This window comes from Hemicordylus capensis, chromosome 4 (genome assembly GCF_027244095.1).
Source record: "Hemicordylus capensis ecotype Gifberg chromosome 4, rHemCap1.1.pri, whole genome shotgun sequence".
NCBI lineage: Eukaryota > Metazoa > Chordata > Lepidosauria > Squamata > Cordylidae > Hemicordylus > Hemicordylus capensis.
The window spans coordinates 199,008,629-199,080,717 of record NC_069660.1 but is presented as its reverse complement, the minus strand read 5'-3'; the positions used below and the strand labels follow the sequence as shown (position 1 = coordinate 199,080,717).

Sequence of the window (72,089 nt, the reverse complement as noted above, 5' to 3'; positions counted from 1 at the left end):
GATTATGGTCTTACAGCTGTAACAATGAGCCTCCTTAGGAACATAGGAACATAGGAAACTGCCATATACTGAGTCAGACCATTGGTCTACCTAGCTCAGTATTGTCTACACACTGGCAGCGGCTTCTCCAAGATTTCAGGCAGGAATCTCCCTCAGACTTATCTTGGAGAAGCCAGGGACGGAACTTAAAACCTTCTGATCTTCCCTGATTGACTTCATCCCCTCAGGGGAATATCTCACAGTGCTCATGCTTCTACTCAACCAGGATGGACCCTGCTTAGCTAAGGGGACAAGTCATGCTTGCTACCACAAGTCCAGCTCTCCTCTCCTGTGGAAACCCTGTGTCTAGCTGTGAAGTTGCCTCTCAGATATCTTTTTCAGCTTCCTTACACTAGAGTGGCTGTTGCTATGAAGAAGCAGCCTTCACAGCCCTTTCCCACTGAGCATCTGGGAGGGGTTTTCCTGACACTGCTCCTGAGTCCAGCTCTTTGCCTCTCACATTCCTTCCCCTCCTTTCTGGAGAGGAGGGTTTTTCAAGAGTTCGTGGGCACAGCTGGAATTGCCATGCACCAGCATTGGCAGTATGGTATCACTTCTGGCCCAGGTTTACATCCAGCTGAGCTTCATAGGAGCTGCAAGTAGCAGAGCTCCTGACAGTTGCTATACAGAGATACTTTGACTGGTGAATCTGGCAAATAACAACTTGGGTACGTGCAAACTGCAAGACGAGATTGGAATCCAACAACAAGCAACATCGTCATAAAAGAGTGGGAATTTTTTGTCTGGACTCCTGCTCTATATTAGGAGTCAGAATTTGGAGGCTCCCTGGCAAATCAATCCCAGAGGAGTACTGCCAGTTGCCAGTTCAGAAGTAAAGTGTGGAGGAAGTGGTGGCCACGGGTATAGCTATAACTGAGCGGATGGGTTCAAAGAACCTTGGACCATCAGCTCCACCCCTCCCTATTTTCTTCATTATCTCCCTCACTCCTAGGGGCTGCCAGGGAGAGGAGAGGACATGGAGCCCTTCTCCCCTAGCTGTACCCCTGGTGGTGGCTATAGAAACAGGCCATGCTGGGAGGCCGCTATGGAGGCTGGATCATTGGCACACCTTCCATGGCACACCATCACAAGCCATTCTCCAACAAAACTGACTGCTATTTGGGGAGGTAGAAAACAAATGAGCTTCTTGATGTCATTGCGCTGTTTTCTTAAGCGCAAATCATCTTCTATTTATTAATGCCTGTATTGCCCAAACTAACAGTTTGAGACTTCATTAAAATTTTGAAAGATGGAAGGGGTTGACTTAGGTTGGCCTTGAGCTGAATTAAACAACAAAGCTGGATTTTGTTTGCTACAATGCCAGAAAATTGGATCTCCAAATTAAAATAATTGTGTTTGCCCAAAAGAGCATTCTTCCACATATTCATTAAAATACCATTTCCTATTCTTTCTCATTAAACCAATTAGGATTATCTTGCCTATTATTTCATGAGTATTGATATAAGGGCATCTTGTTCAAAATTAATTACTAAGTATTTCAGCACTTTGTAGTAGCTTGATAAAGCATCCTGTTTTGAGGTTTTCTGGGTTTTGAAACTTATTATGGTAGTAGTTTTCTTTTAATATAAATGATTGGGCTGGATTCAAACTCTTGAGTATGTGAACAAGCTGATTGGAACTGTGCATCCTACCACCTGTTCACTTGACCCTTGTCCAACATGGCTTATATTATCATGAAGGGAGGATTGTTGGAGAGGGCCTGGTTGAGATCATAAATGCTTATCTGAGGGAAGGTTGGATGCAGGGGCGTATCCAGGGGTAGGGCAGGCAGGGCACGTGCCCAGGGCGCCACTTGAAGTGGGGCGCCATTTTGTAAAAATTTTTTTAAAAGGCTGCCAAAAGCAAAATGGCCACCGTGCATGCTCAAATGGCCTCTGTGAGGCCCTAGGTCATGCCAGGCCTTGCAGAGGCCATTTGAACATGCGCGGTGGCCATTTTGTTTTCAGTGGCCATTTAAAAACAAAAGTAAAAATGGTCACTGCACATGCTCAAATGGTCCCTGCGAGGCCCTAGAGGACAGTGGGGGGGGGAGGAACCTTTGCAACCCCCCCAGCCTTTAGGAAGCCCCCTGAAGTGGCTGCAGGTTAAAAAATAATATATAATATAAGTCACTGTACACATATTCAGATTGGCACTGTGTACAGAGGATCAGGGCTTGTGAATACTGAGCTGATGCTTATGAGCTAGGATTGTATTCATTTGCTCTTACTTTGCTTCTTGTGATAAGTGAGTTAAATGTGATGTCTTGCTAATATGGCTATTAATGGTGAATTTGTCTTTGAATCAGTGTGAAATCCTTAATATTAAGGCCCACTGGGAGTTTCTTGCTCTCTTTCTCTCATTTTAACTGTCATTCTGAAAGACTAGAATATATTCCAAGCAGTGACACAGTTTACTCTGCATATCCTTTAATTATTTACAGAGTATCTGGGGAAAGTCAAATTCTCCATTTATTTTTAAAACTTATGTAATGGTGATGCTACAATACATAGTAGAGAATTAGACAGGCACTTCTGTTTAGTTTTCCAAGTACACCTCCACATAGTATTTGGGTATTTCATGAGCCCCAGCATACTGAAATTTGTAGTTTTCCAGCATTTTTTGGTCTGGCTAAGTCCACTGCTAAAATAGTTTTTGAACGATTAAAAGATTAACGAGCCTGACTTGTATTTTTCACATGATATTATGGTAAAGTTATCTGAAAGATGGGTGTCAGATGCTTGGACAGGGGGCGCAATTTCAGTGTTTGCCCTATTTTCCCTAAATACGCCTCTGTCGCCACAAGAGGGGCCTCTCCTCCTCCATGAATGCGAAATGTGCTAAATGTGATGTAGAGGGATTACCTAGCTAAGGGACTTCAGCAAGTGATTAGGTGGAAAACATGTGGGGAGCAGGGAGGGCAGGACAGGGGTGACTCTCCCCTGGTGCTTTGACACTGAGCTGCACAACCAAGACAGTGTTTGGATTCAAACCAGAACCAGCGTGGCCAGTAACTGATCTTGCGATCTCACAATCAGCCACAGAATTCTGCCGTCATGGTTCCCCTTGGAGACCTGTGAGGATTCTGCAGGAGGCTCACTTGGCAGCATTCTAGATAAGCTGCAGCATCTTTGATAAGTTGGCTGTCTTTGGCTGTCAGTTTATCATCAGCTTATCATCTTAGCTGTCAGGATGGGTGGCTGCTGGTCATGGGTGAACTGTAGGTAAGTCTCCAGCATGATGGGGAAGCAAAATCTAATGGCTGCCTGGACTTGGTTTTTAAAGATGCCCTTCCATTGTTTTACATGCCATTGCGCTCCCTATGTGAACTTCAGTGGTCACAAGTTCACCACCAGTATTCACACCACACAGCTTCTCCTTGAAATGCAGGTGGCCCTCGAAGGTCACTTGCTGGGCTGATTTCCACTGTATTTCTTAAGCTTACAGGTCCTAGACCTGTGAAACTGTAGCACCCAGGAGCTACTGGCTGGCCCCTGTGGGCCCACTTGGGTGTTTTTTTTTGGGGGGGGGGAATCCTGCCCAACAGGTGAAGCTGACTTCAAAAGCTGCCCTCTGCCAGCACCCCCATGTTATTTCCAAGAACATGCCTAACCTTTTCTTCTTTCATGTTCCCATAGGTCTCACCCAGAGGCAGAACCAAAGTGAGTTGCTTTTTTTCCTTTTGACTCCTCTTAATGCTTTTGGCTCTGGTGTGGCCAGCTAAAGGGATGGGGGTAGAGGGGGTGGGGGTTGTTCAGACATAGCCCAAACCCAGGTAAAAGTGTGCCATCGAGTCGGTGTCAACTCCTGGTGACCACAGAGTTCTGTGGTTGCCTTTGGTAGAATACAGGAGGGGTTTACCATTGCCATCTCCCGCACAGTGTGAGATGATGCCTTTCAGCATCTTCCTATATCGCTGCTGCCCGATATAGGTGTTTCCCATAGTCTGGGGAAAATACAGGTGGGGATTCGAGTTGTCACAAATTTAAACCCTCTTATTCAAATTTTAAAAACCAAAACCGTATGTATGTTCTTTTAGCTGAAGTGTCCCCCTTTTTTTGGGGGGGGCTTTTTAAAAAGTTGAAAATCTTCTCTGGAGAGGAGTGGGAAAGCTGGCCTCATATCTATAAACTACGAGAGTGGGTCTGCCCCCCGCCCTGTCAACCAGTCAATCCCCAAGTAAAAACAATCTGAGCAAAATGTAGTGAGTGACTTTCAATAGCAAGTATTGCTATTTCACTGCTCCCAAGTATTGAATCATCCAAAATTACCAGGGTCTTCTAGAAGGATTATGGGTGAGGGCATGCTTGGGATAGCACAGCACCCCCTAGGATTACTGGGGGGACGCCTCAATTTCCTGTGATTCGCTATTAAGAATGTTTCTCCTTATCTCTGCAGGGATGAAGATGAAGAGGGGGCACAGACTGGTAAGTGGATGACGAGAGTGCATGCTTCTTCTCAGGGCTCCTCAACCCCCCAGGGAGTGTCTCCTTGGAGACCTGTTTCACTTTGACAATGGAGAGAGATAGGCAGACGTCCATCTGATGGATGAATGGCAGGAGGGCAGGTTCATCCACCTCTATCCTTTGCTGCTGGCATTTGTTGCAGCCAAAAGTGTTGGAGGAGACCAGGGGGCCTGGGCAAGTCACATCTGGATACCCTCCCTTCTAGGAGAAGATGGGGAAGGAGCTGTGGCAGCAGGCAGGCAGGTTTGGTAATTCTCCCTTGGAGGTGGTGCACTTCTGGAAAAGCCTTGCAAGAACCTTTTGCCCACACCCAGCCCCAAGACATCCTCTGGGCCTTGTTCCCCTGCCTTGGAGAAGAGGAAGCTAAAGAATGCTGGTGTCTTGTTTCCAAAGCACCTCTTTTTTTGACAATTACATGGGTTAAGATAGAAATGGAGGATCACCTGCAAACAAGGGCAACATTTCCTGGCCAATGAGCTCTGAGATCAGTCCAAAGAGACTCTTTCTTTCTCTGACCCCAGTTTTCTGCCCCTCAGAGCTGGGCCTGCATTCCTCAGATCATAGCTATGCTTCCTACTTATGGCATCCAGGCAGATTTTCAAGCCCCACCCCTACCCCTGCACATAGGTCAAAAGGCTGTAACTGGGGGTTGTTGCTTCAGCCAGAGAGCAAATGCATTGTTTAGTCCATGTGAACCATCAGCTCCCACTCTGCTCAAAGGAGAAGCCTCTTTCCTCACAGGTATGGGAGGGCCCATAGTCCAGTAGTGGAACAGGTGCTTTGCATGAACAAGGTCTTGGGTTGAGTCTTCTTCATCTTCTGTTAAAGGATTTTAGCTAGCTAGGAAAGGGCTTCTGCCCAAGAGTGGCTGTCAGCCAGAGTAGGGCAAAGTGAGCCAGGGGTATGACTTGGTAGAAGGCAGCTGCATTGGTATGTTCAGCAGATAGAGCCTGGCCATTGCACTCCCTTCTGAAGCGTAGCTGGTGAGGGCTGTCTTGCCAGTGCTATGCAATGTATTCCTCTTCATCCCTTGCTTGTTTCCTTGGGTGGACCGCCTCACCCACAATCCCAGGCTGCACTGGTTAACCTAGGCAGAAAGGGGAGGCAATTTCTATCAGGGCTATGGGCCATCCTCATTTCCAGATTCCTGCTTTATTTCCTCTCTTTCAGGTCATCCCAGAAATCCGACCCATGTTGCTCCATGTCCTGGGGGACCCATGTTGCACCATGTTCTGGGGGACCCTGTGGGGGAAGAGCCCAACGAGGCAAACTTGGTGCCAGGACCCCTTCCAGGACTTCATGTCCCCACTGACATTCTGGGGAAAGAGCTCAATGAGGAAACCTCAATGCTAGGATCCCTTCCAGAACCTCGTGTCCCCACAGATATTCTGGAGGAAGAGCTCAATGAGGAAACGTCGGTGCCAGGATCCCTTCCAGAACCTCACGTCCCCACTGATATTCTGGAGCAAGAGCTCAATGAGGAAATGTCAGTGCCAAGATCCCTTCCAGAAACCTTGCATCACCAATGACATTCTGGGGGAAGAGCCCAATGAAGCAACCTTGGTGCTAGGACTCCTTCCAGGACTTTGTGTACCCACTGACATTCTGGGGAAAGAGGTCAATGAAGCAACCTCAGTGCCAGGATCCCTTTCAGGACCTCGCATTTCCACTGATATTCTGGAGGAAATGCTCAATGAGGAAACCTCAATGCCAGGATCTTTTCCAGGACCTCGCATCCACACTGATATTCTGGAGGGAGAACTCAATGAGGCAACTTCAGTGCCAGGATCCCTTCCAGCTTCTCATGGTGAGCAGTGAGGGCAAGTGATGGCGGGTGAGGTAGTATGCCAGTGTTTGCGTCTGACCACCTGTTGCTTCTTCTCTCTTGCATATGTTCCTGAAGGCCCTGCTGCATGTCTCCACCCCCCTGGGTCCGGTTCATTATTATCTTCTGCCTCGCTGGAAGTTGGCTCCATCCCACCCTCCACCTCCACATCCACCTCTTCTTTCCTCCTGCACCCCTCTCCCCCTCCTCCTCCTTCCCCACCTCCTCTAGAGCTGGAACTCAGCAATGTAAAAGAAACTCTGCAGAGTTTGATGGATTTGCAGTTCCATCATCTGAATGACCGTAAGTCTCACAGAGGCAGCACCCCTTTCCCATCCTCATTGTTGTTTTACAATCTAAAACACTTATAGTCTAAAAACAGAGATGGGCAAGCAATAGAGGAAGGAGAGGGAAGTTGAGGTGGGACAAGTGGGGGAACGATATGTATGTATTTAAACTGTACCTCCTTAGGACCAGGGAGACCCGGGTTTGAATTCTCATCCAGCCATGAACCTCGCTGGGTGACTTTGGGCCAGTCACTTGTCCCCCCCAAAAATAACCATGTATACCTCCCTGAGTTGCTTGAGGAAGAGCAGAATGTGAATATTAAATTCATGAATGCTAATAATATGAATGCTAATATCAGCCCTTTTGAGTTCAAGCTGGGCTGAAACAAGAAACCAAGGAGGACGACATACAATTGTGCTTATCACAATCCTCCTTATAGCATCATCAATGTACATGGGCAAAAGTTCCCGGCCACCAGGAGCATACAGTCTAAAGTTTGGCTTTGGAGAGAGAAGTGAGGAAAAGGAGGAAAGCATAAGGGCCATTCAGTTCAAGCTGATGGAGCTGCTTCTGCTGAGGCATTAAGCCAAAAGCTGTGCAGAGGAGGTGGGTTGCATTGGAAGGATAGGAGAGAGATGTGAGCCCACATGAGTGGCAGTTCCAGACCCAAGGGTCAGCGAGGGAGAAGAAAAAGAGTAGTTTTAGAGAGCAGGAGACCTCCAGGTGGCTGAAGACAGAAGCTGGAGGAGCAAAAACCAACCTGACGGGGTGCAAGTTGGGGGAGGGGGGAGGATCAGTGCAGAGGGACAGGGTGGGGCATAGCCATGGAGGGTTTTCAAGGTAGAGATGGGAAGTCCGTGCTGGGCATGGAAAGGGACTAGAAGTCAGTGCAGGGACTGGTATTGTGGAGGACAGGCCCCTTGACCCTGTTTGTTTTCTTTCCTTCAAGGCCAAAGACACCTCCGCAGCTGCCAGGAATGTTTGCAAAACCTCAAGGCACTGAGGGGAGAGCTCCGAAGACTGCAGAGCAGACTGGCAAGTGTGGAAGCCACTATTGGGATCCTGGTTCCTCCAAGGGAGCTGGATGTTGAAGAGGAAAAAGAGAAAGACAAAAACCAGACAGTGCTTCATACATAGGTAGCAATAAAATGCTGCATATTAATTTTTTAAATATTAAACATTTGTTTTAATAGGATAGGATGTAGAGATAAAACAGCAATAGAGCATGCATATTGCAATTGGAAGGTTGGAAATTCAGTTGGAAATGCAGTTGGAAGGCAACTCTGGGAAGAGCAGACACAGCTGAGAAGCTGAGCAAGCCCTTCTAAACATCTATCCTTTTCCACTTCAAACAAACCAAGAGGGGAGTTTAGCAGGGGCTGTTTCTCTCTAAGGGGTAGGTCTTAGTCTCTCTATCTCTGTGTGTTTTACTTGTTAGGGTTAACATATAACAGGGCTAGGAGTTCTTAGGGTTACCTAAAGGCAGTGTTACTTAGTAGTGGGGGTGGAGTCAGCTAGGGCTGGGCGGGGCCCCACATTCCTTCCTTTGACTCCCATCCAGTGTGAAGTTGGAAGGCAAATCTACATATGAGGTGTAGGCCCGAGAGCATAGCAAACAGAGCATAGCGAACAGGGATAGCAAACAGGACATAGGAGTTTTGCAGGAGTTTAGCGGGAAGTGTGCGGGGGAGCCTGGAACAAGCCCCTGCGATCACAAGGATCACAAGGAACCTGGTGGAGAAGAGAACGTAAGTACATATCCCTCCCTCGTATCCCTCATATTCTTGGGAAAGGCTGTTTGGACAGTTAAATAGCTGACCATTACAGCTGAGACCTATCCTAATAAACTATCTAATAAACGGACAATATGCTCCCTAAATACTGTAAACAGCCAACTAAAACAGTATGAAGATAGAAGGTCAGCAGGGGAAGGGGCACTTCCCAGTGTATTGCACAGAGTGCCAAATGTATGACTATTTGCCCCATGGGCAGAAGTCATGGGTGTGTGCTCGGTGCAAGGAGCTCCTGGCTCTCAGGGAACAAATCCGTTCCCTCAAGACCAAGGTGGCGGATCTGGAGAAGCTCAGGGAGACAGAGAGGCATGTGGATGAGACCTTCAGGGATGTGATAGAGGCATCCCACTCCAGGGCTGGTAGCTCCTCTGCTGTCAGGGAGAATGAAGGTCTTGGGCAAGGAGGACATCAGTCTGAGGAAGAGGGAAATGCTCCTTTAGAAGGGACCCCTTCCGTGGATGATGAGCCCATATCCTCTCGCACAGGGGATACTCCTCTGGGGGGTGGGGGCCTCCTTGTAGTTGGTGATTCGATCATTAGGGGGATAGAGAGATGGGTTTGTGACCCACGTGTTGACCGCACGGTGACTTGCCTGCCTGGTGCGAAGGTTGCGGACATTACGCAGCATCTAGACAGGCTCCTAGGCAGTGCTGGGGAGGAGACAGCTGTCGTGGTGCACGTTGGCACCAACCATGTGGGGAAATGCAGTCGGAAGGTCCTGGAAGCCAAATTTAGGCTGATAGGTAGCATTTTGAAATCCAGGACCCCCAAGGTAGCATTCTCAGAAATGCTACCTGTTCCATGCGCAAGTACAGTGAGACAGGCATCGCTGAGGGGTTTCAATGTGTGGATGAGACGTTGGTGCCGGGAGGAGGGCTTTAGATTTGTTAGGCACTGGGACACATTTTGGGGCAAGCAAGGCCTGTACAAAAGGGACGGGCTGCACTTGAACCAAGATGGAACCAGACTGCTGGCGCTTAAAATAGAAAAGGTTGCAGAGCAGCTTTTAAAATGACACCTGGGGAACAGCCGATGGGAGCTGGGCAGTATCCCGTTTGGCAAAAGCCATCCTTTAAAGTGTGAGGCTGCAAAGAATTCAAATAAAACAGAAGGGGACGGAGCAGAACTGCATAAAGAGCAGACGGGAGCCTGTGCCAGCAGGTCAAAGAGTCAAAAGAATAGCATACATCAGGGGAAAGATTCAGTGTATAGGTGCTTATATGCCAATGCCAGAAGCCTCCGAGCCAAGATGGGTGAGCTGGAGTGCTTGGTTGCTAATGCAGAAATAGACATAGTGGGCATAACAGAAACATGGTGGAACAGTGAGAACCAGTGGGACACTGTTATCCCTGGGTATAAACTCTATAGAAAGGACAGGGAGGGGCGCCTTGGAGGAGGGGTAGCACTGTATGTTAAAGAAGGGATAGAATCTAACAAGCTAGAAAACATAGGTGGACTGGAGTCCGCCACAGAAACCCTGTGGGTGACTATACAAGGCCAGAAAGGAATCGTGCTACTGGGGACATGCTATCGCCCTCTGGATCAAAATGCCTACAGTGACTGGGAGTTGCAGGAGGAAATCAGGGAGGCATCAAGGAGAGGCAGGGCTGTAATTATGGGTGATTTCAACTACCCACACATAGACTGGGTAAATTCACATTCAAGTCAGGACAAAGAGGTCAAATTTCTAGATATGCTAAATGACTGTGCCTTAGAACAGTAGGTCATGGGACTGACCAGAGAGAAGGCGACCTTGGACCTAATTCTGAGTGACACCCAGGACCTGGTGCATGATGTCAGTGTCATCGACCCTTTAGGGAACAGTGACCACAGTGCCATCAAATTCAGCATACATGCGGGGAGAGAATCACCAAGGATGTCAAACACAGACATTTTAAATTTCAAAAGAGGAAACTTCTCCAAAATGAGGAGTATGGTGAAAAGAAAGCTGAGGGGAAAAATCAGGAGAGTCACTTCGCTCCAGAGTACATGGCATTTACTCAAAACCACAATACTAGAAGCCCAGTTAGATTGTATACCCAAAAGGAGGAAAGGTACCACTAAGTCCAGGACGATGCCAGCATGGCTAATGGGTACCGTCACGGAAGCCATAAAAGGGAAGAAGACTTCCTTCCGAAATTGGAAGGCCTGTCCAAACGAAAAGATCAGAAAGGAACACAAATGCAAGGTGACAATAAGGGAGGCAAAAAGAGAGTTTGAGGAACATTTAGCCAAAAGTATCAAGGGGAATAACAAAAACTTCTTTAAGTACATCAGAAGTAGGAAACCTGCCACGGAGGCGGTTGGGCCATTAGACAATGAGGGAGTGAAAGGGATTATTAAGGAGGATATGGAGGTTGCAGAGAAACAGAATGAGTTCTTTGCGTCTGTCTTCACGGCAGAGGATACTGAGCATATACCTGTTCCTGAACCAGGCTTTTTAGGGATGGAGGCTAGAGAGCTGAGTCTGATAGAAGTGACAAGGGATGATGTTCTAAACTGTCTTGAAAAACTGAAAGCTAACAAATCACCAGGGCCGGATGGCATCCATCCAAGAGTCCTCAAGGAACTCAGATGTGAAATTGCCGACCTCCTTGCTAAAATATTTAACTTATCCCTGAAATCGGGCTCTGTACCAGAGGACTGGAGAGTAGCAAATGTAACACCGATTTTCAAAAAGGGATCCAGGGGCGATCCAGGAAATTACAGGACAGTTAGCCTAATGTCCGTTCCAGGCAAATTGATGGAAAGCATCATCAAGGATAAAATTGTAGAGCACCTAGAAGAACAGGCCCTGCTGGGAGTGAGCCAGCATGGCTTCCGCGAAGGTAAATCTTGCCTCACCAACCTTTTGGCGTTCTTTGAGAGTGTCAACAAGTATGTGGATAAAGGTGATCCAGTTGACATCGTCTACCTGGACTTCCAAAAAGCTTTTGACAAAGTTCCTCATCAAAGACTCCTGAGGAAACTTAGCTGTCATGGAATAAAGGGACAAGTACATGTGTGGATTGCTAACTGGTTGAAAGACAGAAAACAGAGGGTAGGTATAAATGGAGAGTTTTCACAATGGAGGGAAGTAAGAAGTGGGGTCCCCCAGGGATCTGTACTGGGACTGGTGCTTTTTAATTTATTCATAAATGATCTAGAAGCAGGGGTAAGCAGCGATGTGGCCAAATTTGCAGATGATACCAAACTCTTCCGGGTAGTGAAATCCCAAACGGATTGTGAGCAGCTCCAAAAGGATCTCTCCAAACTGGGGGAGTGGGCGACAAAATGGCAAATGCGGTTCAATGTTAGCAAGTGTAAAGTGATGCACATTGGAACGAAAAACCCCAACTTCAAGTATATGCTGATGGGATCTGAGCTGTCGGTGACGGACCAGGAAAGGGATCTTGGGGTTGTGGTTGACAGCTCGTTGAAAGTGTCTATTCAATGTGCGGCAGCTGTGAAAAAGGCAAATTCCATGCTAGGGATCATTAGGAAGGGGATTGAAAATAAAACGGCTAACATTATAATGCCCTTATACAAAACTATGGTGCGACCACACTTGGAGTACTGCGTACAATTCTGGTCACCACATCTTAAAAAGGACATTGTTGAACTGGAGAAGGTACAGAAGCCGGCAACCAAGATGATCAGGGGCCTAGAGCACCTTTCTTATGAGGCAAGACTACAACACCTGGGGCTTTTTAGTTTAGAAAAAAGACGACTGCGTGGAGACATGATAGAGGTCTATAAAATCATGCATGGCGTGGAGAAAGTGGAGAGAGAAAGATTCTTTTTCCTCTCACACAACACTAGAACCAGGGGTCACTCCATGAAATTGATTGCCAGGAGGTCTAGGACCAACAAACGGAAGTACTTTTTCACACAACGTGTGATCCACTTGTGGAACTCTCTGCCACAGGATGTGGTGACAGCCAACAACCTGGATGGCTTTAAGAGGGGTTTGGATGACTTCATGGAGGAGAGGTCTATCATTGGCTACTAGTCAGAGGGCTGTGGGCCACCTCCAGCCTCAAGGGTGTGCCTCTGAGTACCAGTTGCAGGGGAGCAATGGCAGGAGAGAGGGCATGCCCTCAACTCCTGCCTGTGGCTTCCAGCGGCATCTGGTGGGCCACTGCGCGAAACAGGATGCTGGACTAGATGGGCCTTGAGCCTGATCCAGCAGGGCTGTTCTTATGTTCTTATGTTCTTATATTTACTGCTTAAAAATAAAAAGTTGATTTAAAAGAAAATAAAGTTGTCTTACTTTGAATATTCTTTGGGCAGAGTTGGGTAAAAGTGTCTTTGGCTCAAACCCAACCACAGAAAAGGCTCTATGGCCAGTCCTCTTGTGGCCAAGAGATTTTCTGAGAGGTTCAAGAGGTAGCTCCTTGGTATTTTCCACCAAGAGCCAAAGCAGCGGCTGGAGGCTTGGATCCAGGCAAAGAGTCAAGCTGAGTGACTGATTTGGCCCTGGGCGAGCAGCTAGAAGGAAATCTTCCCCCATTTCCTTTGCAGGAAGAAAAGCCATGGGGGTGGCTCTCTGTAGAGCATGACACTCCCAGTAGAGAACAAAAAAGGCAACATCGATATCTGTCTCCTCCCAGGGCCTTCCAGCCCTGCTGATCTTCCAAGGAAAGAACCAAAAGAAGCAACCTCCATATCAGATCCCCTTCGAGGATGTTCCATCCCTGTGAGATGAAAATTCCTGTCCAAAGAAATTTGCTAAGTCACCTATCTGCCTAGAGCAGAATTGGGCGAGGTTTGTAGAAAACCGAGATGACGTACCTCACTTCATTAACATGGCGTCGAGTGATAGGCTGGAATTACTCTTTGAATTGTAACTGTTCTGCTTTCTAGGAATGAGGAAGTGCCTTCTGTTAATTAGTTATTCTTTAACTGTGAAATCGAAACTGCACGTAAGCTCAGGGCAACCTTAAAGCATGCATATGCAAGAATGTAATGAACCGATTGGTCCTTTGGGGCTGAATGTTGACGCCCAGCTATGTAACAATGCCAAGGTATAAAAACTCAAAGCACTGGTAGTTGGCATGACTCTCTGGCAGGCCGTGAGGCACAGGGAGAAGCCACCAGCACTGGTTTTGGTAAATAAAGGTGATTTTGCTTCCTTCAGTCATCCTTGTCGTCTGGTTTATGAGAACTGGGTTCTCCAGGTAACATCCCTGCTGATCTTCCAAGGAAAGAACCCAAAAGAAGCAACCTCTGTATCAGGCCCTCTCCCAGGGCCTTCCATCTCTGCTGAGACTCAGAGAAAAGGACCTAAAGAGGCAAACTCTGCATCGGGTCCCCATCCAGGACATCCCATCCCTGCTATGAGCAATCTCCCAAGCATGGGCAATCCACACTTGGGGGAAAGAACTCAAAGAGACCATAGGCGGAACTGGGGGGGGGGCAGGCAGGGCATGTGCCCTAGGTGCCACTGAGGTGGGGGCACCACACCAGTTCCTGCCACCCCCACCCCACTGCCCACTTGCTCAGCCCCAGGGCCCCTCAGCCACTTGCCTCCAGCTCCGGCCTAGGATCGGCAACGAGGCCTGGGATCGGAGCAGCCTGCAAACTGCAGAGCTCTTCTCTCCCTGCCTCTCAGCTGATTGGCGGGTGGGCGGGGCTTACAGAGAGGCCTCCATGTAGGCCTCCCTGAAGCCTGAACTCGGCAGGCCCCAGCAAGCCAGGAAGGAGGCTGGCAGAGCTCCCTGCAGCAGACCAGACCATCCAGCACAGCTTTTGCAAGGTAGGCTGTGAATTCCTTTTTGTGGTTACCCCCATATATAGGGATCTGCTTGCTACAGGGCTTTGATATGGGTGGTGGGGCAAGACTGAGAAGTCTCTGAATATTTAATTTAAAACAGACTGGAAAATGTGCTAGCTTTAAAAACAAAAACTATCTAAGGCCTATAAGTGGCTTGTTTCATGTCAGAAAATTACAAAAACTTCTGGAACAAATATTTATTCATTCATTCATTCTTTCATTCATTTATATATGCACTTATGTTCAAGTTGTTTTGCAACCCAGAAGGTCTGAGTAAGAACTGTGAAGCATGTGTTGTGCTTTTATTTTATTCTATTTTTCTTGTGGGTGAACTGCTCTCCAATAACTTGCAGGGACTTCAGGGTAAATCTGGCCAACATGTGAATGCAGCACCTCCATTCCAGAGGAGATGTGTGTTAAAGGGCTTTAAAAGCCTCGTGTGAAAAACCTCCTGGAATCAAACTTGACTGAATTTGTTCAGAATTCTGAGAAAACAAACATAGGCTCACCCTGCATGGTTGAAAGTCTCCTTTGCTAATCTGCAGTGAGGGGGCCATTTTAATAATTAGCGTTGCTAGTGTGTTCTAGGCATTAAAAGTAGCACAAATATATAGTACTCAATGTATATCACTATATACTGTGAAGTGTGCATGTGTGTATTCAGTGAAATGTATTTCCAGGCAGCATACTTATTTTGAAATATCAGACTTAAATCCTTGGGGGCCTGGGATGTGTGGAGGCCCTGGAATTTGAGGGGCTGGGGGCCCATTTTAAAATCTCATCTTGGCCCATTCCAACCTTGCTATGCCCCTGGCGGTCACTACACATGGGTTTCTGCACAACACCTGCACAGAAGAAACTTCCATGTAGAAAATGTGTCTCTTGTAAATTGACCCTGAATTTTCCATCCATGACTGGGATATTTGAGAGTTAGAGTCAATAATAAACTGCTTGTGACAGGAAGGGGCAAATTACAATGATTTCTTAATCAGGAAGGGGCTGGTTTTGGCCCTGGCAGAACTTGGCTGTCTGCTCCTGTTGCAAATGCCTCTGTCTAGTGTGGCAAACTAATGTATCCTCCTCCCTCTTGGTGTCAAAGTAAGCACTGGTGTGGTGAATGCACATATACCCCATCATGAGCCAACAGTCATCATAAGACAAAGGCTGGCAGGAATCATTTACTGGTTTATAGACACCCCCCCACCACCACCTTCTTCTTCCCCTATTTTGCTAGTGGCTATTTGGGCAGGTGATCCTCTAGGACAAGGCTGCTCAACTTTGGCCCTTCCGCATATGTTGGCCTACAGTTCCCATAATCCTTGGCTATTGGCCACTGTGGTTGGGTATTATGGGAGTTGTAGTCCAAAAACAGCTGGGGGGCCTAAGTTGAGCAGGCCTGCTCTAGGACAAAGTCATGTTTTTTTTTAAAAGAATGAGATGAGACAGAGAAAATGACACTTGGAATCCTTGCATAACTCCTGACTGTTGTTCTAAGTCTTTTACAGAGATGGCTCATGTTTTCAGGTTTTCATCAGCAACCATGTCTAGATGGTACAGTGTTCCTTTTAACAAGGATTTCCAGATATTATTGACTACAAGTCCCATCATTCCTGTTTGGACAGGGGTGCAATTTCAGTGCTTGCCCTAGTCGCTATTTTCCCTAGTTACGCCTCTGGTTGGATGCCTCCTTGTTTAAAGGAGGTAATTATTAGACCACTTTTAAAGAAGCCTACACTGGATCCCTCAGAGTTAGGCAGTTATAGGCCTGTCTCCAATCTCCTATGGTTGGTCAAGGTGATTGAGAGTGGGGTGGCCTCTCAACTCCAAGCAGTCTTGGATGAAACATTATCTAGACCCATTTTGCTGGTCAGTGGACCAAATAAAGATGATTGATTGATTGATCTAGACCCATTTCAAACTGGATTTGGGGCAGGTTATGGGGTGGAGACTGCTTTGGTTGGCCTGATAGATGATCTTCATTGTAAGGCCTGGAGGCCAGTGGAGGCCCCTATGAACCCTAAGTGCAGCACCCTGACTAATAGTTTATGGGGGTCTGTGTGAAGCTTTGGCCACAGCTGAATGCTGTCTCCCTGGTAAGATGCGGAGAAAAGTGTTTCCGCCATGCAGTGCTGCACTTTGCCTCTCAGTGTTGGGAGGGCCCTCTAACAGAGTCCGAGCCTCTCCCAGCACTGAGAAAAGTGCAGTACTGTGCAGAGATCAGCACAGCGGGAAGTGGCCATTACATTAACAAAAAGCCAAAAGGGCCCCCACTGGAAAAATAGTGAAGATCACTGTCCAAAGGACTACTTTGGCGAGAGGGGTAGGAATGTGGAAACAGAGTGGTAGGCTGGAACTGGAGGGCAGGACAACAGGAACAGAGAGCAGGGACAAAGACTTGGATCACTGCATGGAGCTGGCTGTAGAGGAGCTCTTGGAGTAGAACTGTTACACAGCCAGTGCACCATGGTTTATTCTAACATGTATCTAGGCACATTTTGTGAAGTGCCCCAAAGAAAGGCAGTATGAATCAAGTTTGTCATGCCATTGGGCATATGGGGCTTAATAGGAGCTAGGCTGTTCCTTTAAAAGCAATGGATAACTGCCTTGAGCCATTTTTGGAGGGATGGTATAGAAATCCAACAAACAAACAAACAAACAAATAAATAAATGAGGAAAAGGAAACAACAACAAATACACACAAAAATAACAAGAAACAGAAAATGAAGACGAATTCTGTTTCCTTTCAATTTTTATACTATTATACCAAATGTATATTATGGGAGTAATTACTTGTCTGGTCAAAGACATTTATTGACTCGTATTGAACTCTACTTACATAGTATTTATAGGTATACAATGGTTACATACAATAGTGCAAACACAGGAAAGAGAGATTTTTCATTTCCCCCTTTTCTCTGCCCTGTTACCAGAACTGCCCTAGAGTGGTGGCTAGACACTCTGAATATGCTTTTGGCTTAACCTGGGAAATTAGTTTGGCTATAGGGAGCAGTTTTGTTCCAGTATCAAATTGAGCAAGTTTTAACATAGCGGAAAGAATGAGGAAACAGGAGTGCTGTTCAAAAGTTTTATTAAGGGTATATGGAGGTACAGAATGCAAAAGTTCAGTTAGACAAGGCAATAAAACTTAGCTAATGTAAAGCAAGTGGCTAGCGGTAATTTAGCTTGAAGTCCTAATTAGAGATTGGTTGGCTTGGCAAAGGTGATGACAAAGAAGAAGATTTATACACCACTTTTCAACAAAAGTCCCCAAAGTGGTTTACATAGATATACATAAATGAAATGGCTCCCTGTACCTAAAGGGCTCAAAATCTAAAAAAGAAACATAAGATAGACACCAGCAACAGCAACTGGAGGGATGCTGTGCTGGGTACTTGACCAGAGCCTGGCTTAAGGCTTGCCGCGTAGAGTGCTAGAAAGTGAGGAGACTGGAAAGAGAGAAAGCGGGTGTGAGGAAGCTTGGAAGAGCAAGAGGTTAGTTAACCTATCCTTCCCTGGTTAAGTTGGTGCATTTGTTGCACGTTGATTGGCCTCTTCACCAACAGACAAGCAGGGAGAAGCGGGAAAGAAGCAAAGAGCAAAGGGCTGCCACTCACTTCTTTGAGAGACCATAGGATAGAGATCCAAGCAGATTCCAGGGCCATGTGCTTTGGGTAGGGGTGGATATATCTTGAAACGTGTCCTGAGGCAATTTCCAAGCCATTCTGCTTACCCAGAGGGTGGCAGATTTCATGAAATCCAAAGAAATCTATTCCCACTTCTACTTAATCACTCTGAGGGCAGCTTGTCCAACAAAGGCATGGGTAGAGTTATATAAATGTGTTGGAAGAGTTGAATAGAGCTTCTGGACTGACTGTCTGAAGAACGGGATGCCTCCCTGCAGGTGTATAGATTACGCATCTCCAATTTTGATGTGCTCATTTCCCTGAGTCCTTTCCAGCTAAGTTGTTAATTCAAAACCAGTTAGGAAATGCACCGGTTATCTGTGTGCCTCTCAAGGAGTGCTTCACTGTTATCTCCCGTGAAAGGGAGGTTTCCTTCCTTGATTGATTCTCCTTTTGAAATGTGGTATGCTCTCCAGCTACTGCCTTCTCTTGTGAAAGAGTGGGGTAGGGGCATCCCCCATTCAGTCTTTGCTATTTTGACCTTGGGGCATGGTGCCCCATGCTTTGTTGAAGCTGAGTGACCAGCTGTGGGTCTTACCAAACCCAGGCAGGTGAAAAGTTTACCATAGGGACGATGATCTCTCAGTCTCGGACTGTTTAGTTTTCTAGCGTAATAGACCTAGAGGGCTGCTTTATGGGCTACCCTGACACTGGGCTGTCTGGCAACAGCTCTGCTCTCCTTATTTTGGCTACAAGGTGCAGGAAGCCAGGGGATGGGTGGTGTGCTGATAGCTGATTGTGTAGTGGGGGGGGGGAGGCTTAGAACAAACTCTGTAGCACCTGGTTGATATTGAGAAGCTTATAAAGGTGGTGGGAAGCCCCACCAATTCTTGGACAGTTGGATCTTAATCCAGTGCCTGCACTGAGCTTTGCTTCCTCCCTATCCTGTCTAGGCCCATTAAAAGGGATGCCTCAGGCACCTCAGCCATGACCTGCTCTCGTGGTGCCTTACAACGCACTGCTCTTGGGATGCCTTAGAATGAAAGATGGCCTAGAGCAAAGCCAGATGCAGTTTGTGAGATTCCCTGAGATCTCAGGCTCCACGAGAGGAGCCTCCGTGAGAGGAGTGAGCTCTAGCTGTCCCTCAGGCCCTGGAATCACAATGGGAACCTGATTAATTCTAGAAATGCTTGCGGAGCTGGATCCTCCCCTTCCCAGAAGAGGTCTCATCAGGGTCCAGGCATGGCTGGTTATGAGTGTGTGCTGCAAGCAATAAAGAGGCATTTTGAGTGCAACAAGAGGAGCTTATTTCTTCTAGAAGATGGGGCTCTATTATAATTAATAATTGTAGCCACTTCAAGACCCCAGTGAGGCTGGTTAAGTGCTATGTGTCAATCTAGGAACAGAAGATATAAAAAAGAAGAAAAGAAAATGATAGGTCCATTTTGTGTCTGTCAGTCAGTGATTGTTTTAAGCTGTAAAGTTAACCTGGTTTTATGGGCAAGAAATAGATCAACCATTTAATGCAGTCAGGAAAATCCTCTTTTCAACACCTTTGGTTCCCAGAAAATTAGAGCTGTGTTGCAGCTGGCTAGCTTTGCAGTCTCATTTTCACTTACTAATATTAATGAGCAGGTATTGCATGGAAATCCATTTGCTTTACACAAAGGCTCACAGAAGTAAAATCACTTTGCTGCTGTACGGCAATTACTGGCAGGGTCTTGGAAGACATCACAGATGGGGGAATAATATACATGCTCCTTGTTCCTGCTATTCCTGAGATGAAGCTAACTTGCCACAAGATGGCAGCTCAAGGCAGCAAAAGTAACATTGCAAAGAAGCCTAGAGAATGTGATGGATCCCATCCCAAAGTATCTGCTGTAAGAACTCCTAAAGGAGAAATCAGTTCTGCACAATGCAGTGTCAGACAGCTAGTGGGAGGAAGCTGTACCTCTGCACACTACATCAGTGTACAGAGGGAAGAATATTTTTTACTCTATGATGCTAAACAACTGAATTGAAAAGCACAGGAGCCTTACACTGGGTCTTATTCCACAGTCTTCTACCCATGTACTAAATAAATATTTTAATTAATTTATTATTATTATTTCTTGTTTACACAGTCAGACAGGTGTCATTGACCGGTTTGTTCCATCCAGACATCGAGTCCTTCCCAAGGACCTGGGATGGCTGAATTTTATCATCAGTACTGTTGGTTATTATAGATATCGTCACAAAATATAGGCTGTTCCCAGTAAAGTTGCTTTTTGTAATTGGCTGATGGTGATTTCTGTGGCCCCTATGGTGTTGAGGTGCTCTTCAAGGTCTTTTGGAACTGCACCCAGGGCGCCAATTACCACTGGGATTATATTGGTCTTTTTCTGCCACAGCCTTTCAATTTCAATTTGTAGATCTTTGTATTTGGTGATTTTTTCTATTTCTTTTTCTTCTATTCTGCTATCCCCTGGTATTGCTATGTCGATTATTTTAACTTGTTTTTATTATTTCTTATTTACACAGTCAGACAGGTGTTATTGACTGGTTTGTTTTATCCAGACATCGAGTCCTATTATTATTATTATTATTATTATTAAACCCCTGCTAACTTGGCAAACAGGCACCTTTTAATGTGACGATTTTCTTTATTTAGCAGGGGGAGAATAACTGGCCCTATTCATCCCCAGCACAGTACTTCCAGTGGCTGTTGCTGGTGTCTATCTTATGTTTCTTTTTAGATTGTGAGCCCTTTGGGGAAAGGGATCCATCTTATTTGTTTATTTTTTTCTCTGTGTGTCAATCACCCTGAGTCATTTTTGGAAGTGTGGTATAGAAATCAAATACATACATACATACATACATATTATCATGCTATTTACACGCAGTCTACCAGATATTATTGACTGTATTTGGTACTTTAATTACTGTGCCCTTTCCAAGGGTCTAGGATAACTAAAGAAAATTTAAAGATAGCATTGTACTATCCATAATGCCCTGAGTAATGTGGCCTTCTGTAGTTGATACGTTGTAATTTTATCGAGGGCTATGCTTAATCGAGGGCTATGCTGGAGGGTCACCCAAACTAGACAGGCCTCTGGTGAGAAGTCAGACTAAATGTGCCTAATCCCATAACCATGATGAGAACAAGAAAAACAAATTCGATACTGGATCGGTCGTCACCCAGGAAAACAAGGGTTGAGTGCTAGAGTACCTAGGCACTTGTAGAAATATGGGTTACAGGACTCAGGATCTTCAGCTGAGCAACAGAGCTGGAAACTGTAGAGCAATTGGAAGAACAAACTCATTGCCGAAAGTATACAGTCACAGAAAATTGAGAAATGTTATTGTTATTGTTATTATATAATGATAATAACAGAGAGAGGTGGGAGGGGAAAGGCAAGGATAACAAGGGATGGATGTGAGCAGGTGTAGCAGCATGTATGTAGGCTTTCTTCACTTGGGTGTGACTTCAGCTGTAGTCATCATGGAAGAGAAGCATTCTGAGTAGAGATTTGCAGGAGGAGAGTGATGTTCCACCTAACAGGTGTTCTGTGAGGAAGTTCCAAGCATGAAGAGTGGCAAGAGAAAATGCATAATTGTTGAAGAGAGCAGGGCATATTTGGATGGCTGAGGGTGCTAGAGCTGGAAGAACAAATATGACAACAGGAAGCATTTGGGACATAAAGGAAGAAAGGCAGGGTAGAGCAAGGTGCATTGTTTTGGCAACTTCTGAATAAAGATTACTGCACTAGGTCCAGGAGCATAGGAAAGCTGGTGGTGGCCTATGTGCAGTGGCCGCCGTGGACCCCTGGCCCACCCTCTGTGTCTTATATCAGATGCGGGGCCCCAGCTAGCCACGCCCTTGTGTCTGACATCAAACACAGGAGATTGGCCTGTGCTGCATTGGGCAGTGTGCGCCGGAGCGACTCTCCTTGCCTTAAGGGCAGGGAGAGCCGTTCCGTCCGCATGGCCAATGCAGTGTGGACTGATCACTCTCCTAAATTGGGCCACATGGCCCCATTTGGGAGGGAGATCAATTGGCCCTGCTTCATTGGCAGCGAGACCAGGAGTGGCCTGCCTTTAAGGAAAGGAGATTCACTCCGGCCGTGCTGCCAATGCAGCACAGGCCAATTTTGGCTCCAAACAGGGCTACATGGCCCTGTTTGGGACCAAAATAATGCCCCTGTATCTGATGTCACGGCCCCTGATTGGTGGCGACCTGGGTTCTTTGAACCCATTCGCCCAATGGTGGCTCTGCCCCTGACTAGGTCTTGGTTTGGGTTTGAGGAAGCTTGTCTCTAGCAAGGATGTTTCCAAATCCGGGATCATTTTTCCCATTTGGGTGGATGAATCTTGTCTTCCTGCAAATCAATGTTCCAGCCATGCTTCCCTCTCTGAATCTCTGAATTAGCAGCAGACATTTCCCCCCTCTTTTCTTCTGAGCCTACTCTTCCCCCAGCAGAGTGCATCAGCAAGGGAGGCTCACAACATGCCCCACCTCTCTCTTTCCACTTCTGAGTCAGGTTTCTGTCTTCCTCTCAGCCTTCTCTGACTTTTTTACCCTTCTGTGAATGTTTTCTTTGCTCATCCTGGCCAAGGTGAGAGTTGCAATTCAGTCACTAAAGATCAGTCTGGGTATAGCACCCAGTGCCACCCCATATTGCAGCTATGGCCAGGGGCGCATACTCTCCCTTCTGCACAATGTATCAAGGTAAGTTCAGCTGTAGGTCCACTCACTGTGCAACTTGAATTTTTGTGCACGAGAAAGCTGCCTGTGCTGCCTAAGCTGGCCCTGACCTCTTCTCTTCACTTTTGATCCTTTAGCACAACATCTCAACCCGAACTATCGGGTCACTTAATGGCCTAGCCACCTGTTGCTAAAGGATTCCCTGTTCCTTCAGATATGTACTCATACATTTGAATACAACTCTGTATGCCAGAAGCTATTTCTCATGAACCATGTACACTGCATATGTTGCCAAATCTTTGAACACTGTCCTTTCATCTTACTATATCTATAATGGTTCCATACAAATTATTATACAGGTCCAAACCATCACATTACTAGGCTAACATGATGGGCCTCAGTCCCCTTTAACATCTCGGTGCTTGAAGAGCAAATAAGACCTTATTAGAGGTGGTAAGCTGTCTATCACAACCAAAGCACCTTTGTGGTATATGCTATAACACGATTATACAAACAACAGATTGCTCAAGTTTTTTTTTTAAACTGAAACTCATATCATGTTAGTAATGACAATACAAATCTTATTCCTTGTTTCTTCTTCTTCTTCTTATGCTATATTAGTGTCTAACTGAAATTTCAATGAGCCCTGACACCGGGTTAACAAGCCTTTACTGTTAGGAGCTTTTCAAGATAAACTTGCCAAAGCACTTTCAGTTTGCCTTGGATAATGGTAGGCAGCTAAACCATTAAGGTAATTACAAAGAGAAAGACATGAACTGAGGTAGTTTGTCAGAGCAAGGAACTGTAGATCTAACTTAATTGAATTTCCTGAATAAAAAATGTATCAGCTAAGACACCAAGCTGAATTTTAAGCAGCCTGCTAAGCCCTTCATTATAATGGAAAATGTTTAGTAAAAGCAGAATCATTGGAATATGCTGGATTTTAAAAAATCACTTAACACATTACGGTAAACAGTGTCCTTTTAAAGTGTCATTATTATACCCACCACAAAGATAAATACAAGCCTTTCACCCATAATCATTACGATTTTCAAATAATTCATGGCTCTATGATCCTAGTAATACAGATGTAACAGATTCATAACCAACATTCAAGCAAGGTCTTTATTCCCCTTTAAAGCCGGTGTTCCTTTCCATTGTGGTCCTTTCCATTGCATTAAGCTATGCCCCTGCCCCATTTTAATTAACAAAGGGTGAGATGAGAAGCAGATAGTAGCATAGAACTGTCAGTATGTTTGAGTTAAAGCGAAATTTCTCGTAAAATACGAACGTAATTTGTGGGGAAACGGCTGTGTTAAGACAAAAATTTCTTGGAATGGGGATGCATATTGTTACAATTCCAATATGAGGCTTCCTAGTGGAGAGTTTCGCCGGCACTCTCCTCATCTCCTGCCCATGACCCTCCCTCCTGAAAAGGTGGCCTTTTTGCTTCTCAGTCTTTATTTTGTTGATCTCCCACGAAGGTGGACATAGGATACAATCCAGTATTTCATGGATAAAAATAGGCATATTATCACGTACTCGGAAGATCACAGAATTTCAGAGTTGGAGTCTTCTAGCCCAGTCCCCTGCTGAGAACAAGAAGCATTGTAACAGCATAACTCAGGGGTTGATAGGTTCCAGGCACCAGTGGGCTATGGCACCTAGACTAGGATATTCAGATGTAATACATTTTTAAATTTGCATTCATGCACCATATTTCTGTTCTAAGTATTTTACTTGTAAAGGGGATAAAGAGAAATCGATTTACCCTCCTCCATTAAAGTCTGTCAAGTGTCCATTGTCTGTCACCTGCTAACTGAGCAAAGAGGCACCTTTTCAAAGTGGTTATTCTCTTCATTGAGCAGGGTGAGAGCAACTGGCACTATCCATCCCCAGCACAGCAACCCTCCAGTGGCTGTTGCTGGTGTCTATCTTATGTTTCTTTTTTAGATTGTGAGCCCTTGGGGGGACAGGGTAGACATTTTATTGATTTATTTATATATATATATGTACACCACTTTGGGAACTTTTGAATAAAAGTGGTATATACATATTTGTCATATTCGCCTGGCTCCTACATTTTGGGGCTGGCTCCTAGATCCAAAGAAAATGTGTGAAGGCCTACCTTAATAATCAATTTTAGGAAGAATTAGGCCCTTTCAAGGCATGGAGTTCACATTCAGAGAAAACAACAAATTTATTTCAAAGAAAATAGGAGGCCTTTAATGCAGGGGTAATAGTAATTTTTAAATGTGGATAAAGCGAATTCTGTCTATGATGGTGTCTCCAATTACCACACTGGCAAGTCTGAATGCAGCTGTTAAAGATAAAGAGAATCTCCTGGTTTCTATTTCTTAACTTAAATGCAATTAAATGGCTTACCAGGACAACTGGCCAAAACTCACAAAGGATGGCATTATTCACCAGTAAACAAGCAATTTGTGCAAAGTTCTGAACACTGGTTTAAAGCCTACAGTTCTGACTTTAAAAATAGTTTCACATTGAGCTTATCAATTAAGTTTTGTATTAGTTCATTGAGAGGACTGTGAATCAACAAACAACGTATTTCATAGAACTGACCCTCCCAGCCGGAGGTTTGCTCTGTACCTTTTACTCCTGGGGAAATTATGCCCTCCTCAACACAACTAGGGTGATGATAAACACACCAAGAACAAAAAGCATGTTAGATATTCAGTCCAGATAAGTTTAACGTGGGCCAGCAGTATGATGCAGCTACTAAAAAAGTGAATGCAACCTTAGGCAACATTAACAGACGTACTGCATCAAGATCACAAGTAGTAATTGCTTCACTCTCTTTTTGCACTTGTCAGACCTCATTTGGAATAGCGGCCATCCTAACTAACCAACAGCACACGTTAGGAGGCTCTGTGGGGCTGCAATGGAGGTCCATGCAAATTCCCCAGGCCTCTGTGTGCACTGTTGCATCAGAAAATGAAACTTTCCAGCTCTGCCCACAGCCCAGAAGCATTCTGTAAGAGAGGAAATGTCATTGAAGTTCAGCCTCCTAAGGATATCCGCCGCTGGCTGCATTCACATGTAACACAAAACCACAGTTAAATGGGGCAGAGGTTGGAAATATGTGAAACCACAGTTTCACAGCAAAAGCAAACTGCAGTTTCCCTTGCCAAACTCATTTGAACATTTGGTTTGCAGTGAGTTTCACCGCCCCAACCTGTGGCTTTGCAGGGGCAGAGTTACATCTGAACATGGATGCCACTATAACCATGGTTTCATGCTGTTTCTGGAACTGTAATCACAGAAATGCCAGTCCAGACCCACCTGGGATCACTCTTGCTCCAAGCCTGTGGTGCTTCTCGGTGGCCGCCTCTCCAACCACTTGCTCCACCCACTGTCTACGATCTAATAAAGCAGTTGCCTGGCAACAGGGATGCCACTACATCCCATCCCAAGCTTATAAGCCTGTTGAGTGGGAAAGTGATATGGGGACATGCCCTCTTACCACTGTGCCCCTTGTTCCCCCCTCCTCGCAATCAGAAGAGAAAACGGATGGGATGGCAAGACAGGCCCTATGTGCTTTACTCTCTGAAAATGAAGCAATAAAGATGTATGTTCACAAGCACATGCAGTCACAGTGGCAACATAAACAGGGCAACCCCATTAGATTGCTGGCACGGTAATATAGGGTAACCTACACGGGTTTAAAGGGCAGTCCAACCCAGGAATTCCTGAATGGCTCAGGTCTGTTTTTTGTACAGTGAGGTTGGGGAAGGGGGGGGTAGCCCTTTCCCCTTGGGTTTACACATGTGGTCCCTTGGCTTACTCATGAGAAGAGCCAGGCAGCAGGATCAGCATTGCCTCCAGTGAAAGGAGAGATTCCACATATGTGATGAAGATGGATGCTGCTCCTGAGAGTGGAAGGGCATGAGGATATCCCTTCACAATTCATGAGAAGAACCATCCAGGGGGACCAGGAAGAATCACTAATATTGTGTGATGAAAGCCCTTCTCCCATGAACCTCTCACTCACAAGAGTGTTAGGCCATGGAGACACACATGCAGGCTGAAGGGCAGATGAGGCCCAGACTGGTTGCTCCACACAAGCAAGCCGCAGGGATGGATACCCTGGCAACACCTTCCCCTGTCTTGGTGACTGCTGTGAAGAAGCAGTCACAGCAGGCCCTCTGCCAGTCCATCTGCCCATTTGAACACATCCATCTCTCCTGGGGTTGCAGACAACAAGGGCTTCTGTCTCCCATGATTCCCTGTGGTGGCAGATCTGCAGACACTGCGCCACCAGACCGAAACTGGTAATTTTGAATGAGAATAAAGATCTGTCCCTGGTCCCACTGCTTCTCCAGTCTGCCCACCCAAGAACGCCCGGACACATGGAGTGTCAAATTCTCCTTTGGGTGCATGCAAGGTTTTCCTGGAGAGGAGGGTGTCACTGTGCAAAAACTCTTTCATTAACTGGTGTCCCCTTTTCCCAATGGCTCAACTCATAAGCACACAGTCCAACAGAAGGCTGAAGGCTTTTAAGCCCCAGTAGACTGGCACTGTTCTGAAAGGGCTAATTCTGGGTCACACAAATGGCCAGTGTGCATGCACAACAGCCCCCCAGATGGCCACTGCACACACACAGGTGGCCAAAATGGCCCTGAAATGGGAGATGAGATGAGGTTGGTGGGAGGAGGAGAAGCTGCTGCAGCTCCTCCGCACCCCAGCACCCCTTGAGGCCACTGCAGCCCTGCCCTGAAAATGGAGGTTGCTAGGCTGCAGTTGGACTAATGTCTGGGGTGCAATTCATAGTTAGAATAATCAACCAGGGATTTGGCAACCTCCAGTTTCCTGTTATGTGTGAATGTGGCCACTGTGTCCAATTCTGGCTCCAGCATTTTAAAAAGGAAGTTGTTAAGTTGGTACAGATTCAGGAGGGCAATGATGGTGAGGGGTCTTGGAGTTTTTGAAGGAGCTGGGTATGTTTAGCCTTGAGAGAAGACTAAGGAAGGATATGATACTGTCTTCAAAAACCTGAAGGATTTCAGAAGTAAACACAGACTTGTTCTCTGCTGCTCCACAAGGAATCAGACATAGGCTAGACATTAAGAAGAATTTCCTAACTGTAAGAGCCATTAGCAGAACAGTCTGCCCCATGCAGTGGTTTTCAAACAGAGGCTGGACAGCTATCTGTCAGGGATGCTGTAGCAGTTTCTGCACAGAGCAGAGGGCTGGAAAAGAAGAACTCCAAGGTTCCTTCCATCTCTAAAATTTTATTATTCTGCTAGCTGAGCCAGGTGCAGAGCATCTGTGCCTCCGGCAAGCCCACCCACCCACCGCCATCTTCTTTCCCCACTGGCCTGCCTGCTGCCTTTTTCTCCCCTCGTCCATTTCTGGCCAGCCGGGCTCTGGCTTCTTCTCCATCCCTCCCGCCAGCTTCTTCTCCTGCCCTCCCCCTGCTGCTGCTTTCTGGCTGGCTGGCCAGCTTCTTCTCATTCTCCCACCGTCTGCCCCCCTGCTTTCTGGACAGCTGGGCATCGGCTTATTCTCTCTCCCACCCGCTGGCTTCTTCTTCCACCCATTACCGCTGCTTGCTGGCTGGCTGGCTGGCTGCTACCATTGCCATTTTCTTTCCTCCACCCATCCAGTGGCTATCCGTCAGCTCTCTGATCTCTCGCAAGATCTGCCACTCATGGGATTGGCAATGGGCATGTCTTAGAGAATTATATATAAAGATATATAAATATAGCCCTATTCAAAGATTATGTTGAACACTTGTACAAATTTACACTCTACACAGATCCAGATCTGTACCCAGGTACAACTATTTATATGGGATGAAAGCTGGTTTATGGGAAGAGAGGAGCTCTTGTGGTAGGAAGCATGACTTGTCCCCTTTGCTAAGCTGGGTTCACCCTGGTTGCATATGAATGAGAAATTTCATGTGTGAGCACTACCACATATTCCCCTTAAGGGATGGAGCCACTTTGGGAAGAGCATCTAGGTTTCAAGTTGCCACCCTGACATCTCCAAGATAGGGCTGAGAGCGATTTTTGCCTGCAACCTTAGAGAAGCTGCTACCAGTCTGCGTAGACAATATTGAGCTAGATGGACCAATGATCTGACTTGGTATATGGCAGACAATGTCCTTATGTGTCTCTATGTTATACTGAACACAGGTACAGCAGTACTTTTCCTATATGTATCATGCATTTGAGGTTCACTTTTAAAATGAACACAAGTATAGTCATTCACAAAAAAGCATATATAAAAAAGCATAAGTGTACAGAAGTACAAAAAGTGTACTTCTGTACACTTGTACAACATAATGTTGGAATAGGGCTTCTGTCCATTCATCATCATCATCCTTCTTTTTGACGATCAGGACATTAGCTCCAGTTTTATGGCCCTTTACGTATGATTTATCAAAGATTATAGGCAAGGGCTCTGAGAGTATATTAGCAGGTTTTAGGATGAAATTCATCCAGCCCTTATGATTAACTCATTTTAGGTTTCCTGATCATGAACTGCAATACTTAAACTGCTTTTGAGAGTCTTTCACACAATTTCTGAATTGGAAGAAGTCTGATGAGGAAAAGGCCTTGATCCCACAGGATGCAGGGTTAAGGGTCTCTTAGCCGATTGCTTCTCTTCAAAAATGGAGAAGCAATCCTTGGAGAGGAAGTTAAAAACAAAACACTCCTTTATCAGCATGTTAATTCTATTTACTGAGCCTTCACGGGGTGGTGGTGGTGGTAGCACAGTCCCCTGAATGAACCCAGCCCCTTCCCTCTCCAACTGGAAGCATCAAATGCAGGCGGGGAGGCGGGCGGGGGGACGTGGATTTAATTACAGAAGCCATTCTGGAATTTGTGGTTCATTCTGGAATGTTGCAGAATTAAATTAATTCTGCTCTCCAACAAAATCGGTAGAATGGGATTGTGTGGTTCTATTCATTCTAGAAATACCAGTCACAAATGCATAATAGCAGCAGGTCCCAAGAAAATATCCCAATCCTGAAATAAAATTCATCCCCCCACTCCCAGTGCTCACTAGCAGAATATGGTCTCAAGTGAGCTCTACTGTAGAGTCTAATTTCCATTTGCTTTTTACATTTCCTCTTCCTTCTGAGTTTGAATTTATTTCAACAAATTTCCCCCTTGAAGAAGGATTTCCAAAATAGGCCACTGGAATAGCCTTCTATCAGGATCAGATAGATGGAGAGACTTGCCTGTTAAAGCATCTTCCGAACCTGAAAGGGATATGGAATCCCTTTCTTCTGGGGTGAATGCAAATTTTCATTTACATCTGCAAGTGTGTGGGGGAAGGGGGCAGGATTAGATGTTATAATTCTGGGTTTTCCCATAAAGTTTTAAAGTCTGTAGGCAACTTTATAAATATTTCAGATATGTTTGTCCTATTGAAATCATTGATAATATTAAATGGTACATTACATTGTCGAAAGTTTTAGTGACATAAGAAATGCTTTGGTTGGTTCATGTACTGTCTTAATCATGCAGGTGAACACTTTGTGTGTGTGGAGTGGGTGGGGGTGGAAGTGCATATACCTTTGGCTAGAATATAAGATTTCTCTTAGCAATTACATATTTCACCTAAAATTGATTCATCCAGTACAAGCAAGAACATAATAGTGCATGAAAGCAGCTTATCAGTACCCTGAGAGGCCTGTTTTATGAATTTGTTTTTGTAGGATTCAACTTTGAAAGTGATCTTGGATGATATATATTTTTCAAGCTATTACATCCTTCTCATGTTTAGATACTGTACCTACTGTCTTCTGCAAAGCAGCACTCCACTTCTGAGGCTTGCAATCTAATTACTCTTTGGTGTGCCCTTTTAATCCTTCAAGCGCCTGTGATTTATAGTTTAATATAACATAGCAGAAGTTCAGGACAACACTTAAGTACTTTTGGAAATTAGAAAAATTTTGCCTAGATAATCTGCATGTGACACAGGTCTTGGATAAAACATGAAATATGGTGTCCTCGTGATTACAGGCAGAGAACAAGAAATTAATTGCAAGTCTTTAGTGCAATTTATACTTCAAAATTATTCTGGGAAGATTACTTTGCTCTAACAGAAATTCCCACTACTTATCAGTTCTTGCTATTTTTAACAAACAAAAATCTGATAAAAAGACAAAAATTGCATTGCATTTATTACTGAGTGACTCATTTTATTGTTTAAGATTACATTAATCCAATTGTTCACTAGCTGCGGAGGGATCCATTATGGAATTAGGTTTGAGAGGACTACTATACTACTGTGAGAAGGCACAAGATATGTTCTATAACATCTTCACAATAAGACAGATCATCTTATTGTGAAGATCTGTCCGTCACCTTATTCCTCTTGAACTACTTTATTTATATGGGCAGGAGAGGTACCATCACAAAGCTCAGGAAGAATAAAGATAACAGATTGAGTTTGAGGAACCTGTGACATTTCACTGGGAACACAACCTCAAGTGCAACATCACCCTAGATAGAACAGTAAGAAAAGGGCTTTTTCGATGCACAGCTAAGGGTCATTGAAGGAGCATAGCTAGGGGAGAGTGGACCTGTGTTCACATCTCTCCTGGCAGCCCCTCAGAGTGAGGGCGATAAAGAAGAAAATAGGGAGGGGTGGAGCTGGGGCCCCTCAGGAGCTGGGGGTGGGTATTCTTTGAACCCATCCACTCAATTATAGTTACACCCCAGGCCATTGTGAGAACAGCCAATTGACTAATTCAAACACAGCCAGGGATTGGTTAGAGGAGTGATCAAGAAATAACACTGAGAAGTAGTAAATGCTCACAAGTGCCACAGCCTCCGTTCAAATTCAGTCCTTATTACATTTATTTATTTATTTATTTTAAAAAATCCACTTCAGGAGACAATGAGGGTATTCATATATGTGTGCAAAACCGGGTTAAGGGAGCCCAGCCTGGTTTTGCATGTGGGAATCATCTGGGCAAGCAGGGAGCACACCTATAAATTGTGCATTGATCGTCTGCAGGGAAGGTTTAACCCACCTTCCCTGCAGCTCACTCTGGAGCCCTTCTCACTGCTCATGAGAAGAGGGTCTATGTATCTAATGGATTTCATATATCAAAGCTAGCTTGTTTATTTATTTGTGCATTTATTTATCTAAATATGTATGTATGTATGTATGTATTTGATGACTTGGTATACTACCCACTATCCAAGTCTCTCAGTGGTTTACAGCATAAAACAAGTTTGGACTTTAGCCTCTATCTCACAACAACCTTGTGCAGTAGGTTAGACCAAAAGACAGTGGCTAATGAAAGGTTACCTGAACATCTTTATCTCCAAGGCTGAGATTTGAATGCAGGTCTCCACAGACCTAGTCCGACAGCCTATCTACTCTACCACACTGGCTTCATGAGAAATAAATGACTCTTTCTTAAACTGTAAACTGAGTGAGAAGGAGACAGAAAAAGAAATTGTCTTAATTGTACTTCAGTCCCCACTGAGAATAGAGATAATAGCCTGATTTTGTTTTCCTAATTTACTCGACTAATTCCTGGAGAATAACGACTTTCCTATTTGTTGTCCATCTATCTTGCCCTTTCACAGAACTACTGGAATATTGTTGGATGTGGAAGTGGAAGCAATAGGCTTTAAAATTAGTACCATGGTCTACTGAGATTAAAGTGACAGTTTCAAACCTTGAGAGTGTCATGCTGTGGAAAGTTTAGTAGTTGAGATGATGACAATGTTGGATGATTCCATTGACAGAAACTGAGGACAGGGCAGGCTCCTGTCAGAGAAGGAACGTTGGGGGTGAGGGGGAGATCTGTCCTGGGAGTCACCAGTAGGCAGTGAGGCAGAATATCAAGGGAAACAAAAGGAGAGGGAGGGAATAAAAGGACTTTGTTTCAGATCCACAGAGAAAAGAGATGTATCTGGAAAGAAGACTGTAATTAGGCAGGATCACGCTAATTGCACACTTCTGAAAGCTCTGAAGTAAAGCCCTGAAATGCAAACATTTTTTTCTCTAGTTACAAACGTTCCTCTGTTTCATCTGCAATATTGTTATGTGCCCACTGAGACCTAAGGCCAGGATTTGATTCCATGAGAGTGCAGGAAAAGTGTAGAAAGTTTTGTGGAGTGCAGAGTTCAGTTTCCTAACTATCTCAGCTATCTATAAATGAAGAAACCCCACCACCACCACCACACACAACTTTCTGTATATTTCTATATATATATATTTAGCCATTCTTATTGTGAAGATAGGCTTTTAAAGTATTCACATGATAAGTGTTGAAGTGAAATACCAGAAGCCAAAGAAGGGGCAAAATAAGTTTCCCACTGGCAGAGGTGAAATGTGGGCTTGTATGCCCTTCCTAGCATCCTAAGGGGGTTTGGGGGAAAGGTTGAAAATTTGTTTAAAATCACCCACTTGCCGATTTCTTTTCTGGGTTGGGTGGTAGGTAGCACCCATCATGTCCTATCACACAACCCACTTTGGTGTCCCTAGGAACTACCTGTGGGGAACAATGGGGTGTTGTGAGTTCCCCATTGTTCCCTATGTCTAGAATACTTGAAACATTTCAAGTTTGTTCCATCAAAGCTGGCTGTTTTGATGGAACAAACTCAAGGTGTTTCGGCCATCTGCATTTCATTTTGAGCTTGAAATGAAATGCAGAATCTATTTCGTGAACATCCCTAATAGAGTGCTGACCCACAAAAATGTCAGTCTCTAAATTATCCTCTCTTTATAGCTCAAGAAGTTCTTGCTAGGGGTGTGCAATTCGGATTTTCTGTGTTTCAATTTGTAACCGAATCGAAACAGCCCTGATTCGGTTTGGATCCGAATCGGACCCATCCAAATCACCCCAAATTTGATTCGGATCCGAATCGCGGCTGATCTGAAATGAATCGATTTGGGTTTTGAATCTGTCCTATTAATTTCCCCAGATTCCCAGCTTTCATTTAAAAAAATAAGCTAAGCTCTAGCCCTTATAGAAGTGGAGTTATGGAGCAAAATGTGTGGTCACTATTTTTTAAGTGTTTGGATTCCTTGGTGTATAATAACTTTCACTCAATGAATCCTTATGAGGATTCATTACACACCTTCATTTCTTCGATTCATTTTGACTGTCTTTTAGACAGTGCCAATTGTCAACTGCCATGTGCCACCTACACCCCACTCCCACCCACAAGGCAGTGAGGTACTACTCAGTTTAAGTTAAGTGACTAATGGGTGGAGGCTACCACCCAAATTGCAGAGGGATTGGACAAAGGGCTGATTTTTGATGAATTGTTGAAGTTTTCCATAGGGAATCATGTAGTTTTTAACAGGGAGGTCTGGCCCCCAACACAGAGGCATGGGTCAAGACATTTAGTATGTTTCCTCAGGTGCCCCAACCCCTTGGGACAGTTCTGCTTCAACTATGAAGTTAATACACTTGAAGGGAAGTTTTGGGTTGAATTTGCATTGTGGCAAATTCTAATTAAGAGTTTACATCTTAACTCAGATTTATCATCAGTCACTTCCATAGCAGGATGTGTTTTACAATACATGTGTTATTCACCTTGACAATATGTATTACTCCTTAATATACCTAATTTACGAATCGGGTACTGATACTGAGAGAAAATAGGCTTCTGTAAGCCATGAAGTTAATATGTGCTGGTTCAAATGATATTGGCCCACCAGCACACATGAAGAAAAGCAGCCACACACAGAGCACACGGAGAGCACACCCACCAGGACATCCTCCATGGATGTCCCAACACCCTTGCAGAGTGTCTCTTGATTGCATCTGTGGGCTTTTCATCCCTCCACTGAACATTTGAAAGGAAGTGGGCTATGTCTATGTCCTCACTGGTTACACTTCCCAGAGTCCAGGAATTCAGTGAAAGAGGCCCGAAGATGTATAATCTGTACACAAGCATATAGGTAGCTAACTTATACTGAGTCAGACCATCGATCCATTTGGCTCAGTATTGTCTACTCTGATTGGCAGTGGCTTTCCTGATAGGAGACAGATTGCTTCAGACAGGATTCTTTCCCAGACCTATCTGCAGATGCTAGGAATTGAATCTGGGACCGTCTTCATGCAAAGCAGATACACTGAGCTATGGCCTCATCAGGCAAGGTTCTTCATTCTGTACAGAAGCCTTATGTAGGGGTGTGCATGGAACCGGCTGGTCCAGTTCAGTTCAAGTCCGAACTGAACATGAACAAGATCAGGTCAGTTTGGTCCGGCACTCTCTCGAACACCCCCCCCCCCGCCGCAGTTCGTTCTGGTCCAGGGGGGTTCACAATTTTTTTTTAAAAAAAATATTTTTATTACACTTACCCCCCGACCGAACAGAGGGTGGTTCAGTTCGACCCTGAACAGTCGAAGTGTACCTGTCTGATGTTGAAAACATTCGATGTCAAACCTGTTCACACATCCCTAGCCTTATGCACATAACCCTATGTGCATAGGGCCACGTTCACACATTAACGTGTGGTGAAGTGCTACTGCACTGTATCTCATTGAACATGAGCAGTAGTGTGATACAACTGCTAAAACGGTTAATGAAATGTTGGGCTACATGAACACATGCATAATGTCCAGATTATGAGAAGTAATCATTCCACTATATTCTGTGCTGGTCAGACCTCACTTGGAAATACTATGTCCAGTTTGATTATACTTTTGAAATTGGATGATATTTGCTTGTGCTTTTAGATTTGTACAATACATATTTCAAGAGAGAGGTTATGGTAATCAAGAGGAAGATTGTTAAGGTTTAATTTTATTCTGAAAAGTAATTGTGTAATTACTTCAAGGATATTGTTATTTATGTTCTGCAAATGACATGTAAATTGGATTGAAGCAACCATAAAAAAGGATTTCTTCTTTTGCACTAAGTACCGTATAATTGTACAATTATTGTTTTCATATCTAGTGAAGTAAATTGTATCTAGATTTTTTAAAAATAGATTGTCACATTAAAATGCATTTATTCTGTCACCTACACTTATAAAGTATAGTTGTATAAGCTGGAAAACGAAACTATTAGTATGTAAAAAGCTACACTATTGTCTTTTTGCAGAGCACTTTTTAGTCAGAAGGATCTTTGAAGGAGACAAGCCAGGCTGCTTCCAGAATTTGGCAACCACCCATTATACCTGGGTGGGGCCAGCAGAGGTGCACCTAGGTAATTTTGGAGCCTGGACCTAATGGCCTTTGGAGGCCCTCCTCCCTTGCAAATTATTATAATATTATTTTTATTATTTCTTGTTTACACAGTCAGACAGGTGTTATTGACTGCTTTGTTTTATCCAGACATCGAGTCCTTCCCAAGGACCTAGGATGGCTGAATTTTATTGTCAATGTTGTTGCTGTTGTTATAGATATCGTTGCAGAATATAGGTTGTTCCCAGTAAAGCTGCTTTTTTTAATTGGCTGATGGTGATTTCTGTGGCCCCTATGGTGTTGAGGTGCTCTTCAAGGTCTTTTGGAACTGCACCCAGGGCGCCAATGACCACTGGGATGATTTTGGTCTTTTTCTGCCACAGCCTTTCAATTTCAATTTGTAGATCTTTGTATTTGGTGATTTTTTTCTATTTCTTTTTCTTCTATTCTGCTATCTCTTTTGTCCCACCAATTAATCTGGGGTACAATCCATCCACTTCCTCCACAAGCCTCCTTGAGAAAATACACAATACAAGGCATGGCTCAAGACATTTTGGTCTCTAGTATAAAAATATCACTTCTTCACCAAACCGCATCATCCACTGGGAAGTTCTCCTGCACAATCTGTGTATGTCAATAAGATTTTTACAAAAGAATGTCCCAGGGGATTGTGCCTCATAAGTTTGATCTGTCTCTCAATTTATCATCTTTAATGGAAACCAAAGTCTACTGCTTGAAACTACTGTCTCGCCTTGCCTCATGGCAAGGCCAACTCTGCATTCTCCACACACAATTCCAGAAGTGCAACATTTCTCAACGACATGAAGGAAAGAAGATTTCACATTAAAAACACAGGGAATCATAGGTTTCATCCACATATTTAAAGATATGCATGGTGTTTAAAATGAGCTTCTGCACGAGTGGCCTAACGTGTGGACTAGTTTTCCTAAACCAATTCCTTGGGTGTCAGTCCCATATGATACAAGGAGTGCAATCATCATAGAAACTAATGAAAGCTGGGCATGTTTTTAAAAAATTGCAACTCTTTGGAACCAAACCAAACCTATTGCCTAAGAGTTAAGAAACAAAACTCTAGAAAGACTGTTCAGCAGTCTAGCCTTCATGCAGAGATCAACAAAGTGACAAACGGACTAGCGCAGCTTTCATTCAGGCTCAGTGGACAAAAGTCCTGCTGAGGTAATAAACCTCCAGGGAATACCCATTGAGTATATGCGCTACACAAGAAGACACGAGGGCCCCCTTGAGAAAAAACATCATATCAAGCTTCAAGAAACCAAGAAAATGGGTGACAAGCTTGTGGGTGATAAGTAAATTTACATAAGAGCCAAAAAGATATTCTGAGAAGAAGAAAAAGATGAATAATTTTATTTGTCTCCGTCAAGAAAACCCAGGCTTTTAGATCTCTGAAAAATGTAGGCTTCCAGTTTACAGAAGCTAGTACACTTTGGAGGTTATGGTAAACTCTCAGATTGAAGCTCTGTTCACATAAGCAGCAGGCCTTGGTTCATATGGTGCTGGTGCAAATGGGGTGGTGTAGTGTGGAGTGCATGTCCATACATAACTGGCATGGAGTGCATGGTCATGCATAAGTTCTTCTGGGTGACTGTGACATTAGAGGCATTCTGTGTGAAATAATTTTTGAATGTATGATCCATGGCTTAGTGTGTGGCAGCAGTGGGAAAGGGGCAGTCTGCTTGTGTTTGTTGTTCCCAGCACAAGCAGACTTCACTGCTTTTATTTTGTCCAACAAAAAAAGAAAGAAAGAAAAGAAAACACAAGCAGCAGATGTCTTGCCACTTCAGCAGTATGCATGTATGAGCAGTATGCATGCTCATGCACAGGCTGGCAATTTTTGCCTATTTCCCCTTCTTCCAAAAGCAAATATGTCCCTGAGGACTGTGTGACACTCAGGGACATATGAACATACTGCACAAAGTGCTTCTGGGAGAAGGGAAGACTGGAGAAAAATGTGCATGCACACACCCATGCAAGAGTGCCCATGCTGCTGAAGTGGGAAGGCATCAACTGCACATGTGTTTCTTTTGATTCCATATGCACAATATTAGTCAAGCTGTCAGCTGATGTCTGTGGCACTGTGCAAGAAGACTAATCCTGTGCTGGTCCCAGATGGAAAGTGGGTGAATTCAGGCTTTTTGCATCGTCAGGGCTGGATCCAGGTTGGGGGTGGGTGGGCTTTAAACAGAAAAGAGCTTCAGTAGGCTCATCCACAGAAAGAAGCAAGGTATCCCATCCAGCAGGACGAGGCAGCCTGCTATATCTACCTCTAAAGGTTGCAACTCATTTCTTCTGTTGCCTCCTCTGGTGGAGAGGCAGTTCAGGGGGACTGTGCTCTTTGGTTCCTTCTATGTTTCTGGAACACCTTTGTGGATACTGTTGCTGCCAATTCAGAAGCTTCTGGTGTAATTCAGAAGCCTTCATGGTGTAAACAGTGAGTATGAATAGCAGTTATCTCACAGGCAAAGCAGCCACAACTACTGCTTCTGTCACTCTTGTACAGAGAAGACTAAAAAGTGGTGGGGGCAGAACAGGAAGGCCCAGCCCTATAGCACTAATAAGAGGCTGTCACTGCAGAACCTGAATGTGCTCAGGCTATTCTCTTTCCTGAACCTGCCAGCAGGAGAGAAGTGCCACTAGGAAACAACAGCTTGAACTTGCTGCTGCCTGGTAGGGATATGCATGAAACTGTTCAGAGGCCATTTTATGGGCCTCAGAACAGTTTCGAACACCGGGGGGGGGGTTGATGTTTGAAGCCGGGGGGGTGCCACTTTAATGGCAGGAAAGAGATGCACTTATCCCTCCCCCACTTCCCCCCTGCTGGCGCTCGTTTTCCATAGAAGCCTTCAGGGCGGCAGTGTAGCTCCTTGCCGCCCCTTCCCCCCTCTTTGGCCGGAAGTGGCTGGAAGTACAGTGTGCGCATGCACTCACACTCAGTATTTCTAGCCACTTCCGGCCAAAGAGGGGGAAGGGGCGGCAAGGAGGTATTCTGCTGCCCCAAAGGCTTTTATGGAAAATGAGCACCAGCAGGGGGAAAGCGGGGGGAGGGGTAAGTGCACTCTCCCCCGCTCTTAAAGTAGCACCCCTCACCCCCTCGAGCCACCCCCACCCAGTTCCGTGCACATCCCTACTGCCTGGCATTATTATTATTATTATTATTATTATTATTATTATTATTATTAATAATTTATTTATTTGGTTTCTATACTTCCCTTCCAAAAATAGCTCAGGGCGGTTTACACAGAGATAATAAATAAATAAGATGGATCCCTGTTCCTAAAGGGCTCACAATCTAAAAAGAAAAATAAGATAGACACCAGCAACAGTCACTGGAGGTACTGTGCTGGGGGTGGATAGGGCCAGTTACTCTCCCCCTGCTGATGCTGACGAACCTAGAGATGCTGATGAACCTCCCAAAGCTCAGTCACGGAGAAGAACTTAGTGGTGGGGGCGGGAGGGAGTGCCTTGAAGAAGTCCACCTAAAATAAGAGGCAAATTGAGATCTGAGTTTCTTCTCAGAGTTGGAGGTCAGCATAGTTTGGGGGCATCTCCTCCCCCAGCATACTCCCCATGTAGTCCTTTACCTACCCATCAAATGTTGGGAGCACAAGCAGCAGGGCAAGGGGGTAAAGGTAAAGTGTGCCATTGGGTTGGTGTCGACTCCTTGTGGTTGCCTTTGGTAGAATACAGGAAGGGTTTATCATTGCCCCCTCCCACGCAGTATGAGATGATGCCTTTCAGCATCTTCCTCCTATATCGCTGCTGCCCAATATAGGTGTTTCCCATAGGAGGGAGAGCTTTTTCTTTCTTCGCTCCCCTGTTGCCCTGGTGCACTGTGGAGCAGCACACTAGGAGTAAAGCAGCAACAGCAGCACAGAGATTCCTCCCTTCTCTGATCACAGGAGTGGGGAGGGTGCCATTAAGTGGTGATGGCGATGCTACCTAGTGATGTAGAAGCTCTCCTCACCTCAACCTGGATTAGCCCAGGCATATTCCAGTTTCTTTCTTGCAAGGGTCAGGGTTTTGGAGCATGTACTTAGGGGCCATTTGGATGTGGGGGCCAATTGCCCCCATGATCAATTGAAGGATGGCTTGACAGTGAATCATCCCAACCCCTCTTTGAGCTATGTTCATGCAAACCAGCACCAAATCAGGAAGCAATTCCCCACCATCTCTCCACACTCAGCACACATCCCCCAGCATGACATTTGCTTGTCAGCAGGTGGGAGCAGCAACAAGCTGTAAGCAGCGGAGAAGAGAGGGCACTTTTTATCTTCTCTCCCCCCACCCCACCATCATCCTAGAAAGCAATTCGCCAGGAGTAAAGTGAAGTAAGCTTTAGAGGTGAGGCTGGTTCGCACACCACTACTAAAGAAGCCAAAATCAGTGCCTGAACAAAAGCAAGGGATTCTGGCAAATCCTACCTTATGTTTTGAATTGTTGGATCTAAATGAAATTGTTCCCTGGTTTAAATGTTAGAGGCCTCAAGCAGCAGTTACAATAAACTGTTTCATAATATGGCAAGGAGGAGATGAAACAATTGTTAATCAGCCAAATCTACCACTACCCCATGTAATTAGCAAAGCAGACAGGAGATATGCCAAACACTTAGCATGAGAACATGAAGTGGGATGAGCAGAGCAAATTTGAATTTGACAGGTGAACAGAATGAATGCCGAATTTTTATTTTTATTCATTGTCCCTTAACCTACAGCATGTATATCTGGCCACATTTTTCTGTAACAGAGAAGCCCTATTCACATTCAGATCTATCTGCACACTCATAAATGCTGTTCATATGCACAACCTAACCCAGGCTATGGCCGTCCAGCCTGGGTCAGGCTGTATATGTGAAGCACCGGGATCCGCATGGATCCCAGGGCTGCCCAGAGGCATATCTAGGGAAAATAGCGCCTAGGGCAAACACTGAAATTGCGCCCCCTGTCCAAGCATATGACACCCATCTTTCAGATAACTTTACCATAATATCAGCTGAAAAATACAAGTCAAGCTCGTTAATCTTTTAATATTTCAAAAACTATTTTAGCAGTGGACTTAGCCAGACCAGAAAATGCTGGAAAACTACAAATTTCAGTATGCTGGGGCTCATGAAATACCCAAATACTATGTGGAGGTGTACTTGGAAAACTAAACAGAAGTGCCTGTCTAATTCTCTACTATGCATTGTAGCATCACCATTACATAAGTTTCAAAAATCAGTGGAGAATTTGACTTTACCCAGATACTCTGTAAATAATTAAAGGATATGCAGAGTAAACTGTGTCACTGCTTGGAATATATTCTAGTCTTTCAGAAAGACAGTTAAAATGAGGGAAAGAGAGCAAGAAACTCCCAGTGGGCCTTAATACTAAGGATTTCACACTGATTCAAAGACAAACTCACCATTATTAGCCATATTAGCAAGACATCACATTTAACTCACTTATCACAAGAAGCAAAGTGAGAGCAAATGAATACAATCCTAGCTCTTAAGCGTCAGCTCAGTATTCACAAGCCCTGATTCTCTGTACATAGTGCCAATCTGAATGTGTACAGTGTCTTATATTATATTTTTATTATTATTATTTTTACCCGTAGCCCCATTGGGGGGCTTCGTAAAGGCTGGTTTTGTTTTGTTTTTTGCAAAGATTCCCCCTCACCCCGCTGGCCTCTAGGGCCTCGCAGGGACCATTTGAGCATGTCCAGTGGCCGTTTTAAAAAATAATCTTCTTTTTAAAAAAATGGCCACTGAAAACAAAATGGCCACCGCGCATGCTCAAATGGCCTCTGCAAAGCCTGGCATGACCTAGAGCCTCACAGAGGCCATTTGAGAATGCACGGTGGCCATTTTGTTTTTGGCAGCCATTTTTTTTAAAAAAGTTAATATTACAAAATGGCACCCCCCTTGGCGCCCGGGGCACGTGCCCTGCCTGCCCTACCCCTAGATACGCCCCTGGTGCTGCCAGCCTGCCTAACCTGAATTTTTTAGATGTTAGCCAGGGTTAAGGGTGTGAGTGTGGCCCTTAACCCCACAGCTGGGATTGTGTGTCTGCCTGCAGCCCAAGGAAACATAGAGACAGGCGCCTAAAGCACCCATCTCATGGGGGTATCGCCCAGTGCACCAAACTCACCATGCACTGCATTGAGGGATATCTGGAGGCTGGGACACATTGTCCTAGCCTCTGGTTATCTGTGTTGCTTGGACCAGTGTTGCGGACTGAGAGCATGAGCCATGCTCCCAGAAACATGTACTGGATCGTCTGGGGGGAAGGTGAGTTGGACCCTGCCTCCCCCCCACCTCGCCCTTATTTTGATCGTGTTCATAGCCTTTCAATATTCATTGCATATACAGCAGTAACTTCCTATCTGTATCCAGGCTCACTTTTAAAATGAATATAGTTATTTATTTATTTATTCATTCATTCATCAAACTTATATACCACTCAATGTTCATCTCTGGGCGGTTAACATAAAACAATTAAAACACATATAAAAGTTAAAACAAATCAACAGTTTAAAATCAACCATAAAATTAAAACAGACAATTTTTTAAAAGCTTGGACGAAAAGATGAGTTTTCAGTAGTTTTTTTAAAAATTGCCAGAGATGGGGAGGATTGTATCTTAGCAGGGAGCACATTCCATGATCTCGGGGCAGCAACCAAGAAGACACTCACGCAAAACTTGTAGATGTCTACAAATACTTGTACACATTTACAGCGTGATATCTGAATAGGGCTAAAGTGTTAATTAAAGGACCCAGCTAATCAATATGTGGGAAACGTAAACAGTTTCCAGTTGTATTTTTATGCAAAAACCAATGTTGGATGCTGCCAGTTTCACTAAGGAATAGGGGTGTGCATTTTGGAATTTTCTTGTTTCGATTTGTATCCGAATCAAAATACCCCCATTTCGTTTTGTACCCAAATTTTCTGAATCCGAATCAGCTCTGTTTTGTTTTGTAGCCGAATTTTCCGAATCCAAATCGATTTGGATTTTTAAAAAGGGTCCAAGGGCAAAAAGAGTGGGTGATGGTCGTAGTGTCCAATGGGTGGAAGCTACTACCCAAATTTCAAAGGAATTAGGCAAAGGGCTGATTTTTCTGGTGAATTTTTTTTAAGTTTACACATCTTTAAGAATTTTCCCATAGGGAATAATGGGGATTCCAGCAAATGTATCGCTTCAAATCAAGGGGAAAGGGATGACCCAGAGCAGAGTGTGGTGGGTGGTAGTGCCCAAAGAGGGCAAGGAAACTTCCAGAATTATCTCAAAAGAATTAGGAACATAGGAAACTGCCATATACTGAGTCAGACCATTGGTCTGTCTAGCTCAGTATTGTCTTCACAGACTGGCAGCGGCTTCTCCAAGGTTGCAGGCAGGAATCTCTCTCAGCCCTATCTTGGAGAAGCCAGGGAGGGAACCTGGAACCTTCTGCTCTTCCCAGAGTGGCTTCATCCCCTGAGGGGAATATCTTGCAGTGCTCACACATCAAGTCTCCCATTCATACGCAACCAGGGAAGATCCTGCTTAGCTATGGAGACAAGTCATGCTCAGCCACAAGACCAGTTCTCCTCTCCATTGTGCAAAGGGCTGATCTTTTGTGAATTGTTGAAGTTTACGTGTGTTTTAAGATTTCTCCCATAGGGAATAATGGAGGTTTCAGCAGCCCCATAATTCCACTTGGGGGGCACTGGGGTTTCCCAGAGCGAGGGGTTGTGTAGTGCACATAGGGTGCTAACCACCTCCATACCCACAAGCCCTTGGGGTACTGGGTTTTGTGTTTCTGAGGTGTTCATTGTAGATTCTCTGGTAGTATATGAGATTTTCAGTGAAAAACAAGAATCCACTCTCATATGCTACCAGAGAATCTACACTCAGAACACCACAGAAACAACAGAACCCAGCACCCCATGGGTTAGCAATCCTTCCCCTGGCCAATGTGGGGGTCAATAAAGAGTGGCAAGAAGCAAAAGAGCCAATGCAGAACAAGGAGGGAATTGTCAGCATGTCAGCCCATGATTTAGGTCACCGATCAGAAGGCTGGAAGGGTGGGAAATTCAAAGAGATGTCAAACACAAAATGGAGACTGACTCAGAGATCACCACAAAATGGAGGTCCGAAACAACAAATCGTTTTGTAGCCGAAACAGGGACGTTTTGTTTTGTATACAAAACTTTTGGATCTGGAAAATGGGTGTTTTGTTTTGTCTACAAAACACCAGAAACAGGCTGTTTTGGGTACAAAACGTTTTGTATCCGAGACGTTTTGCACATCCCTACTAAGGAATGGTAGTGGGGAGAGCATCCTTAGGCCTTCCCCTCCTGTCATTCTTCTACTCAATATCACATCCTGGGACTGTTTTTCTTCCCTCACAGGAAAATAGATCTGTCCCTGTGTCTGTGCTCTACAGGTAAGAGCAGCTAGGGGATTGTAGATTTTGAATGGAAAATGGCTAGAAGGAGCAGCCCCTCTCACCTACTTCGCTTCCACTCCCAATTGCAGTCTGATAGTACTTTTCAATTAAAACAAACTTTGGGAGACCATTCAAGCATCTTTCATGTACTGTACAGGGCAAGCACTGAACGGGTCCATTGCTGGAGTGAACATTTTATCCACCTGCTCATTTGTGCAAATAACTGCTGTAGTCTGCAATGGGTTCCTAATTGAGACACAGCTCCCAACAATTTTTAATTTGGGAGGAAGCTTGTATATAGGAGTACATCTCTCTCTCCTTTGTCCTGAACCTGAAAGCAAACATAAGTCATGCTAAATGAGAACTGTCAGCAGCTATCCACTGACAAGACAAAATGACAATTCACTGATTTATAGGTGACTTGGCTCAGCACTTGACTGACAACACGAATGGCGATCCGACTGGGAAACAGCCAAGCAGCATCCCTGGAACACAATCTCACAAAACAAAAGTTCCTGAGTTGTTTTCAACCATAAGCCTATGAAAACATAATTAAAACCTTTCCCAAACATAGTCACTTAAAGGAGATCATCTCTCTCTCATTTTGTCCTTGTCATTAGACTTAACAGAGTGGAAGAACAATCACTGACCTGACCACAGTCCTCTCTGCATGACATATCAAGAGTACCATATTATGGCATGCTTTCTGCACTTTGAAAAGTAGCAATGCAGCAAGATCTCAATACGTTTTATTCCGTAGAATTTTATCAGGGAGGGTGAGATGACTCAGGGAAGGCACTGCTGTCTTTACAAAGAATGTTCACATTCATGCTGCCCCCCCCCCCCGCAAAAAAAATCATAATCACGTGAATTCAGAAATGGCAATGGGTTCTATTTTGAAATATCTTGTAAGTTCACTGTGCTCGCCTAAAGTAAAGTGTGCTGTCAAGTCAGTTTTGACTCCTGGCATCCACAGAGCCCTGTGATTTTCTTTGGTTTAATACAGGAGAGGTTTACCATTGCCTTCTCCCACACAGTATGAGATGATGCCTTTCAGCATCTTCCTGTATCGCTGCTGCCCAATATAGCACCAGCGGGGATCTTAACTGGCAACCTTCTGCTTGTTCGTCAAGCATTTCCCCTCTGCGCCACTTAAAGTGACTTGCCTACATGAATGTAAAACATGGGCATGCCTGTGTATCTATATACTATTTCAGAAGCAGCTGGAAATATTATGATCCTTATGGATGGAAAACTGGAGAGCCTGCAGGGAAGCAGGAAGCACCAGCAGACTCGGGGTAATGTACAGTCCATAACCTACAGATGCACTAGTTTCACAAACATCTAAAGAAAAAACCTAAGGGGGACAAAACCCATCAAAATTGCCCCCATGTTAGTCAAAGAGACAGAATTTCTGTGAGCTCAGACAGTTAAGACAAGTAGGTAGATGGAGCTAATGGAACTCAGTAGTGAGGATGGGGAAAGGACGGCTTCAGCAAAAAGAGCAGGAAATTTCTCAGCTTGAACAACTCCTTCTGCTTCTGAAGGGAAACCTGTCTAATAGTCTTCACAGAAGAAAATGCTAAAACTCTGGAGCTCCCTCACCAGTTAGGTAACCCTCTTTTGTTTCTGAAGGCAAAGGAGTTTGATACAGTTAGTCTTTTGATATTCTGAAGTATTGCCCTCCTAAGTTCTGGTGGGAAAGTTTTAAAGGAATTTCCTACCTGACTTTATGGGAATGCTCTGGAAATTCAGATAACCACAATAATATTTAACAGTAGAAATGTGCCCTATCCCACTTTGTATCAATGACACAAAACTCAACAGTTCTGCTTCTTAACATAATCTCTTGAAGCTTTATGGCTGGATGAAAAGGAGTCGGGATTGACCACAAAAAATCTAGAAAACAGAAAAAAATGAAATTTGTACATGAAGTTCAATCCAAATTAGAGTAGGGACTACTGTCTTTGTTGCTAACTTTTGTTTCCCCCCACCATGCTCAGCCACAGGTTCAGGTAATATAAAATGTTGCACCAGGGATAAGAACATAAGAAAAGAACAGCCCTGCTGGATCAGGCCCAAGGCCCATCTAGTCCAGCATCCTGTTTCGCACAGTGGCCCACCAGATGCCGCTGGAAGCCACAGGCAGGAGTTGAGGGCATGCCCTCTCTCCTGCTGTTACTCCCCTGCAACTGGTACTCAGAGGCATCCTGCCATTGAGGCTGGAGATGTCCTATAGCCCTACAACTAGTAGCCATTGATAGACCTCTCCTCCATGTAGTTATCCAAACTCTTCTTAAAGCCATCCAGGTTGTTGGCTGTCACCACATCTTGTGGCAGAGAATACCACAAGTGGATTATGTGTCGTGTGAAAAAGTACTTCCATTTGTTGGTCCTAGATTTCCCGGCAATCAATTTCATGGGATGACCTCTGGATCTAGTGTTATGCAAGAGGGAGAAGAATTTCTCTCTATCTACTTTCTCCACACCATACATGATTTTATAGACCTCTATCATGTCTCCCCGCAGTCGTCTTTTTTCTAAACTAAAAAGCCCCAGATGTTGTAGCCTTGCCTCATAAGAAAGGTGCTCTAGGCCCCTGATCATCTTGGTTGCGCTCTTCTGTACCTTTTCCAGTTCTACCATGTCCTTTTTCAGATGTGGTGACCTGAATTGTCCGCATGACTCCAAGTGTGGTTGCACCATAGTTTTGTATAAGGGCATCATAATATTAACCGTTTTATTTTCAACCCCCTTCCTAATGATCCCTAGCATAGAATTGGCCTTTTTCACAGCTGCCACTGTGAAATATAGTGCAACATTTTGTTGTGGATCCCCCCCTTGCATTAGGTAAGTTCGTACTTGTGAATAAGATAACTTGACTCCCTTGGCATCATATGCTGCTCTGTCCAAAACACCACACACAGCATTGGTAGTTGTGTGCTGTTCTTCCAATGCTGTACACTTATGCTGTACACTGTGTGTTGGCACAATGTGGAAGTCCCCCACAAAATCTGCCTACTAAATTAACAGACAAAAAGCATCAAAAGAGCATGGGACTCCTACTAGGCATTATTGCTAGGCAGATTACCCAAGGTTTTCTATTTTATTTAATCTAATCTAATCCAATCTAATCTTTTTTATTCTTTCTTTCTTTCTTCCTATCATATTTCTATACCGCCTGATATATACATCTCTAGGTGGTGTATAAATTTAAAACATTTAGAAGTCACAGATTAAAATACATGACAATAAAAATAATAGAATAAAATAGTTATTAAACAAGGTTTTAAAATTATTATTAAAATTAATTCTAATTAAAAGTCTGCAAAAACAGGAGAGCCTTGAGGTTCTTCCTGAAAACAAAAAGAGAAGGAGATGCTCTTATTTCAGTAGGGAGCATTTCCCAAAACCCTGGGGCAGCCACAGAGAAAACCCGGTCCTGGGTTGCCACCAAATGAGCTGGTGGCATCCGTAACCAGACCTCTCCAGAAGATTGTAATAGGCGGTAGGGGCTCTCGTAAATAGCCTGGACCTAAGCCGTTAAGGGCTTTATAGGTAAGAACAACACTTTGTATTTCACCTGGAAACATATCGGCAGCCAGTGCAGTTCTTTCAAAACCAGTGTTATGTGGTCTCTTTGTGTTGTCCCAGAGACCAATCTGTCTGCTGCACTCTGAAACAATTGTAGTTTCCAGAATGTGTTCAAAGGCAGCCCCATGTAGGGCACATTACAGTAGTCAAGCCTGGAGGTTACCAGCATATGTCCTACTGTTTTAAGGTCATTCACCTCGAGAAATGGCCGTAGCTGACGTATCAGATGATTTTATTTGTTTAGGCAATTATACCACACCTTCCTGTGATAAAACCTAGTCAAGGCAACTTTCAATAAATAAATAAATATATCACAGAAATACAAGTAAAAAATTCCCAGAAGAGATCAACCATTAGGTTGTAGTGGAAGATATCCACCATAAGAAGGTTCCACTCCCATACTGCTTCTCTCACAAGGCAGGTTGATTGGCTCCTTATTCTTATGACCTACAGTAGGAAGCAATGTGCACTGATTCACACCAATGTACATTGCTCTTATCAGATTTTTTTGTGGCAAGCTAAAGGAAAAAGAGGTTTCCTGCAGCTGCTACTTCTCTGGCTGATGGCTGAGGCCACAATGCTCTTTCCACAAGCCAATATGTTCTTCCTGGGAATCAGAGGGTGCAAACTCCCAGTGGCCCTTAGTTCCTGACCAGTGGCAGTTGCCAGGCAACACATGAAGAATAGGAAGCATTTCCTTTCCTGCAGTGGAGTGGGCGCTTTCCCTCTTCTGTGTACCTCAGGGAATGTGTCACAAGTGCTACCAGAACTGCACAGGAGTGATGGGCTAGGTGCTCTGGCTATGCTCTTGGGCTAATGTGGGGAAACTAGCTCCAATTAGAATACAGTTCTGACACAGCATTAAATTTAAGCAAGTCTGGTGTTTTGGAAAGGATGAGGAGATATATTTGAAGTTTCATGGCATTATTAGGACAGGGCTGTTTAACTTTCGCCCTCCTGCCAATGTTGGCCTACAACTCCTATAATTCCTGGACAGTGTGGATGGGGATTATGGGAGTTGTAGTCCAAAAACAGCTGGGGAGCCTAAGTCAAGCAGGCCTGATATAGGATATAGGCCTGATATAGGATTAAAAATTGGGAGTTACAGAAGGCAAAATGAGTTTGTTAGGGAATTCAATAATTTGCCTAGTGTTTCCAAAGAGAGTCTAATTACAGGCTTTTAATAGCAGGGGTGCCTGTTGAGCGGGGAGGAAGGCAAAAAAAGAGGCATGGAAGTTCAGCGAGATAAAGGGCTAGAGATGTTAGTATTACCTATCCTTCCAAGCGCGTTTGTTGCATGTAGGTCAGGGAGGGTGCCTCCTGGGAGTAGAGAGCTGTGGGGAAGAGGGGCGAGAGGCAGCAGCCACAACTCGCATGAGAGTCCATGGATAGCAGCCTCCCCAAGTCTGATGGATTCTGAGGCCATGTGGCTCTCTTAGGGCAGTTATACTGTGAGACGTGCTCTGAGGTAGTCATTGATTCAATCAAGTGGCTCCCTGTGGGGCAGGGAGATTCTTGCAAGACAAAGGTTTTCAATGCTGGGGTGGATTTAGTCATTGCCGGTCTGTCCTCTTGGACAAAGGTGGGTGCGGGCTCTTTAAATGTTCACAACGCTATGTATGCTCACTGTCTCGAAGCTAAGACATCTTAGGTGCAACATGCAAGATCTGTTTGTTTGGTCAGAGCATCTCCTTGCTTATCTTCGCCAGTCACTTCATTTTACTAATGAGGAGGGGAATAACAGTGTATGGGCTCATCCTGCTGAGCATTCCAATGGTTATCTCTAGATGAGGAGTATCTCTCCCATGGCAATTGGCTTTGAATAGGTCTATTCAATCACTTACCACCCTAGGCGAGGGGCTGACGGCACCCTTTTGTGGTTTGTTGACTCTTTAACCTGGAAGCACGCTGCCAAACTCTGCCTATGTTGAATGACCAACTCGTGCCAACCTGCTAAGGCTGTGTGAAGTGAAAAGCTCACTATGAGCCCCTAGTCTCATTCTGTTGGAATATCTAATAGACGGGTGCTCTTTGCCTGACTCCAAAACATAGCTTCTGGCAACAAATCCCGGTTCTGAGACATGTTTGAGGTCCCTCAAATGCTGTCTCAGCTATGTCTGTGCGTCTGGCTGAGAGAGGTGGGGGCGTTTTAAGGTTTTTCATCGAAAAGGTACAGTGGAATCCAAGTGACACTTGCAAAGAGAGAGCAATCAAGCAATTACTGTTTTTTTAATACACACACACATATCTGCATATCCATGCCTGATAGCTGTATGTGTGTGGGTGCTGGAACAGTTAGAATACGCAAGGGGAAATTAGTAGGAAGGGGAGTTAGTGAGGGAAAGGCACTTTTACTTTACTTTAGGCACTTAAGGTAGAGGCATGTAAATATGTTCACTACTAATATTACTAAAAATAAATACTAACATTACTAACTTAAGGCATATAATTTCTCACTTACCGCTAACATTGCTACTAATTTAATACTAACATAACACTTAGGTAGTAACTGAGAGGCTATCTTCTCATGCAAGCATGAGGAAAAACCTATCTAACACGCAGGCACAACGAAGGTAAGTGATATATGATAAGACTAAGAATACAAATATAGCTGAACAAGATAAATGTGGGCATTAACCTTACCAGCTGTAGGCATGAAATCTTATGAAACGTGGACAATCCTACTCAAATGTGGGTAATGATTCTAATAAAGCTGTGGGCATATAATTCTAAAATACATAGGTATAATGAACAGGCACGGTAAGAGAACATACTATATGAGTCTATGAGGTGGGCATGATATGCTCTTAAAACAATCTAAAGCAGGCTAGACTTGAAAAACAGTGTACAAGACAAAGAAAGGCAACATAATACATAGAATGTACAAGTGGAGAGGAGAAAGGTATAAAACTGGCAATGCTGGTATAAGAAGCTCCGTGACTTGGCGTTCCAATTGGCAAGTTGGAACCTTGGGTGGTGCTCAAGCAAGACGGGTCTTGGGGGAAGCAGAGGAATATACATTTCTGGGCTTTAGGAGCTGAGGTTATATAGCGCATAGTCTGTTTAAAACTCTGGGAGATAGCTAAACACATTGCTTGAGTAGAAGCAACAGGCTTTCACTTTCTGGTACACTTCAGGAAAGAGCAGCAGCACGCCAAAGGCATTGCAAAGGATTCTGTTCCTCCACCTGGTGAGGCGGCAATGTTATCGGTGGCAAGCAAGCTCCAGAATGGCAGGCACCAAATTACTGTAGCTGGGCTCATTTTAAAATTCAACCAGGATACTGTCCCTTCAAATGCATGGTACAGATAGGAAGTATACTGTGGCACCTGTGTTCAACATGACATGTGAATGATTGTACCTGTGCACAGATTTGTACTTGTGTGTAAACTCATTGTACAAGTGTTGAACATAATGTGTGAGTGGACCAACAAGTTCACAGAATATAATTAGGACATATGATTAACATTCATGATAGTGATATCTTTGACTTATGTTCTTTTTAAAAAATTAATTGGTTTAAGAAAAAAATCCAATTTAAATTTTAAAATCTGTTTTTTAAAAAAATCAAAAAAATTATTGGATTCTTTCAACCCTGGCTGCAATTCTAGGCAACATTTGCTTAATTAGTTTTGAAAATTAAGCCATATAGATCACAGACCTGACAAAGAATTTATACTGAAGTTCTCTCCTTTCAATACCAATATCAGTCACCAAAGTTTAAAAACTAAAATAACCAACAGCAAACAAACAAACGCATACAAAAAAAACACCCCCAAACCCCTGGAATAAAGACTATAGAGAGGGGTGCAGCTACTTGACTATTTTGGACTTGCCTGGTTTACAAGCTGTGCCTGTTAGGCTGCTCATAAATAGAAGGCAAGAATCTCAGAATTCTTAAAAATTAAAAACAAGTGTCTCTGTCTTAAAGACACATTTCAGATGGTATAAGTTTGAAATTGTCCAATTAGTAATTTCAGCTAAAATACCATGTTTTATTTGGAAGCTTAAAAAATGCATCCTCCCTTCAGGGAGGAGAGTGAGTAAGAGAAAGCTGAGGGAGCTAGCAACAGGCTTTCCTTAAAGTCCCCAGAATGAGGAAGAAAGGAGGTGGCTGTTTGTTATAAAAAGGACTCCCCAGAAGCAGTGTCAGTCCACCATATACCAAAGCTTTTCTTTTTTTGCTTTCCTTTCCTTTTTCTCCTGTTTTAAAATTTCACTAGCAAATCTTAGTAATATCCAGAGATCAAGAAAAAGGGAGTGGGAAAGGGATGGGATATGGTGGGATCTTGGGGTCATGATGCACAGCTCATTGAAAGTGTCAACTCAGTGTGTGGCAGCAGTGAAAAGGGCAAATTCCATTCTAGGGATACTTACTTACTTAAGCACATTTTGTATACTGCCCCAAACTGGGTGGTTTACAATAAGACAATACAAATACCAAGACATTACCAAACATGTTAAAACATTACAACAATTTAAATTTTAACACAATATTAAAACTATTAAAACATTAGGAAGGGGAATGAAAATAAAAATGCTAATATTATAATGCTCTTACACTAATCTATGGTGAGGCCACATCTTGAGTACTGCACATAGCTTTCTTAAGATGGACATTGTAGTACTGGAAATGGTGCAGAAGAGAGCAACCAAGATGACCAGGAGCCTGGAGCACCTTCCTTATGAAGCAAGGCTACAGCACCTAGAACTTTTTAGTTTGGAAAACAGGCAACTATGGCTATATGCCACCTCCAGATTCAGAGGCAAAATGTGTCCAAATACCAGTTGCAGGGGTAAGAAGGAGGGCATGCCCTCACAGCCTGCTTGTGGTCTTCTTAGATGCATTTAGTGGGCCACTGTGTGAAACAGGATGCTGGACTACATAGGCCTTAGGCCTGATAGAGCAGTGCTGTTCTTATGTTATGTTTTTGTATTTGTATGTACTGTATCACTTTACTTGTGAGGCCTTCAAATCATGTATGACCTGAAGTGCCAAGGGATAGGTAGGGTGCAAGAGATAGTAGGGTACCTTTTGCACCATGGAAGGTAATCACCATTTGCATGAATGTGGCCTACATCTCCAGCACATAGCTGGAGCAGCATTGGTGCATTCATGAACATTTCACCATGGCCTTTCAGAGTCAAACCACATATTATCTTGGGTCACACATGACTGATCTTTGCAAAATATTGCCTTGGAGAGGCTGCTAATTTGATTGGAGAAGCAGCATGGTTACTGGGGGGGGGGGTCTTAAGCTCTCACCTCTGTGCCTTTTTCTCAGTCTATATAGCCTATTTCAAGCTGCTATTTTATTCTGTGGGGGAAAATGCAATTTTATGTATCACCCCTGTATTCCTCCCCCCCTGGAAAAAATAACACTTATTTGGATTGATCAAGATCAGGGAAATGGTGCAGGGCAGGGAAAGGGTTTAAATGGGCTAAACATCTCTACCCCACTCTCCATTCTCTTTCCCTATCTAATGAACAACCTGCCCCCATGTCTGTATTTAATTTGGGCACGGGATGAGATTAGTCATAAATCTCCCAGTATGACGTGGTATAGTCCTCATCAAGAGTCATTTCTAGTCAAATCTCCCCCTGTTGCTCATAGCCTCTGTGTACAAAGAATACAAAATAGAGAGTTGTTTTTTCAGTGAGATTTACCAGCAGAAGCTGCAAAGCTTTCTCCTTCCTTCTAGAAATAAGATTGCTTTTAATGAAGGAAACAATATGTGGTGAGCATTTTTACAAGTCGTGAGGAGGATCTAGGATCTACGGGATGAAACTGTATGACCGACACAGCAATTTAGAGTGGATATAATTTCGATACATGTAATTAAAATGAAAGTTCATCATTTTAATTGTACAGACATATATTTTACTATATGGGCAAAATCCTGTCAGCAAAACAAAACCAACTTCATGTATGTATGAGCCATTTTTGGAAAGGTGGTATATATATATCTGTCACTGTTTACAAAGGCCATCTGTTTTATTTTTCAGTCAGGGCAAGAATGGAAACTACCGCCCATCAACTTGAAGGATTATATAGGAAAAGATGCCAGCTTCATTGTGGATTGGATCATTTCATTTATGACTGTGGCCTTTCTACTAGAATACATTACATCAAGATGAGAGATTTGTTCGTGGAATATTGATACTGGTATAATCTGAAGAAGGAGAAACTTCTTAAAGGTACAATACCTTAGAAAGGATCAAGCAGTTTGCAGATAAGTTAGAATGATTTGATACATTTCAGCAATGAATTCTAGTCCTGTGTCTTTTAGCCAGGGGGAGAATTTCTGCTTGTCACCAAACCAAGAGAAATGCAAAAAGTTTCCCAAGCGGTGTCAGAAGGGAGTTTGTTTTTCCAATAGCAATCTCCAGGGAAGCTCCAGAATGCATTTTGAAACCATTGGTATATATTAAAATAAGGAAAAGCAGCCAGTTTACCTATGGACCTCAGATATAGTTTTGGATTTCACAGGATTCATAAATGTAAGGCAGGGTACATTTGACTTGCTTTTGACTAACCAGCCTGGACTGCAGGTGTCAAGTATGTTTCAGGTGTCACCCATTCTCTCTTTCCTTACAGGAGTCTGAACCCAAGATCCAGCCTTTTTAGTTTTAAAAAAATAAATGAAAAAGCCATTTATGAAAGAAATCCATTTGTCTTAGTGATAGGTCAGCCTTTACCAGATGATACAACTAATTGCTTGAAATAATGAGATGCTGTCTAGGAAAAGTATGTTCTTGTAGAATAGGTCCAATTAACTGATAAGGGCCAAGGTCATGATATCAAAGGAAATTTAGTTTCAAAAACTACAAGAAACTTCCTATTTGCAAATCTGTCCTCAAAAGTTAAAAATATGAATATTTTATTCAGTATTTTCTTCAGTATAATTGGTTAATTGCTGTTGCTGAAGAGCCTGAAAACACTGAATCCTCATTTAGGCCCCTGTAAGGCAAGAGAGGCTCAAGGCATGGAGACTCTCCTCAACTAAGATAATAAATTCAGCCCATTTGGCCTCTGTGCCAAGGCAGCAGGGAGGATTTCTGGATTACATACCTGCTGCATTGAATATGGGAGATTTGTAAAGTGTATTCATAAATTATCTTCATTGGCACTAGGGATGTACCAAATTGATTTCTCTGATTTGATTTGTGCCCAAAACAAATCACCCTTGATTTGTTTTGTATCCAAATCCACCCACTCTAAATCACCCCAGATTCAATTTGTATTTGCTTTGATTTGATTTGGGTTTAGACCAATTTGGACCACTTAACAAGGTCCTAGGAGCACCAAATTTGGGTGGTGGGACATGGGTGCCACCTACCACCCAAATTTCAAGGCAGTGGGACAGGATACTTGGTTGATTTTTAATGATTTATCTTTTTTTTTTTTTTTTTAGTTTTTACTGATTTTTAACATTTCTGCCATAGGAAAAAATGGGAATTTGAAGTTGCCATATCCTAACATTAAAACAGATCCCCAGCTTGCTTTCTTTTCTTTTTTTTAAAAAAACAAAGCTCTAGCCCTTGTAGAAGTGGAGATATGGAGCAAAATGTGCAGTCATTATTTTTCAAATGTTTGGATTCTTTGGTGTATAATAACTTTTCATCATACTGAATCCCTATGAGGATTCATTGCACACCTTCATTTCTTCTGCTCATTTTGACTGTCACTGGACAGTGCCAACTGCCAACTGCCATGTGTCAACTCCCCCCCCCACACACACACTCACACCTGCAAGGCAGTGGGGTACTCATTTTAACTTTTAGGAATATTGAAATGTTTTGATTCTTTGGTGTCTAATAACTTTTCCTCATAATGAATCCCTATGAGGATTCATTATATGCCTTCATTTCTTCTGTCCATTTTGACTATCATTGGACAGTGCCAACTGTCAACTGCCATGTGTCAACTACACACCACACACACACACACACACACACACTGGGGTACTCAGTTTATTTTTTTTAGGTATTTTTCAAATGTTTAGATTCTTTGGTGTCTGAATCCTCATAGTGATTCATTATGAAGAAAAGTTATTAGACACCAAAGACCCTAAACACTTGAAAAAATAATCCTAGAACATAAACTGAATAGTATCACACTGCCTTGTGGGTGGGAGTGTGATGTAGTTGGCACATGGCAGTGGACACAGTTGAAAAGACAGTCAAAATGAATAGAAGAAATGAAGGTGTGTAATGAATCCTCATAGGGATTCATTGAGGGAAAGTTATTATACACCAAAGAATCAAAACACTTGAAAAATAGTGAGAACACATTTTGCTCCATAACTCTACTTCTACAATTGCTAGAGCTTAGCTTTAAAAAGAAAAGAAAAGAAAAGAAAGATGGAATCTGGGGGCATTAATAGGAGGGATCCAAATCTTGAATAAATTTGAATAAAATCAGGTGCGATTCGATTTGTACCCAAATATAGCCAATGGACCACAGGGGTGATTTGTTTTGTCTCCAAATCACCAAAATCAGCTAGATTTGGATACAAATCGATTTGTACCCAAATCACTTTGAACATCCCTAATTGGCACAGCCTGAACTGTATTTTTGTGGTTTAATTTGAATTCTAATTCATTCACGCGCGCACACACACACATGCATGTATGTGGACGCACACACATACCCTTATACCGGTACCACAAGGTCAAATGAAATATTGTAAGAAATGTAGAGTTTTCTGTCAGAGACAAACACCCTGAAATGTTCCAACATATCTTATGTCTTTCCATCTACTGAAGAGTTGTATATCACTTGCCCTCTGTCTTGACATGATTATTCTGTATATTTTCCTGTCCCTGTTATGTGTGAGTTGTAACACATGATGCTACTGATGAGGTAGAGGCAGAGGACTGGAAGTTACCTGACAAGTAACAGACGGGATCAAATTCTACCCTTTCTCCTACTTCATTCATCCAAAGGGATCTTAGGTTTCTGAAGTACACTTGCTTAAAGCAAGTCACCATCACCAGACAAACTGCTCTTGAAATTCAGGAGAATCTGGAAGTGGCCTGTGGTAAGGATTGAAGAGCTACTGATGGAAAGAAAACAAAGCCAGGAGAGAAGGCCTTGATCTAGATTCTGTCAAGCAAGTGAGAATAATGAGCAAGAGCAATGGTGTCTAGGAGCACGGCCTTTTCCTTTGTTGAACAAGGTTCTGGAATGACTTCTTCAAGGAGGTGCACCAATGTACCTCCTTTTTAAGTTATTGGGGAAAGATGCATGTCTTTTCAGGACTGTTTTTATCTGTGTTTTGATTTGAGTGTGTTTTAAGCTGTCTAGTTTTTGCTTAGCTTTTTTTTTTAACTGTTTTGCTAATTCTTTTAATGTTTATCCTCCAAATGTTCTGGAATGTGTAAACCACTTTACAATGTACAATGATGTGAATATACATAAATGGAATTTTAAAAAGAGAAACAATGCAATCTGTAAACAAACATCCCAGCATGTGAATGAGCTATTTCAATCAAGGCCCATTAAATTGACCTAAGTGTAAGTGTGTGAAGATGATAGGCACATTTTAATTTTTGTAGAAGGTCAAGAAGCAATGCATCCACTAGGTCAATGATCTTCACTAATTTTCAAGCAGGGGGCACTTTGGCAAAACATCTTCAACGTGAGAGCCATTTCCCACCATGCTGACCTCCATGCAGTGCTGAGCTTTCCCAATTGTTGGCAAGGGGGCTTTAAGAGAAATAGAGCTGTGTTGTGCTCTAGCCCTATCTTAGAAAGTGTGTGTGGAGTGCTAGGAAGCATAGTCTTTACCACTGCTTTCCTTGTAGAGCTCTATGGAGAAAGCACTGAGGAGAACTACATTTCCAAGCATTCCATGTGTGCTTTCCCAAAGGGCACCGGGGCTTGAGAGGGCTTTTCCCATAAAGGAGCCTCACCAGCACTGTGCAAAGTCCAGCACTACACATTAGGAACAGTTGTCTCTGTGAGGTGCCAAAGGGACTGTGTGGAGCATTCAAATCCAGCCACAGCTTTGCACGGGCCTAAGAAACAATTAGTCAGGAAGTCAGGGTCAATGGAAGCCACCACTGGCACCTAGGCTTTGCAATGAGAAACACTGCACTAGGACAATGAGTTGGGGATTTGGGTAGCCATACAAAAAATTACAGAGCTGCAATTTGCTGTAATCCAGGACCAAACTCCCTGTACAATGCTCCTGCAGAATAGGTCTATCAATGGGTTTTTCCTCAGTTTCAGAATTCAGTAGAGTTCTTCTCATGATCTGTGAGAAGAGCTCATGGGCGGTCTGCAGGGAAGGAGGATTTAACTTACCTTCCTTTTGGACGATCAGCTCTTAGTTCCTGGGTGGGCAGATAGCCCACCCAGACGAGTGGCTCCTGCTGCAACTCCTGGCGCTGGGGTGCCAGGATGTGACAATGCATGCCATCCCTTTCCCAAGCCTCAATAATGCACCACGAATTACTGGGATCCCCCCCCCCCACCATTTGTGCCAGCCATGAGCTCTTCTCACTAATCAGGGGCATAACTATAATAGGGCAAGGGGAGACAGTTGTCTGGGGGCTCACTGCCTTGGGGGGCCCCACAGAGGCAAGTCACATGACATGACTGACTCCCCCAGCCGCCCACCCGCCTGGGCTTCCTTCAGTTGTATTCATCCTCTGAAATTGATGTGAGTGTTAAGACCTGGAGCTACCAGAACAGCAGGTCTTTCTCGAGTACCATTAAATTTATTTATTTATTTATTAGAAACATTTGATATACCACCGACTCCAAAGACTCTGGGCGGTGTACAAAAACATGCAAAACAAGACAGCATTAAAATTACATTCTAAATAAAACTAAAGTAACTAACAAAATTTTTTAAAAAAGCAAATAGGTAAACTACAGGGTAAAAGCCTGGCGAAAAAGAAAAGACTTCAATAGAGATTTAAAAATCAACAAGGAAGGAGCTAAACGAATCTGCAGGGGAAGGGAATTCCAGAGAAGTGGGGCAGCAACTGAGAAGGCCCTTTCACGGGTCATTAAAGTCATTCATTAAATGACTTGCATCATCCACAATTTACAAAACCTTTAATTTTACTATGCTTTCTGTTACCGCTATTCAGCCTCATTTAAGATTTCTTTACTTCATGAGCTCAGCTTTGGGGGGGGCGGGATGGGCGCATTTTAAAATCTTGTCTCTGGGCCCACTCCAACCTTGCTATGCCCCTGTCACAAATCATGAGAAGAGCTCTATTGAATACTGAAATTGAGGAAAAATTGGCAAGTAGCCGCAGCTGACACACAATCCAAAAAATGATCTCTCGCTCCCTTAACCTCATTTAACTGGGAGGCTACATAAGTGGGTTTGCCGCTTTGTAGCCACCGGGATCAGGCCTGATCCCAGAGGTTCACATGAGTGTGCAAAACTGGGCTGGGCTCCTTCAGCCCGGTTTTACAGGCTTGCATGAATAGCCTCAGTGTGTTCCCAGCTGTAACTCATACTTATCCATATAGTCTGTAAGCAAATGTACATCCGTGGGATCTAAAATGATATAAGTATAAGTAAGGCACCATTCTTTTCGTTAGAGCATGGGAAATTAGGTTCTGGATGGTGATGGGCTCCAAACACTGGCAGATAAAAGTTATAGGCAGCGGGGGGGGGGGGGGCGGGGCGGAATGGTGGCCAGGTTTTTCACTAAATACATATAAAGCAGTATTTTGTGCATTTATGTGCCCTTAAAAATTACAGTTACACATTTAGTCATTCAGAGATATTTATTAGTTCTACATATCACAAAAAAGAGCATATGTGGTACAGTTGCAGGCTTAAATGTTGGTCGAGTTAGTCACACAAGTCATGAGTATAAATAGCACAGAAATATATAACTTCTAAACGTCATCATTAATATTACATTCTATTTCATCTTGATGAATATCGCTGAAGTTGTCACAAACCTCAGAGCAGTAATGGCCGGTGAGGGAAGTGCCGGGGGTGGGGGGGCGGGGTGGTGAGAGGCACTTTAAAAAGTAAATCACCAGATGCTTGCCAGTGTTAGGACATCACCTGCAACCTGCCTCCAGCAGTGGTGCTCTACCTGGAACCCTGTGCGGGCAGCAGTGCTCTTCCTAGCATACCGTGGGGCAGCAGCATGGCCCTCTGTTAGGGCAGCACTGGCAAGAATGCAGATTTATTTTTAAAGGTGCCTCTCGTTGCCCCTGCTCCCAGCGCTGCTCTCACTGGCTGCTACTGCCTCAGGGTCTCCTTCACATTTATTTGTTTGATTTATATATCGCCCTTCCAAAAATGGCTCCGGGTGGTTTACTTTTTTTTTTAAACCCCAATTAAAATCAATTAATTAAAATTAAACTAAAACAATTAGACAATTCAAATCATTTAAACATTAAACTCTTTAACATTAAAATCATTTAAAACCATGAATCTAATCAAAAGCCTGAGTGAATAAATGTGTCTTCAGTGCCTTTTAAAAAGTTGCCAGAGATGGGGACACTCTTTTTTTCCACAGGGAGCACATTCCCAAGTCCAGGGGCAGCAACAGAGAAGGCCCATCCCTGAGTTGGCGGCAACCGCAGACAAACCTCTCCAGATGGTCTTAACAGGTGGTGGGGCTCATGGTGAAGAAGACATTCTCTTTACACATTTCTGTACACCTCAGAATATTTGTCAGATATGTGCAGGGCGGTTAACATCTCCTATTTGTTTCAGAATGTAAGCTGTCTGCATGGTTTTCAGAACAAACACCAGAGAAAGGTTTAAGATAACTTTATTTGTCAGACAAACAAAAGAGGCACTTCGAGATCAGTATAGAACTTGCTGACTCACACAGGGACAAACAGGAAGGAGAATAGAAACTCCAAGCGAGCCCAACCAGTACTGAGGAAGCTACAGTGCCCCCTCTGGCTTCACAGCAGATTACATGCAAACTTGTAGTGGTTAGAGTGCTGGACTAGGACCGGGGAGATCCGAGTTCAAATCCCCATTCAGCCATGATACTTGCTGGGTGACTCTGGGCCGGTCACTTTTCTCTCAGCCTAACCTACTTCACAGGGTTGTTGTGAGGAGAAACTCAAGTATGTAGTACACTGCTCTGGGCTCCTTGGAGGAAGAGCGGGATATAAATGTAATAAATAAATAAAATAAAATAAATAAATTAGGCTGCAGCTGTTGCATATCCCAACACCCCTTTTCAACAGCTGAATCATTAGCCCACCAAGTTCATTATCCTTGACAGCTTACAATGCCGCCCTCTGACTAGAGGCTTTGTAAGAATGTCTGCCATCAAGTTCTCAGTTGGATAATACTGCAGGTCTATGAGTCCTTGTTCCTGTTAAGTCCTTCACATTAGGGATGTGCACAAAACCAGTTTGCCTGGTTCGGTTCGAATTTGAACCAGGTTAGCACCAGGAGGAGGTGGTTCAGTTTTGGTTTTGCTCAAACCTCCCCCTGGTTCGGTTTGAATTCGAACTGTAACAAGGTACCCTGTTCTTTGCTCTCCTTTAAGTAAATGGTTTCCATAGGAGTACTTACTGTCTTTGCATCTTTCATTCCAAAGTCCTCTATAATGAGGCTATTCTCATGACCAGCAAAAACAGAGCTTGAGGTCTGAAGGCGGGGTTAGCACTACCCTGTGAAACCTCAGCAAGCTCTCAAACAGGGGCTCTGTCAAAAGAGGGTCATCCAGTTCCCAGCCCCTCCTCTAAAACCCGGTTTAGCAAGCAGGGGAAGTTGCCTACCCCCTCCCAGTACTCATGTGGAGCCAAGGGACACTGTGGAAGGCTGCCTATATGGAGCTATCATAGAGCCTGCATACCAGAGTGGGTTGCAAAGCAAGCAGAATTTTGCTTGGGGAAAGCCTGTCCAGTAAAGAGCACTGAGCTTCCTTAAAGTGGCAGGCGCCTTGCAAATGAGCCCACGGAAAAATATAAACATAGGAAGCTGCCTTCCACTGAGTCAGACCATTGGTCCATCCAACTTAGTACTGTCTACACAGACTGGCAGTGGCTTCCCCAGGCTCTCAGGCAGGATTCCCACTCAGCCGGACCTGGAGATGCCAGGCAGGGAGCTCACCTGTGGTATCACACCCCCACAAGGCACTCGCTTACTCTCGCCACCCCCTGCAAGGCTCTCGCTTGCTCTCGCCACCCCCCGCAGCACTCTCGCCGCCCCCGCAGCGCTCTCGCGTGCTTTCGCCACCCCCGCAGCGCTCTCGCGCTCTCTCGCCGCCCCCTCAGTGCTCTCGCATGCTCTCGCCGCCCTACAGCGCTCTCGTGCGCTCTCGCCACCCCCGCAATGGTCTCGCCTGCTCTCGCCACCTCCTGCAATGCTCTCACCACCCCCGCTCTCCCCCGCAAGTCTCTCCCCCCCCCACAAGTCTCATGCTCGTGCTCTCTGTCCTCTGTCTTTCTATCTCTGTCTCGCAGTCCTTGCTTCTCCCTGCCACTGCCAGGGACTGTCACCTGCTCTTCCTCCAAGGAGCCCAGAGCAGTGTACTACATACTCAAGTTCCTCCTCACAACAACCCTGTGAAGTAGGCTAGGCTGAGAGTGAAGTGAATGGCCCAGAGTCACCCAGCAAGTCTCATGGCTGAATGGGGATTTTTGTGCTCCTTCCTGTCCCCTGCAAGTCACTGGACAAGAGCAGGAGTGTCCCTGCCATTGCCTGCAGCTGCCCTTGCCTGCAGCATGGTGTAGTGGTTAGAGTGCTGGACTAAGACTGGGGAGACCCGAGTTCAAATCCCCATTCAGCCATGAGACTTGCTGGGTGACTCTGGGCCAGTCACTTCTCTCTCAGCCTAACCTACTTCACAGGGTTGTTGTGAAGAGAAACTTGAGTATGTAGTACACCGCTCTGGGCGCTGCCGGTTCCTCATTCATCTGCTGCCTCAGAGGAGATGCTTCCCGCCCCCGCCAACCCCCAAGGCAAGGGCAACAGCACCCTTGCCCTTTCCAGGTGGAAACTGCACAGGTGATGGGGCTGCTGGACTCCCCTTCCTGGTGCCAGTGAGGGGAGGGGAAGGGAGTCCACTATATGGTAAAAAGAAGCCTGCAGCAGGGCGGCAGCATCAAAGGAGAGAGCAGCTGCCATGGGGAGAACGGCTTCCATTAGCAGGGACCCACCAGTGCTCCCCTCCCAGACATAACAGGACCAGTGCACACAGCAAAGAATGTTCCTTGCCATCATGCTCCTCCTTCCCAAGCAGACGGTGGCTGCTCCGGGTGGGTCCGACAATGTCTCCAACAGGCAGGGAGTGGGTGGGACAGCCGGCCAACCTTCCTGCAGGCAGAGGAGCCCCTTTGCGAAGCGTAATGGGCTCACCGCACATCCCACCTCCAGAGACTCCCAGAGGTTCCAGGCTGGGCCATGGCTGTGGCAACAGAACCGGCCACTGCTGACCAGGGGCGTTCTGTGGCACCCTGCTGGAGGATGGGGCTCTCCTTCTCCTGGGTGTGCTCCTGCCCCCACACCTCGCACCTGCACAAGAGGGAGCCCTTCGCACTCTTGAACATGCGAGGCCGTAGCATATGGCCAGTGGACAGGGTGGGTGGACAGATGTTCAGCATCACCCACCCACTGCAAAGCCAAACTGCTGATCTTTGCAAGTATTCTAGCCACCATGTGTGCGGCGGGGGAGGGGGGCTGGAGCAGGCTCCTGTGGTGGCAGGGGGTGGAACTGGAATGACTGCTGGACTGACAGACTGTCCAAGCAAAGGTCACGGAGGCAGAGGGTCAGCCCAGCAGCCGCTCCTGGTCTACCCGCCATTGCTTGGTGAGGGGTGGGGAGCGGTGCGCACATAGTGACTGGGATACTTGCAAAGCGTTTCAGCCTCATGGTGGCAATGGCAGCGGGGGGAGGGGGGAACAGCGGCGGGCAGAGCAGCTCCTACACCCACTTGCCTGGTAACATGAGTGGCCTCTGTGCACGTGCCGAGGAGCAAAATGGTTTGCAGATTGACTTACCTGTTATTTGGGAGGCTGGCAGGGGATGGCAGTGGCAGATTGATGGGGAGGCAGAGTCGCCACTTGGCTATGGCAGCAGTGGGGGGACAAGGGTTTTTTTTACCGTCTACACACACTATACAGTGGGATGGGGGGTGCCACGGAGGCCACAGCTGTGAGGAGGGTGAGGGGGTGGGGCAGGTTCCCCGTTCTTCCTTCCCAAAGCATGCTGTTGTATGGTGGGATGGGGCAATGGGGGCTGCCACAGCAAGAGTTAAGGGGGTGGTGGCACATGTGGCAAGGAGGGCAGGTGCACACTCCCCTTTGCCTGCTTGTCTCCCCGTCCACTGTGATCAGGGAAGCAACTGGACTGGGGTGGTAGGAGACACATCTCATCTCCCTTGCCACCAGCTTAGTGCCTGGGCTAGTTGTGGGGGCATCTGGCAACTGCTCCAGGGGGCATCTGTTTTTTTCCTCGTGGATCTAGGGTGTGTGTTGGGGTTTGTGTGTGTTCATGTTGGCTTTTCCTTTGCTGGCAGCTGCAGCTGCTCTCTTCTCTCTCCTGCCTTGATGTGAGCAGGGGGTTTTGGGCATGGGGACGGAGTTCGGTGCCTTTGACAGTGCTGCAGTTGCCAGGAAAGGGTTAACTGAGGCTACCAATCAGGGAGCAGCAAAGAGGGACTGCAGCTTGGAGCCCTCTGAGTGGTCTCCTTGGGTCACGTGCTTGCCCTGTCCACTCACGGAGCTGCTGTTGCCAGGGGTGGGGCTGGAGGACCAACAATGCTAGCTGTGGCTGGGGAACCTTAAAACGTTAATCGACTGTCGCTCACACTCCCTGCCGAGTCTGCAGCATGTACCTGTCTGTTTGCTATGAGGTAAAAATAGGGTTCTATCTGCTTTCGGTAGGTCTCCCTGTTTTCTGCTCGTGTGAATAGCTTCTATATCTTCTATTTTGCAGCTTTGACTAAGAAGATTGTCCCCATCATCTCTCTCTATCTGTATTCCCAAGCAGTGTGTTACGTTTCCCAGATCTTTCATTTTGAATTGTTGATATAATGCTTTCATTATTCCACTGTCATCTCCTTCTTGCTCAAAACATATCAGTAGGTCATCCATGAAGACCAGAAGAAAGATCCATCGATTATCCACTTTGTCCCCACACCCCAACCCCAAGAAGACACAGACAACTGTATAATGGGTATAAGGGCCACAACGTTATTAACTCAAATTAGTGGACTGTAGGAGGCTAAGCACTCCACCTCCCGCCCACCCCCAACATGCGTGCCTAACAAAGACTGGGTTTAGACTTCACAGTCCTTCCCCATGCCTTGCATGGGCGACACACCCTGACTCCAGAAAGAAGTAGGTAAAACCCGCTCTTTTCCTTTCACAGTCAACCCCCAAAGGGGCCTGAACAACTTCTTGGTCTTCAAACACCCCAAGCCGTGCAGCCCTAAGGTTTGTGAAGCCCTGAAGCAAGTTTCATGGCAATTCAGCATCCCTGGGCTGTGAAAACCACAAGGAACCGATTGACCAATCTACCTTTTTAACTGTCCAAGGGTGCTCACTGATATTACATCCCTACACACTTACAACCCAGCCTGCACTGTCCCTGCCACCCAGGGAGGTTAGCCTAGCTTGACCTCCCTGCCCCACCACTCTCCAAGACTGCAGCAAGCCCCCACCTCACATTTTCCAGATATAGACCACACCCTTCAACAGACAAATCAACCCCATCAGGCTGAAAAAAGAGAAGCTGGGTGAGATATCACTCCCCCCCCCCAAGTGATATCAGTGATATCACTCCCCCCCCAAGTGATATCACTGATATCACTGTGTTAAGCCTGGCTGCAATATCAATGCCCCCCCCCCGAGGCTATCACAATTTTTCCAATGGCAGCCCAAGCCTTTTGCCATGCCCATTCCACACCCCTCAAACTTTGCTCCCCTCACCACACTCGGCGCTGCAGCCATTTGGCCCATACTATGCATACCCATGGCATCCAACACTGCAAAAGAGGAAAACTGGAGGAGGCCTGCTGAATAATGGCGAGCCCAGACCACTTTCCAAAATCATTTTTCCCCAAATGAATAACTAGGACGTTGCCGGGGGGTGGGGGGCAGCTTCTAACTAAATAATCCCCAACGGCTGGGAGCAACTGATTCTACAGCATCCCACGCATCGTCTTAGCTCAATGTCTGTTGATTCTGCTTGCCTCTGCACTTCAGTTGGTTGTATATTAACTTCAACCATTTGTTCAGAATGTTCTTCTGTGTCTTTGGGTAGTAGTTCTGATTCTTGTAAAGTCATGACACCATCAGCAAAGCTTTCCTCAAATGTCATGCTGTTACTAATAGTCACTTTATTTGTGTTTGGTTGTAGAATTCTGTATCATCTGGAGCATTCACTGTAGCCAACTAGAATTCCTTCCACTGCCCTGTTTTGCAGCTTGGTATGTTTGTCTTTTGGGATGTATACATATGCTTTGTACCCCCAAAATTTAATGTGTCCCACACTGGTTTTTTCTCCATCCCACAGTTCATATGGGGTTTTCGTCACTGTTGTGGAGAAGGATTGGTTTTGCAAATATGTAGCTGTGGTTCTTGCTGCTCCCCAGTATTTTTCAGGTAAACTAGAATCTGTCAGCGTGCATCTAATCATTTCTGTTAGGGTCCTATTTTTGCATTCTGCCAATCCATACTGTTTGGACAAGTATGGGACCGTTTTGTGATGCTCCACTCCATGAGCTCTTAAGAAGTCCTCAATTTTCTTTGCTGTGAACTCATCTCTATTGTCGAATATAAGTGGCTCGCGCTGAAACCTGCTACTTGCCATGGATACATAGTCTTGTAGCTCTTCTAACACTTCATCCTTGTGCTTCATGAGATGGGTGACTGTATATCTTGAGAAGTCATCTATAAAGGTCACTATGTATCTGTTGCCTACAGGTGTTGCTACTTGCATCGGCCCATGTACATCACTATGTATGATATCAAGTAGCTTTGAGGCTCTGGTTTGGCTTGCTTTGGGAAGTGTTGCTTTTGTAGCCTTAGCTCTGATAGTTGCACCTCATAGTCACTGGACAGGCTGACATCACAAGGTTTTTTGTCAGGTGCTGTTTCATCAGTTCTTTTACACTTTCAGGGTGCCTATGGCCGAGACGCCAATGCCATTTGTGAATGCAGTTGTTGTGTTGCTTAATTATGTGTGGTGAGCTTCACCTGCTCCGTTGCTGTGTTTAAGCGATACAGGTGTTCATCTGCAATTGCTCTGGCCAAGGTTTTTGTGCCCTCTTGGATTGCGCACTCATTGCCCTGGAACTTAATGGTGAATCCTTTGGTTGCCACCCACGTAACCAATAAGAGACCACCTTCCAAGTCAGGAACATATAGCACATCTTTTATTGGAATAGCAAGGATGTCCCCATCTGTCTTGCTGCCATTTAGAAATCCTTGTCCAATTCCCTCTGCAGTTATACTAATTCCATCTGCAAGATAAATCTTTTTATTATTAAGTCAAATTCTGTGAAAAAATTTATATCGCTGGTCATGTGACTAGTTGCACCAAAATCAACACAGCAGCTCTGGGATGAGTTACACTGTGTTGTTTTTAAGCATCCGCTCCATTGTTCCATGTCACTAGTTGTAGCCTTTGCCTTTTGCTTAGGTGCATCTGGAGACTTCCTTTGTAGTTTCTCTTGTTCTGCCTTCCATATGGAGCAGTTTTTCTTTAAATGTCCCTCTTTCATGCACCAGAAACATGCTCGTGTTTCCTTCTTGTGCACCTTGTCACCTGCAGTTTTCAGTGCAGCTTCTCCACTCTGATTGATACTGTCCTCCTTGACTTCCTTCCTGCGCTGGAATTCATCCAGAAGTCTGCCTCTCACAAATTCCAGTGTCAGGTCTCTTCAGGCCTTGTCTCAAGGGAATCAATGAGGGTATCATAGGAGTCAGGCAAGCTACATAGTAATAGGGCTGCTATGTGACTGTCTTTTATTTCTTCCCCAATTCCATGCAATTGTGCCACCACTTCCAGCATAGCATTTATGTGGTCTTGCATTAGTCTCATTTTGTACAGCTTCCTTAAAAGGAATAGTCTACTGTTCAAACCAGCTCTTTCATGTAAATTTCTTAATGCATTCCACATGCCCTTTGCTGTAGCCTGATTCCTTATGTGAATCAATTGGTTATCTTCCACCAGTAGAATGATGGTTGCCCGTGCCTGTCTGCCTTTTCTATCTCATTCTAGGCGATTTGCTGCTGGTCTGTCTGTGTTAGTAACCTCCCGCAAGTCATCCTTAGTTAGAAGCATTTCTACTTTAAACTCCCATAGCTGATCATTTCCATTATTCAGCTTTCCCACAGAGAGCTTAAATTCAGCGCTACAAGGCATTTTTCTTTTGAAAAAATCCTAGCTTTGCTTACTTGCATTCTGCTGGCTTCCTTTCAGAGGGTCTCTTTGTGGCTTCTGCTCTTTCCAGGCTGCCTCAAGGTCTTTTGCCCTTCAAGGTGGTTCTGGGCCATATACTGGGTTGCTCTGAAGAAGTCTGGGCACCATAACCTGTGGCAGAATGTGTGCTGTCTGCATGGTTTTCAGAACAAACACCAGTGCAAGGGTTAAGACAACTTTACTTGTGAGACAAACAAAAGTGGTACCTAGAGATCAGTATAGAACTTGCTGACTCACACAGGAACAGGAAGGAGAATAGAAACTCCCAACCAGTACTGAGGAAGCTACAGTGCCCCCACTGGCTTCATAGCAGATTACATGCAAATTATACACAGTAAGTTAGGCTACAGCTGTTGCATATCCCAACACTTTTAAATTCTGGTTTTCAGATCTGACCTGATTTTTAACTAATTTTAAAATGAGTTTTTAAGCTGCTTTGTATTGCATTTTGTGTTTCTTTTCTTCTTCTTTTATCTGTTATGATTTTATGTGTTATTTGTTTTTACTTTATGTTTTAATCCTTTGTTGTGAGCTGCCCAGAGAACAATTTGTTATGGGGCAGCTAACAAATAAAGTTGCTTATTATTACTATTATTATTATTAATAATAATAATAATAATAATCAATCATTATCATAATCATCATTATCTGGCTACAGCTGTAAACACTTGGATCAAATGGTCATGACATGCAAGAACTTTAGTCTGTGACATTAAAATGTTTTAAGTAAATACAGTGGGGAGGGTTGTCAAGCATTTGCAAGCCACAATGCAAGCTGGGGTTGATGGTCACCTTGATGAATTACAATTCCAGAACAGGACCTTTAAAAAATTCCAGAACAGGACCTAAAAAAACAACAACCAAAAAACAAAAACAAAAACCCTCCCTCATGTCTCCATTTGGAAACTCACTAAAAATCATTGTGACAATGCTACAGTCCTAATAATGATTTCCTGCCTCTGTCACCTGTGGTACAGAAGATGTAAAATAAATAGGACATGATGAAGTGCTGCTGTCATTCATACAACCAAAAAGGATGATGTCTTGATGGCACCGTCTTCAGGGCATGCCGCTAACTCATATCAACTGTGGGATGACAGGAAGAGCAAAACTCACTAGAGAATACAAGGAAAGGGGAAAGTTATAAAGAAAAGTAAGGAGGAGATAGGAAGTCAGTAGAAAAAAAATACAAATAAAGGAGGGCAAGACAATGAAGGTTATGGGCAAATTAAATGAACGAGATACAGAAGAGGAAACAGGAGGATAACTTAAAAGATAATAATAAGCAAGATTAAAACATTGTCTAATATGTTAATATTAGGTAATATTAAGTGTTGCAAAGAAAACTGTTTTTCATTTCAAAAGGCATAGTTGCCTCTGGGCCTTTACATACAACAGTGCAATAGCAAACCAAGATTTGCCACTGGAATTACTTTAAATAGAGAGCTTAGACCTATTCTGGCTTCCTACTGGATGCTTGTGTGAGATACAAATACTTGCAATTACAAGTTTGTCCCCATTTCCTGTACATAATTTTCATTGTCAAATGTACATTGAATACACTTTAGGTAACTATATAGAAAAATAATTTATGTCATCATCTCTGTATCCTATGAAGTATTTTCATCAAGGTGGAGAAGGTGCATCTTGGATAGTGAAGATCAAATTTCCTTCCACACACTAGGCCTCAACCTGGTTCAGATGAACCACAGCCCACATTGCTTCTACAAGAAATATGGCCAGACCCTTGGTACAAACACACCTGTCCATACATCACTTACAGACGAACTAACACATTCTCAGCATTTCCTTTACTCACATCCCAAACACCCCTCTCAACCTGGTTTGTTACTATAACATTTACCCTTCACAACTGCAATACAATTTGGTTTTAGGGATAAAGCAGAACTTTCGCCCTGCGCCAAACCTCCTCATGATTTGAAATTTCCCAGCAGTTTCATGTAGATATTAAAGAGCATTGGAGATAGTATGGAGCATTGTAGAACTCCATAATTTAGTTCTCACTTTGCAGAACAGCAGTCTCCAAGTGACACCATTTGAAATCTAACAGAGAGGTAGGAATGGAACCATCATAAAATATTGCCACCCAATCCCACCTCCCTCAGGTGACCCAGAAAGGTACTATGGTTGTTAGTATTGAAAGCCTCTGAGAAATCCAAAAGGATCAGCAGAGTCACACGCCCTGTCAATAACCAGTTGGAGATCATCCATCAGGCTGACCAAGGCAGTCTCAACTCCATAGCTGGTTTGAAATGGGTCTAGATATTCTGCATCATCCAAAAGTGCCTGGAGCGCAAAGGCCACAACCTGCTCAGTCACCTTGCCCAATCTTGCAAGATTGGAAACGGGCCTGTAATTAGCTCACTCTGAGGGATGCAATGCAGCTCTCTTCAAATAAGTTCTAATAACAGCCTTCTTAAGATAAGTAGCATCTTGCCCTCCCTCTGAGAAGCATTTATAAAATCTGCCAAGCCTTTTGTGATAATATGATTACCAGATGAAATAAGCCAAGTTAGGCAAGGTTCAAGGGAACAGGTTGTAGGACACTCATCCGAAGCAGTTTGTCCACATTCTCAGGAAACGCAAACTGAAAGTGATCCAGTCTAATCCTATAAGAGGAGTTGCTTGTCACCTCCACAGTATACTCTGCAGTAACTGTGGAATCCAGTTTGGCTTGAATACGAGAAATTTTATCTTTACTCACACATAAGGGATGATCATCAGCATTTTTCAGCGCATTTGGATGTGAGTAAAGAACATGCTGAGAATGTACTGGTTCATCTGTGAGTGACGTATGGACAGGAGCATTTGTGCCAAGGGTCTGGCCATATTGCCTGTAGAAGCAATGTGGGCTGTCGTTCATCAGAACCAGATCCATTTGATATACCAGAATAAAAGGCAATCCTCTGAAGCACAAACTGACATCTAATTTTGAAAAGGAGTCATATTTTTAATTGAGCAAAAGCTGACCACTTAATGGCCTCTGCAGATGTGCAGAGGTCACTGAAATGGTCCCTGTGTGCAGAGCCCAACCCAGGCCAAAGAAGGCCTGATCCTACCCTGGGGGAGGCCGACGGGGGTGCGGGGAGAGTTGCCGCCTCCATCTCAGCATCACCACAACAAATGGGACTTGTGAATAGTAAATGGCTTCCTTCCCGCCCCCTCTAGTCTTAAGGAAGCCCCCCTGCCCCTTTACTGGTGAAAGGGAATCCTCACCGACTTTCCCTTTACCAGTAGACCCCCTGAACCAGTTCATTTTGAACTCAGACTGGCCAAAGTGTTTCAACTTTGAACTAAGCTGGTACGACATCGAGACAAGCTGGTTCGACATTGAGTCTGGCTTGAACTGAGCTGGCTCACACACCCCTACTGGAGCCTAAGTGCTTAGTTTGAGTCTCCGACATTAAATGAATTTGGACAACTTACTACCAAGTATCTGTAGATGGTTTCACACATAATGGTGCCAAGTAAGTTTCCACCAACCACTGGTTCCCAGGGAGTGCATGCTCCCAGTGTGAGCCACCAGTTGTGGCTATTTCATGACACCTGAACCTGTCAATTTCAGGTTCCCCTGTGGGACTTGCCTCCTAGAACCTAACATATCTAAATAATATCTACAGTTGGGTAGAGGATGTTGAGTGGTGGAGAGAAGTCTGGCAGAGGAATCCAACAATGGTTGATTCAGACATCACAAAAAGGTGCGCCCCTCCAGGAGCACATGCTCCCAAGAAGTTGTGGTTAATGATGCTGCAGTAAGTTATGTCTGAAGCTACCCTCAGAATGACAGTCTTATATCCCCATCCTGGATGAAATGAAACCCTGTATTTAGAGTGGATACAATTCATTCATTCATTCATTCATATCTTATTTACAGTGTATGTCATTACAAAGGCTTGAGCTAGAGAACCAGAGAAAAATGTAGATTTGCCTTCTTCATTAACACTGTTTTCATTAATACCATTCTTACAAGGTGATATGAGCTTTTTGACTTTGCTTTAGAAAAGTCCCATATTGTAGCTACTGAACG

The 72,089-nt window shown here is 44.5% G+C and overlaps 2 long non-coding RNA genes across 3 annotated transcripts; one reads left to right on the top strand and one right to left on the bottom strand.

Annotated features, from left to right (window-relative positions):
• The first annotated feature begins 14,053 nt into the window (after positions 1-14,053).
• Positions 14,054-57,108, top strand: LOC128324070 (uncharacterized). 2 transcript variants are annotated; one of them, XR_008306620.1, is made up of 3 exons: positions 14,054-14,148; positions 53,660-53,851; positions 56,603-57,108. It is a non-coding gene; the product is annotated as an uncharacterized LOC128324070 (long non-coding RNA). The 2 variants fall into 2 exon arrangements; XR_008306619.1 differs by lacking the exon at positions 14,054-14,148 and adding an exon at positions 48,351-50,225.
• Positions 23,581-25,823, bottom strand: LOC128324071 (uncharacterized). The gene is made up of 2 exons (XR_008306621.1): positions 25,777-25,823; positions 23,581-24,062 (listed from the first exon to the last, which is right to left on the bottom strand). It is a non-coding gene; the product is annotated as an uncharacterized LOC128324071 (long non-coding RNA).
• Positions 57,109-72,089: the final 14,981 nt, after the last annotated feature.